The following is a 72,089-nucleotide window of genomic DNA, read 5'->3' on the forward strand; positions in this document are numbered from 1 at the left end:
TAATTGGTCAATTGGTGCTGGAAGATAAAATATCAATTGGGATATTTTGGATACTACTTAATATTATATATTATTTATATATATTATATAGTATATGTGTGGTGGAAAAGAAAAGAAGAAGAGGATAAGAATAGAAGAAGAGAGAGTGAGAGATATCAGGAAGGAAAAGGAAAAGAAAGAGAAGAAAAGAAGAGAAAGAAAGAGGAAAGAGAAGGAAGGAAGAAGAAGAAACTCATGGAGAAGAAGAGGAAGGAAACCTTGGAAGCACCATCATCATCTCATCTTCAGCATCACCAACTTCATCTTCTTCTTCTACTAGGTGAGTTCTTAGATAGTTTTAGCATTGGGGGAAAATAATCTATATTTGTGGGGTTAGGGTTTGTCTGAATTGTGCCCTATCCGTGCTATGTGTTGATATCATGTTGATATGTGTTGAAAAATCATGTTATGTTGAAATAGTAGGTAAAAATGGTATATGGAAAGGAAAATAAAAGAGGAGTTATTTAAGGAAAGAAGTTACTGAGAGAATTAATTTGAAAATTGGAAATTTTTATATGCCACGTAATCCTATAGTCCTATGTTGAACCTCTAAAATATTATTTTCACTTTTCAACTAGACAAGTACAATACTTAATCTCCATTGGAGGTCACGGGTTGGAACCTTGGGAAATATGAAGAAAATTCTTATTTTAACAAAAATGATCTAACAAGAAAATCACAATTCCAATTATATATATTCTCCTAGATTTCAACTTTAAAATAGACATGTGACCTTAGAGAGAATTAATAAAAATATTGAAAATATTGTCTAAAAAAGAACACTCATATTTCAATTGATATCAATGACAAAATCAGATAAATTTTTACAATACAATTAATAAGATTAAAATAATTAGGTAAAAACAATTAAATTAATATAGCAAGTACAATTTTCAACCCTTTGTTCATTACATAACTAAAGTTTGACAAGAATAAATATGAATTTTATAAAGCTAATAAAGTTTTATTTGATAATATTTGCAAATAAACTTTTAATTTTGTTTATCACTGAGAATACAAACATTTAACAACTTTAAATTAAATATACAAATTAAAGATAACTACTAAAACGATATGAGAATCAAAATAAAACAAAAATTATTTTATAGTTATTTAGATTTGCAAAGCTAAATACGGATGTCATTCTCAATTTGCTAGTATGTATTTTCCTTTCAAATAAATTGTATACTATTATATCTGATTAAGTCATATCATTGTCTAAATTATAATTCACAATAAATTACTCTGATATAAATTTAGAATATTGTCCTAGATTTCAACTTTAAAATAGACATGTGACCTTAATGAGAATTAATAAAAATATTGAGAATATTGTCTAAAAAAGAACACTCATATTTCAATTGATATCAATGAGAAAATTAGATAAATTTTTACAATACCATTAATGAGATTAAAATAATTAGTTAAAAAACAATTAAATTAATATAACAACTACAGTTTTCAACCCTTTGTTCATTAGATAACTAAAGTTTGACAAGAATAAATATATATTTTATAAAGCTAATAAAGTTTTATTTGATAATATTTGCAAATAAATTGTTAATTTTGTTAAACACTGAGAATACACACATTTAACAACTTAAAATAAAATATACAAATTAAAGATAACTACTAAAACGACATGAGAATAAAAAAAACAAAATTTATTTTATAGTTATTTAAATTTGCAAAGCTAATTACGAATGTCATTCTCAATTTGCTAGTTTGTATTTTCCTTTCAAATAAATTGTATATTATTATATCTGATTAAGTCATATCATTGTGTGGATTATAATTCACAATAAATTACCGTAATATAAATTTAGCAATCATGTTTTAAAAAATAATTTCTAAATATATTTAAAATTCTATATAATATATATATGAGACATCATATTATATTACGACACATGTTAATAATTCTATTACATTTGTGCTGCATCATCCTATAGTCCTAAGTGGCACCTCCAATGTAATATCCCATATTCCCTTAAATGCTCAATTAGTTGTCAGTTGAGACCTATTGAATTCCTATGTATTATATCTTTGGTTAGTTGTAACAATTGAAGCTCCTATGTGCTCTAAATGTTGTCAATTGGGACCAATAGAGTAAATGGTGAACTCTGAAGGGATTGATTATTAATAAAGAGACATACCAATATTAATAAGTACAAGAGAGGACATTTTTGGTAACATTAATAATTGGTCAATTGGTGCTGGAAGATAAAATATCAATTGGGATATTTTGGATACTACTTAATATTATATATTATTTATATATATTATATAGTATATGTGTGGTGGAAAAGAAAAGAAGAAGAGGATAAGAATAGAAGAAGAGAGAGTGAGAGATATCAGGAAGGAAAAGGAAAAGAAAGAGAAGAAAAGAAGAGAAAGAAAGAGGAAAAGAGAAGGAAGGAAGAAGAAGAAACTCATGGGAGAAGAAGAGGAAGGAAACCTTGGAAGCACCATCATCATCTCATCTTCAGCATCACCAACTTCATCTTCTTCTTCTACTAGGTGAGTTCTTAGATAGTTTTAGCATTGGGGGAAAATAATCTATATTTGTGGGGTTAGGGTTTGTCTGAATTGTGCCCTATCCGTGCTATGTGTTGATATCATGTTGATATGTGTTGAAAAATCATGTTATGTTGAAATAGTAGGTAAAAATGGTATATGGAAAGGAAAATAAAAGAGGAGTTATTTAAGGAAAGAAGTTACTGAGAGAATTAATTTGAAAATTGGAAATTTTTATATGCCACGTAATCCTATAGTCCTATGTTGAACCTCTAAAATATTATTTTCACTTTTCAACTAGACAAGTACAATACTTAATCTCCATTGGAGGTCACGGGTTGGAACCTTGGGAAATATGAAGAAAATTCTTATTTTAACAAAAATGATCTAACAAGAAAATCACAATTCCAATTATATATATTCTCCTAGATTTCAACTTTAAAATAGACATGTGACCTTAGAGAGAATTAATAAAAATATTGAGAATATTGTCTAAAAAAGAACACTCATATTTTAATTGATATCAATGACAAAATCAGATAAATTTTTACAATACAATTAATAAGATTAAAATAATTAGGTAAAAACAATTAAATTAATATAGCAAGTACAATTTTCAACCCTTTGTTCATTACATAACTAAAGTTTGACAAGAATAAATATGAATTTTATAAAGCTAATAAAGTTTTATTTGATAATATTTGCAAATAAACTTTTAATTTTGTTTATCACTGAGAATACAAACATTTAACAACTTTAAATTAAATATACAAATTAAAGATAACTACTAAAACGATATGAGAATCAAAATAAAACAAAAATTATTTTATAGTTATTTAAATTTGCAAAGCTAAATACGGATGTCATTCTCAATTTGCTAGTATGTATTTTCCTTTCAAATAAATTGTATACTATTATATCTGATTAAGTCATATCATTGTCTAAATTATAATTCACAATAAATTACTCTGATATAAATTTAGAATATTGTCCTAGATTTCAACTTTAAAATAGACATGTGACCTTAATGAGAATTAATAAAAATATTGAGAATATTGTCTAAAAAAGAACACTCATATTTCAATTGATATCAATGAGAAAATTAGATAAATTTTTACAATACCATTAATGAGATTAAAATAATTAGTTAAAAAACAATTAAATTAATATAACAACTACAGTTTTCAACCCTTTGTTCATTAGATAACTAAAGTTTGACAAGAATAAATATATATTTTATAAAGCTAATAAAGTTTTATTTGATAATATTTGCAAATAAATTGTTAATTTTGTTAAACACTGAGAATACACACATTTAACAACTTAAAATAAAATATACAAATTAAAGATAACTACTAAAACGACATGAGAATAAAAAAAAACAAAATTTATTTTATAGTTATTTAAATTTGCAAAGCTAATTACGAATGTCATTCTCAATTTGCTAGTTTGTATTTTCCTTTCAAATAAATTGTATATTATTATATCTGATTAAGTCATATCATTGTGTGGATTATAATTCACAATAAATTACCGTAATATAAATTTAGCAATCATGTTTTAAAAAATAATTTCTAAATATATTTAAAATTCTATATAATATATATATGAGACATCATATTATATTACGACACATGTTAATAATTCTATTACATTTGTGCTGCATCATCCTATAGTCCTAAGTGGCACCTCTAATGTAATATCCCATATTCCCTTAAATGCTCAATTAGTTGTCAGTTGAGACCTATTGAATTCCTATGTATTATATCTTTGGTTAGTTGTAACAATTGAAGCTCCTATGTGCTCTAAATGTTGTCAATTGGGACCAATAGAGTAAATGGTGAACTCTGAAGGGATTGATTATTAATAAAGAGACATACCAATATTAATAAGTACAAGAGAGGACATTTTTGGTAACATTAATAATTGGTCAATTGGTGCTGGAAGATAAAATATCAATTGGGATATTTTGGATACTACTTAATATTATATATTATTTATATATATTATATAGTATATGTGTGGTGGAAAAGAAAAGAAGAAGAGGATAAGAATAGAAGAAGAGAGAGTGAGAGATATCAGGAAGGAAAAGGAAAAGAAAGAGAAGAAAAGAAGAGAAAGAAAGAGGAAAAGAGAAGGAAGGAAGAAGAAGAAACTCATGGGAGAAGAAGAGGAAGGAAACCTTGGAAGCACCATCATCATCTCATCTTCAGCATCACCAACTTCATATTCTTCTTCTACTAGGTGAGTTCTTAGATAGTTTTAGCATTGGGGGAAAATAATCTATATTTGTGGGGTTAGGGTTTGTCTGAATTGTGCCCTATCCGTGCTATGTGTTGATATCATGTTGATATGTGTTGAAAAATCATGTTATGTTGAAATAGTAGGTAAAAATGGTATATGCCTTGAAACTGTACATGCCTTACCACTAGGCTAGAGAGGTTGTTGTTGAATACTTATGCAATGAATAAATATTAATCTAAATCTTGATTAAGATAGATTAATGAATTAATTGAGCATTATAGCTCCGTTTTGGATGCAGACGGATGCATTAATAAGATAATGAAAAAGGCTATTATTATAATATCATATTATAGTAAATTATGTGTCTTACAAATTAAATGAATTATATTTATGATGGGTGTTAAACATGGTTGATTGTGACATAACACAACTAAAGATAACGTAAAGGACTATTATTAATGTTCCATGTTATAAAAGAGGATGTGATTTATAAATGCCATGAATTTTATCATGATGAAAATTAAATATTATTGTTATGTGAAAGGTGAAGTAACATGATTAAAACTCTACAAAGATGAGTGAGGAAACCTAGGAGAATGACATGATTAATAACTTAGAAATATGATCTAGGTTATGGAACATATGTGATATATGTATGAGAATACGGTATTCATTCGTACGACGCTTATGTGAGGTCGTGGACGAATTGTTGCCATGATTGAGAATGAGACGCATTGTATGGAACATGCCATGTTATTATTTGTGTATCATGGTGAATGAAGTCACCTATGATTATGGAACATGCCATGCTATTATTTGTGTATTATGGTGAATGAAGTCACCTGTGATTTATGAATTTGTTTTGGTTCGTGAAACCAATGATTTGCGAAACCGATCATGTATTCAGAATGTGTGTTTTTCTGTGGTGGTACACATCTCTTGTGGTATGCTTAGATGAGTAAGCATTGGGATGTGGGACCAATGATTCGAGCCTCAAATGGGTTTGAGCCCCAACCATGGCGGACATGGGGGAAAGGTGGACACCTATGTGGGTTAGAGTCCCATACGGTGAAAGATACCCTAGGTGGGTTAGAGTCCTGTACGGGTGATGGTTCTTAAAAGTGGGTTTAAGTCCCATAGGGGAACCGGATATCCACCGCGAAAGTCGAATCATACGGACATGCGTGAACCAAGCCTTGGCCTAGACGTAGGTCCGGTTTGGAATCGATGTTGCGTGAACCTGAATAATGATCGTGGTTGAGTTATGAGAACTCAGATGCATGTTGCCATACAATTGCGAGATAGTTCCCCATCGCTCAAGTCTTCGTTCCCTTGTTGACTTGAGTTGGATATGAGTTGAACATTGATTAGAATACCCCGTAGAGCCGAGTGGACCCATAGGATAGGAGAACTCACTGAGATTATTATCTCATCCCATCATTGTTGTTATTTTTCAGGTATTCTTTACAGGTTGGATCTAAGAGAAACTGTTATGGATGTTTCAAGGGTTGCTGTTCATTATGATCTTCCGCTGTGGAGTGGTGTGCAATGAAGATGTTGTACATAGTTCTTAGATTTTTATTGTTTAGGCATTATTGTATGACATGTTCCATTGATGTTTTAGTTTGGACATGTATATATATTGATGCCATTAGGCACTTATGTTGTGACAGTACCAAAATTTAACACTTGTATGATATTATTCTAGATATATATTATACGGGTTGTTACAGTTGGTATCAGAGCAGGTCGATTCTCGACCTAGCCTTGAAACATCATAAGTAAATCTATTCCTGCCTCATATGTGTGTTTAGCCTACATGATTCTTAATATCACTGTATATAGTATTGGGCCTGATCAACCTAATGCTATGTGCATGGTAGGTAGGATCATGGTTGAGCGACCACGAGGACTCCGAAGTGTGGGTTGAGCTTGCGCTTTGAGAATAGGCTCAAGCCAAGAGTTAGAAAGTAAGGAGAACTAGATGGCCCAGTTGAAGTTTCAGAGGCGTTGTTATTTGGGTATTATGGAATTGAAAAGTAGTGTATCATTCAAGCGATTCTACGGTGTTAACGGAGTTGAGAAGTTAAGGAATTCTATCGGGTGAGTTTGTCAGAATTTTGAGGAATGAGTGAATTTGCTAGTGGAATAAGATACACTCACTAATATGGAATAGTATTGTGAATAATTCCGTATGGTAAAGGAGAAGGGATGGTTATGTTACGCATATGTCATGAGGTCTGGAAGTGAGGTAGTGTATTAGTGTTTCAGTTTCTAAGGCCACTAAAATATTTTGGAAGAACGAGAGTACTTAATGGAATATATATATTTGGAATGGTACCTTGCAAGTGGTTGAAGACTTGAGGGGTAAGGACGTTCAGTTTTGTTGGGAGCCTAAGGTAGTGGTGAAGTCTAAGAAGAGACTCGAGGACATGGTTGCCTATTCCAAGTGAAACGTGTATGGACCAAATGGAGGTTAGAAGATAAACCAAGTATGTTCAGTTTTAGAAGGGAGATCGGATTCGAGATAGCTCGTCAGCGGTTCAGTGTTAGTAAGAGACCATTATGGAATGATGAGTTACCTAAAGATCAATTATAAGAGTTTGTGTCGGAGGCCGATGTCGCACATTATATAGTAATGGAAGCTCCAGTGGGCTTTGGTTGTATGAGAACTGGTTGAGGATAAGAGCAATTAAGTTGGATTTAAGGACTTCTAGTAGAATGGTTTTGTAATTGGAACGGAGAGAATTACCATAGGGAGACAAGTCAACACCGAGTGCGGAAGTAGTGTGGATGTTGCAATACAACTGTTGTAATGGGGCACATTTTAGATAGAGGCACAATGGGACCATTAAGATTCATTAAGACAAAGTTATGGGCGTGTAGTTGATGATTGCTCACATCGAGGATTTCTAGAGTATGTAGTGTGTAACACCCGAGGTCGGAGAGGCCGAAGAGTGGTTACATGTAACATCCGAGGGCGATGGAGTGGTTGTCGATGCATGATGCATGACAATGAGACACTCCTAGCAGCTTCTAGGGGAAAAACCGAATTCACATCGGAATGAGAGGGATCCTAAGGCTGTGCAGGTATGAGACTACATGGTTGAAAGAAGGCTTATAAGGATTAATTGGTACTACCTATATCAACAAGATGCATCTTCTTTTCGGTATCCTAACCAATAAGAACTACATAGTTGAGCGTGCTTGACTTGGAGTAGTATTGTGATGGGTGACCTTCTGGGAAGTTTCCTGGAAAGCGTGCGAGTGAGGACAAAACATGTTGAAAAGGCCCGTGTTGATTTGTGGGGTTAGTTGATAATCCTGAAAGCAGTCTGGGGTGTTACATAGTGGAATAGAGGAAGTTAAACCTTGGTATTAAGAGAAGTATGTGATAGTAGCATTATGGTCACAAGTAAGTGTAATGGATTCCTTGTCGGGAGAGGGATGTAAAGTAACATACATTTTGTTGAGCAGTGAGTCTTGTATTCTAAGAAGTTTAGTTGATGATAGCCAACAAAAGATAAGCTAAGCTGGAGCATATGGACTAAGTGTAGAATGTGGAATATTTTATGTTGCAAGAGTTTATTGGGAGGCAATGAGGATTATTCGTGGGAAGTTATAGAGACAAGTAACCCCGGTATGATGAAGGGTGTAGTAGGTATTGGTTTAGAAGAAAATTCTAATCATAAGCGTGTGGAAATGATAAGGTTCATCTTAAGTGCGTTTTATTTGGATTGAAAGAGTAATATTGGCTTATTGGAAGTCTGGTTGTTATTTATCTTCTTGAGAAGTATTTGGTTGGTTGGTTAGTCGCGGAGTATAAACGTTCACACCGTGTTGGAGCTAAGGATGTCCTAAATGTCATAAGTGTACCGTTGTGGTTGTACAAATTGAGGATGGAGTTGCAAGTCACCACAAGTCAGATTGGTAGTTTTGAAATTGGGATTTCTGAAGGTGTAGTGCGTAGTTTGTCATCTGAGGAGATACCATGGAAGTCAGACGTGTGGGAAAACCAACTTGGTAGACCATACTCAGTTTAAGTGAGTCTGGGAAGTACCACTATTATGATTATGAATAACTATAAGGAACAGACTTGGAAGAGACCTACTAAGCGGTGATCTGGAAGAGATTATATAGGTATGTGGTATAGATATTGATAAGGTGTGAAGTGGTTGGTCAGGGTATGAAATTGATTGATTCATTTAGATTCCTAGCCTTAGATGTAGACTCCCTGAGAGTGGTAATGGATGTGTACGATGATACTTTACCGTATTGGAAGGATTCATGAGCTATACTTCCAAGAAGGAACGAGAATCAGTTATCCATGAAGTTAAACATGTAACTCGGATGGTATGTTAGTAAGAGCATGAGCTAAGATCATGGAAGACGGGACAAGATGATTGAGATGAATGATTTTGGATACAAAGTGAAATGTTGTCTCTAGATATGTGTGAAGTATTGTGTGTGACTCTACGAGATGTAGGGACACTCATAGTTATGTTCTAGATTGCTTAAGTTCCTTAGAAGTGGTGTTTTGTTGATAATTTAAAGTTCCTTGACGGTGTTACTTTGTTATTGACCGAGATTATGTGTCGGGAGAAATGTTGAATGAATCAAAACCCTATGAGAGGATTTGATATGGAATATAGTAACCAGGACCGGATATTGTCAAACTAATTTGGTTTAGCTACATCGAACCCATGATGAGTTTGGATGTTTTATGTTTTTATGGTTGTAACAATGTAACTCCTGGATACCTATCTTCTGAAGAGTGTTGGTTTTATTCTACACTTTTGTGAGTCATCAAGGAATTTATTATACTAATGGAAGTCGGTAAGGTTCTCGTACCGTTTTGGGACAGTAGGCACTCTGAGGGTAAGTGTGTTTCTTTGAAGATTGTTAGCTAACCAGTATTGCCTAGGAATCCCAAGTGTTCCACTATTGGAATCAGAGTATCACAATGGAAGGTGATGGATGAAAGAGTTCAATCAAGTCTATGAGGATCAGGGAGATAGTTACTCGTGAGAATGGAGGTAAGGATAAAAGTAAGACGATCTCGTGCTAATGGTTCTATCTTATTGGAGTAGTACGAGAGAAGGGAAACGAATGGAGTAGAGGCTTGCAGCATGTAGCATTATGCCAGGTGAAGTTTATGAGATTACCGGTAGATGGATTTCAAGTTTGACACATTTGTTGAAGGAATAATAAGGGAAGAGTAGTCAATATTGTGTGGTTAAGGAATCACTAAATTTTCTTATGAAGAATTAATGAGTATTGATTAACCAAGTGGAGATAAGATGTCGTAATTATGTTTGGTGTAACTTAGTGCAAGGAAGGGAAGTCGTGGTTTCCGGGAAGAAAGTGACCCACTGATGTTGAGCGGTATATAAGAGGACTTAAGTGGGGGCAAGTTTAAATGTTAATCCAATATCAGAATGAGATTGTAATGGAAATCAAGAAGTTTCGAGAGTTCATGAAAGAAGGAAATTTGTCAGCAAAGATAATTTAGAAGAATAAGTATGTCCGAGACTTGAAATCGAAGAGAAGTCAAGTGTTGATCTAAGAAGTTGATGAAAGGTTTGTTGGTTTGCTGAGTGAAGGAAATTCGGGGGCGAATTTCAAATTAAGGGGGGGAGAATGTAATATCCCATATTCCCTTAAATGCTCAATTAGTTGTCAGTTGAGACCTATTGAATTCCTATGTATTATATCTTTGGTTAGTTGTAACAATTGAAGCTCCTATGTGCTCTAAATGTTGTCAATTGGGACCAATAGAGTAAATGGTGAACTCTGAAGGGATTGATTATTAATAAAGAGACATACCAATATTAATAAGTACAAGAGAGGACATTTTTGGTAACATTAATAATTGGTCAATTGGTGCTGGAAGATAAAATATCAATTGGGATATTTTGGATACTACTTAATATTATATATTATTTATATATATTATATAGTATATGTGTGGTGGAAAAGAAAAGAAGAAGAGGATAAGAATAGAAGAAGAGAGAGTGAGAGATATCAGGAAGGAAAAGGAAAAGAAAGAGAAGAAAAGAAGAGAAAGAAAGAGGAAAAGAGAAGGAAGGAAGAAGAAGAAACTCATGGGAGAAGAAGAGGAAGGAAACCTTGGAAGCACCAAATTCGTGAGTGGTTAACCGGTTAACGGTATAGGTTAACCGGTTAACCGGTTAACACTGAAACAGAATTAAATATTTTATTTGTGCAGAATTTGTCAACAAGGGGATTCAAACCAAGGACCTCCTTTAAACTGTACATGCCTTACCACTAGGCTAGAGAGGTTGTTGTTGAATACTTATGCAATGAATAAATATTAATCTAAATCTTGATTAAGATAGATTAATGAATTAATTGAGCATTATAGCTCCGTTTTGGATGCAGACGGATGCATTAATAAGATAATGAAAAAAGCTATTATTATAATATCATATTATAGTAAATTATGTGTCTTACAAATTAAATGAATTATATTTATGATGGGTGTTAAACATGGTTGATTGTGACATAACACAACTAAAGATAACGTAAAGGACTATTATTAATGTTCCATGTTATAAAAGAGGATGTGATTTATAAATGCCATGAATTTTATCATGATGAAAATTAAATATTATTGTTATGTGAAAGGTGAAGTAACATGATTAAAACTCTACAAAGATGAGTGAGGAAACCTAGGAGAATGACATGATTAATAACTTAGAAATATGATCTAGGTTATGGAACATATGTGATATATGTATGAGAATACGGTATTCATTCGTACGACGCTTATGTGAGGTCGTGGACGAATTGTTGCCATGATTGAGAATGAGACGCATTGTATGGAACATGCCATGTTATTATTTGTGTATCATGGTGAATGAAGTCACCTATGATTATGGAACATGCCATGCTATTATTTGTGTATTATGGTGAATGAAGTCACCTGTGATTTATGAATTTGTTTTGGTTCGTGAAACCAATGATTTGCGAAACCGATCATGTATTCAGAATGTGTGTTTTTCTGTGGTGGTACACATCTCTTGTGGTATGCTTAGATGAGTAAGCATTGGGATGTGGGACCAATGATTCGAGCCTCAAATGGGTTTGAGCCCCAACCATGGCGGACATGGGGGAAAGGTGGACACCTATGTGGGTTAGAGTCCCATACGGTGAAAGATACCCTAGGTGGGTTAGAGTCCTGTACGGGTGATGGTTCTTAAAAGTGGGTTTAAGTCCCATAGGGGAACCGGATATCCACCGCGAAAGTCGAATCATACGGACATGCGTGAACCAAGCCTTGGCCTAGACGTAGGTCCGGTTTGGAATCGATGTTGCGTGAACCTGAATAATGATCGTGGTTGAGTTATGAGAACTCAGATGCATGTTGCCATACAATTGCGAGATAGTTCCCCATCGCTCAAGTCTTCGTTCCCTTGTTGACTTGAGTTGGATATGAGTTGAACATTGATTAGAATACCCCGTAGAGCCGAGTGGACCCATAGGATAGGAGAACTCACTGAGATTATTATCTCATCCCATCATTGTTGTTATTTTTCAGGTATTCTTTACAGGTTGGATCTAAGAGAAACTGTTATGGATGTTTCAAGGGTTGCTATTCATTATGATCTTCCGCTGTGGAGTGGTGTGCAATGAAGATGTTGTACATAGTTCTTAGATTTTTATTGTTTAGGCATTATTGTATGACATGTTCCATTGATGTTTTAGTTTGGACATGTATATATATTGATGCCATTAGGCACTTATGTTGTGACAGTACCAAAATTTAACACTTGTATGATATTATTCTAGATATATATTATACGGGTTGTTACATCTAAATTATTATTTTCACTTTACAAATAGATAAATACAATATTTTATCTCCATTGGAGGTCACGGGTTGGTACCTTGGGAAATATGAAGAAAATTCTAATTTTTAACAAAAATGATCTAACAAGAAAATCACAATCCAATATATATATTCTCCTAGATTTCAACTTTAAAAATACACATGTGACCTTAGAAAGTATTTATATCCATATAATATATTAAATCAGAAACATTAGATTATATTACGACACATGTTAACAATTCTATTCCATTTGCGCCACATCATCCTATAGTCCTATGTGGCACCTCTAAAATATTATTTTCACTTTTCAAGTAGACAAATACAATATTTAATTTCCGTTGAAGACCACATGTTCGAACCTTGGGAAAGATGAAGAAAATTCTTAATTTTAACAAAAATGATCTTACAAGAAAATCACAATTCTAACTATATATATTCTCCTAGGTTTCAACTTTAAAATAAACATGTAACCATAGAGAGTATCTATATAATATATTATATCTGAAGCATCCGATTATATTACGATACATGTTAACAATTCTATTCCATTTGTGCCACGTAATCCTATAGTCCTATGTTGAACCTCTAAAATATTATTTTCACTTTTCAACTAGACAAGTACAATACTTAATCTCCATTGGAGGTCACGGGTTGGAACCTTGGGAAATATGAAGAAAATTCTTATTTTAACAAAAATGATCTAACAAGAAAATCACAATTCCAATTATATATATTCTCCTAGATTTCAACTTTAAAATAGACATGTGACCTTAGAGAGAATTAATAAAAATATTGAGAATATTGTCTAAAAAAGAACACTCATATTTCAATTGATATCAATGACAAAATCAGATAAATTTTTACAATACAATTAATAAGATTAAAATAATTAGGTAAAAACAATTAAATTAATATAGCAAGTACAATTTTCAACCCTTTGTTCATTACATAACTAAAGTTTGACAAGAATAAATATGAATTTTATAAAGCTAATAAAGTTTTATTTGATAATATTTGCAAATAAACTTTTAATTTTGTTTATCACTGAGAATACAAACATTTAACAACTTTAAATTAAATATACAAATTAAAGATAACTACTAAAACGATATGAGAATCAAAATAAAACAAAAATTATTTTATAGTTATTTAAATTTGCAAAGCTAAATACGGATGTCATTCTCAATTTGCTAGTATGTATTTTCCTTTCAAATAAATTGTATACTATTATATCTGATTAAGTCATATCATTGTCTAAATTATAATTCACAATAAATTACTCTGATATAAATTTAGAATATTGTCCTAGATTTCAACTTTAAAATAGACATGTGACCTTAATGAGAATTAATAAAAATATTGAGAATATTGTCTAAAAAAGAACACTCATATTTCAATTGATATCAATGAGAAAATTAGATAAATTTTTACAATACCATTAATGAGATTAAAATAATTAGTTAAAAAACAATTAAATTAATATAACAACTACAGTTTTCAACCCTTTGTTCATTAGATAACTAAAGTTTGACAAGAATAAATATAAATTTTATAAAGCTAATAAAGTTTTATTTGATAATATTTGCAAATAAATTGTTAATTTTGTTAAACACTGAGAATACACACATTTAACAACTTAAAATAAAAAATACAAATTAAAGATAACTACTAAAACGACATGAGAATAAAAAAAAACAAAATTTATTTTATAGTTATTTAAATTTACAAAGCTAATTACGAATGTCATTCTCAATTTGCTAGTTTGTATTTTCCTTTCAAATAAATTGTATATTATTATATCTGATTAAGTCATATCATTGTGTGGATTATAATTCACAATAAATTACCGTAATATAAATTTAGCAATCATGTTTTAAAAAATAATTTCTAAATATATTTAAAATTCTATATAATATATATATGAGACATCATATTATATTACGACACATGTTAATAATTCTATTACATTTGTGCTGCATCATCCTATAGTCCTAAGTGGCACCTCTAAATTATTATTTTCACTTTACAAATAGATAAATACAATATTTTATCTCCATTGGAGGTCACGGGTTGGTACCTTGGGAAATATGAAGAAAATTCTAATTTTTAACAAAAATGATCTAACAAGAAAATCACAATCCAATATATATATTCTCCTAGATTTCAACTTTAAAAATACACATGTGACCTTAGAAAGTATTTATATCCATATAATATATTAAATCAGAAACATTAGATTATATTACGACACATGTTAACAATTCTATTCCATTTGCGCCACATCATCCTATAGTCCTATGTGGCACCTCTAAAATATTATTTTCACTTTTCAAGTAGACAAATACAATATTTAATTTCCGTTGAAGACCACAGGTTCGAACCTTGGGAAAGATGAAGAAAATTCTTAATTTTAACAAAAATGATCTTACAAGAAAATCACAATTCTAACTATATATATTCTCCTAGGTTTCAACTTTAAAATAAACATGTAACCATAGAGAGTATCTATATAATATATTATATCTGAAGCATCCGATTATATTACGATACATGTTAACAATTCTATTCCATTTGTGCCACGTAATCCTATAGTCCTATGTTGAACCTCTAAAATATTATTTTCACTTTTCAACTAGACAAGTACAATACTTAATCTCCATTGGAGGTCACGGGTTGGAACCTTGGGAAATATGAAGAAAATTCTTATTTTAACAAAAATGATCTAACAAGAAAATCACAATTCCAATTATATATATTCTCCTAGATTTCAACTTTAAAATAGACATGTGACCTTAGAGAGAATTAATAAAAATATTGAGAATATTGTCTAAAAAAGAACACTCATATTTCAATTGATATCAATGACAAAATCAGATAAATTTTTACAATACAATTAATAAGATTAAAATAATTAGGTAAAAACAATTAAATTAATATAACAAGTACAATTTTCAACCCTTTGTTCATTACATAACTAAAGTTTGACAAGAATAAATATGAATTTTATAAAGCTAATAAAGTTTTATTTGATAATATTTGCAAATAAACTTTTAATTTTGTTTATCACTGAGAATACAAACATTTAACAACTTTAAATTAAATATACAAATTAAAGATAACTACTAAAACGATATGAGAATCAAAATAAAACAAAAATTATTTTATAGTTATTTAAATTTGCAAAGCTAAATACGGATGTCATTCTCAATTTGCTAGTATGTATTTTCCTTTCAAATAAATTGTATACTATTATATCTGATTAAGTCATATCATTGTCTAAATTATAATTCACAATAAATTACTCTGATATAAATTTAGAATATTGTCCTAGATTTCAACTTAAAAATAGACATGTGACCTTAATGAGAATTAATAAAAATATTGAGAATATTGTCTAAAAAAGAACACTCATATTTCAATTGATATCAATGAGAAAATTAGATAAATTTTTACAATACCATTAATGAGATTAAAATAATTAGTTAAAAAACAATTAAATTAATATAACAACTACAGTTTTCAACCCTTTGTTCATTAGATAACTAAAGTTTGACAAGAATAAATATATATTTTATAAAGCTAATAAAGTTTTATTTGATAATATTTGCAAATAAACTGTTAATTTTGTTTAACACTGAGAATACACACATTTAACAACTTAAAATAAAATATACAAATTAAAGATAACTACTAAACGACATGAGAATAAAAAAAAACAAAATTTATTTTATAGTTATTTAAATTTGCAAAGCTAATTACGAATGTCATTCTCAATTTGCTAGTTTGTATTTTCCTTTCAAATAAATTGTATATTATTATATCTGATTAAGTCATATCATTGTGTGGATTATAATTCACAATAAATTACCGTAATATAAATTTAGCAATCATGTTTTAAAAAATAATTTCTAAATATATTTAAAATTCTATATAATATATATATGAGACATCATATTATATTACGACACATGTTAATAATTCTATTACATTTGTGCCGCATCATCCTATAGTCCTAAGTGGCACCTCTAAATTATTATTTTCACTTTACAAATAGATAAATACATTATTTTATCTCCATTGGAGGTCACGGGTTGGTACCTTGGGAAATATGAAGAAAATTCTAATTTTTAACAAAAATGATCTAACAAGAAAATCACAATCCAATATATATATTCTCCTAGATTTCAACTTTAAAAATACACATGTGACCTTAGAAAGTATTTATATCCATATAATATATTAAATCAGAAACATTAGATTATATTACGACACATGTTAACAATTCTATTCCATTTGCGCCACATCATCCTATAGTCCTATGTGGCACCTCTAAAATATTATTTTCACTTTTCAAGTAGACAAATACAATATTTAATTTTCGTTGAAGACCAAAGGTTCCAACCTTGGGAAAGATGAAGAAAATTCTTAATTTTAACAAAAATGATCTTACAAGAAAATCACAATTCTAACTATATATATTCTCCTAGGTTTCAACTTTAAAATAAACATGTAACCATAGAGAGTATCTATATAATATATTATATCTGAAGCATCCGATTATATTACGACACATGTTAACAATTCTATTCCATTTGTGCCACGTAATCCTATAGTCCTATGTTGAACCTCTAAAATATTATTTTCACTTTTCAACTAGACAAGTACAATACTTAATCTCCATTGGAGGTCACGGGTTGGAACCTTGGGAAATATGAAGAAAATTCTTATTTTAACAAAAATGATCTAACAAGAAAATCACAATTCCAATTATATATATTCTCCTAGATTTCAACTTTAAAATAGACATGTGACCTTAGAGAGAGTTAATAAAAATATTGAGAATATTGTCTAAAAAAGAACACTCATATTTCAATTGATATCAATGACAAAATCAGATAAATTTTACAATACAATTAATAAGATTAAAATAATTAGGTAAAAACAATTAAATTAATATAGCAAGTACAATTTTCAACCCTTTGTTCATTACATAACTAAAGTTTGACAAGAATAAATATGAATTTTATAAAGCTAATAAAGTTTTATTTGATAATATTTGCAAATAAACTTTTAATTTTGTTTATCACTGAGAATACAAACATTTAACAACTTTAAATTAAATATACAAATTAAAGATAACTACTAAAACGATATGAGAATCAAAATAAAACAAAAATTATTTATAGTTATTTAAATTTGCAAAGCTAATTACGAATGTCATTCTCAATTTGCTAGTTTATTTTCCTTTCAAATAAATTGTATATTATTATATCTGATTAAGTCATATCATTGTGTGGATTATAATTCACAATAAATTACCGTAATATAAATTTAGCAATCATGTTTTAAAAAATAATTTCTAAATATATTTAAAATTCTATATAATATATATATGAGACATCATATTATATTACGACACATGTTAATAATTCTATTACATTTGTGCCGCATCATCCTATAGTCCTAAGTGGCACCTCTAAATTATTATTTTCACTTTACAAATAGATAAATACAATATTTTATCTCCATTGGAGGTCACGGGTTGGTACCTTGGGAAATATGAAGAAAATTCTAATTTTTAACAAAAATGATCTAACAAGAAAATCACAATCCAATATATATATTCTCCTAGATTTCAACTTTAAAAATACACATGTGACCTTAGAAAGTATTTATATCCATATAATATATTAAATCAGAAACATTAGATTATATTACGACACATGTTAACAATTCTATTCCATTTGCGCCACATCATCCTATAGTCCTATGTGGCACCTCTAAAATATTATTTTCACTTTTCAAGTAGACAAATACAATATTTAATTTTCGTTGAAGACCAAAGGTTCCAACCTTGGGAAAGATGAAGAAAATTCTTAATTTTAACAAAAATGATCTTACAAGAAAATCACAATTCTAACTATATATATTCTCCTAGGTTTCAACTTTAAAATAAACATGTAACCATAGAGAGTATCTATATAATATATTATATCTGAAGCATCCGATTATATTACGACACATGTTAACAATTCTATTCCATTTGTGCCACGTAATCCTATAGTCCTATGTTGAACCTCTAAATATTATTATTTTCACTTTTCAACTAGACAAGTACAATACTTAATCTCCATTGGAGGTCACGGGTTGGAACCTTGGGAAATATGAAGAAAATTCTTATTTTAACAAAAATGATCTAACAGAAAATCACAATTCCAATTATATATATTCTCCTAGATTTCAACTTTAAAATAGACATGTGACCTTAGAGAGAGTTAATAAAAATATTGAGAATATTGTCTAAAAAAGAACACTCATATTTCAATTGATATCAATGACAAAATCAGATAAATTTTTACAATACAATTAATAAGATTAAAATAATTAGGTAAAAACAATTAAATTAATATAGCAAGTACAATTTTCAACCCTTTGTTCATTACATAACTAAAGTTTGACAAGAATAAATATGAATTTTATAAAGCTAATAAAGTTTTATTTGATAATATTTGCAAATAAACTTTTAATTTTGTTTATCACTGAGAATACAAACATTTAACAACTTTAAATTAAATATACAAATTAAAGATAACTACTAAAACGATATGAGAATCAAAATAAAACAAAAATTATTTTATAGTTATTTAAATTTGCAAAGCTAATTACGAATGTCATTCTCAATTTGCTAGTTTGTATTTTCCTTTCAAATAAATTGTATATTATTATATCTGATTAAGTCATATCATTGTGTGGATTATAATTCACAATAAATTACCGTAATATAAATTTAGCAATCATGTTTTAAAAAATAATTTCTAAATATATTTAAAATTCTATATAATATATATATGAGACATCATATTATATTACGACACATGTTAATAATTCTATTACATTTGTGCCGCATCATCCTATAGTCCTAAGTGGCACCTCTAAATTATTATTTTCACTTTACAAATAGATAAATACAATATTTTATCTCCATTGGAGGTCACGGGTTGGTACCTTGGGAAATATGAAGAAAATTCTAATTTTTAACAAAAATGATCTAACAAGAAAATCACAATCCAATATATATATTCTCCTAGATTTCAACTTTAAAAATACACATGTGACCTTAGAAAGTATTTATATCCATATAATATATTAAATCAGAAACATTAGATTATATTACGACACATGTTAACAATTCTATTCCATTTGCGCCACATCATCCTATAGTCCTATGTGGCACCTCTAAAATATTATTTTCACTTTTCAAGTAGACAAATACAATATTTAATTTCCGTTGAAGACCACAGGTTCGAACCTTGGGAAAGATGAAGAAAATTCTTAATTTTAACAAAAATGATCTTACAAGAAAATCACAATTCTAACTATATATATTCTCCTAGGTTTCAACTTTAAAATAAACATGTAACCATAGAGAGTATCTATATAATATATTATATCTGAAGCATCCGATTATATTACGATACATGTTAACAATTCTATTCCATTTGTGCCACGTAATCCTATAGTCCTATGTTGAACCTCTAAAATATTATTTTCACTTTTCAACTGGACAAGTACAATACTTAATCTCCATTGGAGGTCACGGGTTGGAACCTTGGGAAATATGAAGAAAATCCTTATTTTAACAAAAATGATCTAACAAGAAAATCACAATTCCAATTATATATATTCTCCTAGATTTCAACTTTAAAATAGACATGTGACCTTAGAGAGAATTAATAAAAATATTGAGAATATTGTCTAAAAAAGAACACTCATATTTCAATTGATATCAATGACAAAATCAGATAAATTTTTACAATACAATTAATAAGATTAAAATAATTAGGTAAAAACAATTAAATTAATATAGCAAGTACAATTTTCAACCCTTTGTTCATTACATAACTAAAGTTTGACAAGAATAAATATGAATTTTATAAAGCTAATAAAGTTTTATTTGATAATATTTGCAAATAAACTTTTAATTTTGTTTATCACTGAGAATACAAACATTTAACAACTTTAAATTAAATATACAAATTAAAGATAACTACTAAAACGATATGAGAATCAAAATAAAACAAAAATTATTTTATAGTTATTTAAATTTGCAGAGCTAAATACGGATGTCATTCTCAATTTGCTAGTATGTATTTTCCTTTCAAATAAATTGTATACTATTATATCTGATTAAGTCATATCATTGTCTAAATTATAATTCATAATAAATTACTCTGATATAAATTTAGAATATTGTCCTAGATTTCAACTTAAAAATAGACATGTGACCTTAATGAGAATTAATAAAAATATTGAGAATATTGTCTAAAAAAGAACACTCATATTTCAATTGATATCAATGAGAAAATTAGATAAATTTTTACAATACCATTAATGAGATTAAAATAATTAGTTAAAAAACAATTAAATTAATATAACAACTACAGTTTTCAACCCTTTGTTCATTAGATAACTAAAGTTTGACAAGAATAAATATATATTTTATAAAGCTAATAAAGTTTTATTTGATAATATTTGCAAATAAACTGTTAATTTTGTTTAACACTGAGAATACACACATTTAACAACTTAAAATAAAATATACAAATTAAAGATAACTACTAAAACGACATGAGAATAAAAAAAAACAAAATTTATTTTATAGTTATTTAAATTTGCAAAGCTAATTACGAATGTCATTCTCAATTTGCTAGTTTGTATTTTCCTTTCAAATAAATTGTATATTATTATATCTGATTAAGTCATATCATTGTATGGATTATAATTCACAATAAATTACCGTAATATAAATTTAGCAATCATGTTTTAAAAAATAATTTCTAAATATATTTAAAATTCTATATAATATATATATGAGACATCATATTATATTACGACACATGTTAATAATTCTATTACATTTGTGCCGCATCATCCTATAGTCCTAAGTGGCACCTCTAAATTATTATTTTCACTTTACAAATAGATAAATACAATATTTTATCTCCATTGGAGGTCACGGGTTGGTACCTTGGGAAATATGAAGAAAATTCTAATTTTTAACAAAAATGATCTAACAAGAAAATCACAATCCAATATATATATTCTCCTAGATTTCAACTTTAAAAATAGACATGTGACCTTAGAAAGTATTTATATCCATATAATATATTAAATCAGAAACATTAGATTATATTACGACACATGTTAACAATTCTATTCCATTTGCGCCACATCATCCTATAGTCCTATGTGGCACCTCTAAAATATTATTTTCACTTTTCAAGTAGACAAATACAATATTTAATTTCCATTGAAGATCACAGGTTCGAACCTTGGGAAAGACGAAGAAAATTCTTAATTTTAACAAAAATGATATTACAAGAAAATCACAATTCCAACTATATATATTCTCCAAGGTTTCAACTTTAAAATAAACATGTAACCTTAGAGAGTATCTATATAATATATTATACCTGAAGCATCTGATTATATTACGACACATGTTAACAATTTTATTCCATTTGTGCCACGAAATCCTATAGTCCTATGTGGAACCTCTAAAATATTATTTTCACTTTTCAAATAGACAAGTACAATACTTAATCTCCATTGGAGGTCACGGGTTGGCACCTTGGGAAATATGAAGAAAATTCTAATTTTTAACAAAAATGATCTAACAAGAAAATCACAATCCAATATATATATTCTCCTAGATTTCAACTTTAAAAATACACATGTGACCTTAGAAAGTATTTATATCCATATAATATATTAAATCAGAAACATTAGATTATATTACGACACATGTTAACAATTCTATTCCATTTGCGCCACATCATCCTATAGTCCTATGTGGCACCTCTAAAATATTATTTTCACTTTTCAAGTAGACAAATACAATATTTAATTTCCATTGAAGATCACAGGTTCGAACCTTGGGAAAGACGAAGAAAATTCTTAATTTTAACAAAAATGATATTACAAGAAAATCACAATTCCAACTATATATATTCTCCAAGGTTTCAACTTTAAAATAAACATGTAACCTTAGAGAGTATCTATATAATATATTATATCTGAAGCATCTGATTATATTACGACACATGTTAACATTTTATTCCATTTGTGCCACGAAATCCTATAGTCCTATGTGGAACCTCTAAAATATTATTTTCACTTTTCAAATAGACAAGTACAATACTTAATCTCCATTGGAGGTCACGGGTTGGCACCTTGGGAAATATGAAGAAAATTCTAATTTTTAACAAAAATGATCTAACAAGAAAATCACAATCCAATATATATATTCTCCTAGATTTCAACTTTAAAATACACATGTGACCTTAGAAAGTATTTATATCCATATAATATATTAAATCAGAAACATTAGATTATATTACGACACATGTTAACAATTCTATTCCATTTGCGCCACATCATCCTATAGTCCTATGTGGCACCTCTAAAATATTATTTTCACTTTTCAAGTAGACAAATACAATATTTAATTTCCGTTGAAGATCACATGTTCGAACCTTGGGAAAGATGAAGAAAATTCTTATTTTAACAAAAATGATCTTACAAGAAAATCACAATTCCAACTATATATATTCTCCTAGGTTTCAACTTTAAAATAAACATGTAACCATAGAGAGTATCTATATAATATATTATATCTGAAGCATCCGATTATATTACGACACATGTTAACAATTCTATTCCATTTGTGCCACGTAATCCTATAGTCCTATGTTGAACCTCTAAAATATTATTTTCACTTTTCAAATAGACAAGTACAATACTTAATCTCCATTGGAGGTCACGGGTTGGAACCTTGGGAAATATGAAGAAAATTCTTATTTTAACAAAAATTATCTAACAAGAAAATCACAATTCCAATTATATATATTCTCCTAGATTTCAACTTTAAAATAGACATGTGACCTTAGAGAGAATTAATAAAAATATTGAGAATATTGTCTAAAAAAGAACACTCATATTTCATATGATATCAATGACAAAATCAGATAAATTTTTACAATACAATTAATAATATTAAAATAATTAGGTAAAAACAATTAAATTAATATAGCAAGTACAATTTTCAACCCTTTGTTCATTACATAACTAAAGTTTGACAAGAATAAATATGAATTTTATAAAGCTAATAAAGTTTTATTTGATAATATTTGCAAATAAACTGTTAATTTTGTTTAACACTGAGAATACACACATTTAACAACTTAAAATAAAATATACAAATTAAAGATAACTACTAAAACGACATGAGAATAAAAAAAAACAAAATTTATTTTATAGTTATTTAAATTTGCAAAGCTAATTACGAATGTCATTCTCAATTTGCTAGTTTGTATTTTCCTTTCAAATAAATTGTATATTATTATATCTGATTAAGTCATATCATTGTGTGGATTATAATTCACGATAAATTACCGTAATATAAATTTAGCATTCATGTTTTAAAAAATAATTTCTAAATATATTTCAAATTCTATATAATATATATATGAGGCATCATATTATATTACGACACATGTTAATAATTCTATTACATTTGTGCCGCATCATCCTATAGTCCTAAGTGGCACCTCTAAATTATTATTTTTACTTTACAAATAGATAAATACAATACTTAATCTCCATTGGAGGTCACGGGTTGGTACCTTGGGAAATATGAAGAAAATTCTAATTTTTAACAAAAATGATCTAACAAGAAAATCACAATCAAATATATATATTCCCCTAGATTTCAACTTTAAAAATAGACATGTGACCTTAGAAAGTATTTATATCCATATAATATATTAAATCAGAAACATTAGTTATATTACGACACATGTTAACAATTCTATTCCATTTGTGCCACATCATCCTATAGTCCTATGTGGCACCTCTCAAATATTAGTTTCACTTTTCAAGTAGACAAATACAATATTTAATTTCCATTGAAGATCACAGGTTCGAACCTTGGGAAAGATGAAGAAAATTTTAAATTTTAACAAAAATGATCTTACAAGAAAATCACAATTCCAACTATATATATTCTCCTAGGTTTCAACTTTAAAATAAACATGTAACCATAGAGAGTATCTATATAATATATTATATCTGAAGCATCCGATTATATTACGACACATGTTAACAATTCTATTCCATTTGTGCCACGTAATCCTATAGTCCTATGTTGAACCTCTAAAATATTATTTTCACTTTTCAAATAGACAAGTACAATACTTAATCTCCATTGGACGTCACGGGTTGGAACCTTGGGAAATATGAAGAAAATTCTTATTTTACCAAAAATGATCTAACAAGAAAATCACAATTCCAATTATATATATTCTCCTAGATTTCAACTTTAAAATAGACATGTGACCTAAGAGAGAATTAATAAAAATATTGAGAATATTGTCTAAAAAAGAACACTCATATTTCATATGATATCAATGACAAAATCAGATAAATTTTTACAATACAATTAATAAGATTAAAATAATTAGGTAAAAACAATTAAATTAATATAGCAAGTACAATTTTCAACCCTTTGTTCATTACATAACTAAAGTTTGACAAGAATAAATATGAATTTTATAAAGCTAATAAAGTTTTATTTGATAATATTTGCAAATAAACTTTTAATTTTGTTTATCACTGAGAATACAAACATTTAACAACTTTAAATTAAATATACAAATTAAAGATAACTACTAAAACGATATGAGAATCAAAATAAAACAAAAATTATTTTATAGTTATTTAAATTTGCAAAGCTAAATACGGATGTCATTGTCAATTTGCTAGTATGTATTTTCCTTTCAAATAAATTGTATACTATTATATCTGATTAAGTCATATCATTGTCTAAATTATAATTCACAATAAATTACTCTGATATAAATTTAGAATATTGTCCTAGATTTCAACTTTAAAATAGACATGTGACCTTAATGAGAATTAATAAAAATATTGAGAATATTGTCTAAAAAAGAACACTCATATTTCAATTGATATCAATGAGAAAATTAGATAAATTTTTACAATACCATTAATGAGATTAAAATAATTAGTTAAAAAACAATTAAATTAATATAACAACTATAGTTTTCAACCCTTTGTTCATTAGATAACTAAAGTTTGACAAGAATAAATATATATTTTATAAAGCTAATAAAGTTTTATTTGATAATATTTGCAAATAAACTGTTAATTTTGTTTAACACTGAGAATACACACATTTAACAACTAAAATAAAATATACAAATTAAAGATAACTACTAAAACGACATGAGAATAAAAAAAAACAAAATTTATTTTATAGTTATTTAAATTTGCAAAGCTAATTACGAATGTCATTCTCAATTTGCTAGTTTGTATTTTCCTTTCAAATAAATTGTATATTATTATATCTGATTAAGTCATATCATTGTGTGGATTATAATTCACAATAAATTACCGTAATATAAATTTAGCATTCATGTTTTAAAAAATAATTTCTAAATATATTTCAAATTCTATATAATATATATATGAGGCATCATATTATATTACGACACATGTTAATAATTCTATTACATTTGTGCCGCATCATCCTATAGTCCTAAGTGGCACCTCTAAATTATTATTTTTACTTTACAAATAGATAAATACAATACTTAATCTCCATTGGAGGTCACGGGTTGGTACCTTGGGAAATATGAAGAAAATTCTAATTTTTAACAAAAATGATCTAACAAGAAAATCACAATCAAATATATATATTCCCCTAGATTTCAACTTTAAAAATAGACATGTGACCTTAGAAAGTATTTATATCCATATAATATATTAAATCAGAAACATTAGATTATATTACGACACATGTTAACAATTCTATTCCATTTGCGCCACATCATCCTATAGTCCTATGTGGCACCTCTCAAATATTATTTTCACTTTTCAAGTAGACAAATACAATATTTAATTTCCATTGAAGATCACAGGTTCGAACCTTGGGAAAGATGAAGAAAATTTTAAATTTTAACAAAAATGATCTTACAAGAAAATCACAATTCCAACTATATATATTCTCCTAGGTTTCAACTTTAAAATAAACATGTAACCATAGAGAGTATCTATATAATATATTATATCTGAAGCATCCGATTATATTACGACACATGTTAACAATTCTATTCCATTTGTGCCACGTAATCCTATAGTCCTATGTTGAACCTCTAAAATATTATTTTCACTTTTCAACTAGACAAGTACAATACTTAATCTCCATTGGAGGTCACGGGTTGGAACCTTGGGAAATATGAAGAAAATTCTTATTTTAACAAAAATGATCTAACAAGAAAATCACAATTCCAATTATATATATTCTCCTAGATTTCAACTTTAAAATAGACATGTGACCTTAGAGAGAATTAATAAAAATATTGAGAATATTGTCTAAAAAAGAACACTCATATTTCAATTGATATCAATGACAAAATCAGATAAATTTTTACAATACAATTAATAAGATTAAAATAATTAGGTAAAAACAATTAAATTAATATAGCAAGTACAATTTTCAACCCTTTGTTCATTACATAACTAAAGCTTGACAAGAATAAATATGAATTTTATAAAGCTAATAAAGTTTTATTTGATAATATTTGCAAATAAACTTTTAATTTTGTTTATCACTGAGAATACAAACATTTAACAACTTTAAATTAAATATACAAATTAAAGATAACTACTAAAACGATATGAGAATCAAAATAAAACAAAATTATTTTATAGTTATTTAAATTTGCAAAGCTAAATACGGATGTCATTGTCAATTTGCTAGTATGTATTTTCCTTTCAAATAAATTGTATACTATTATATCTGATTAAGTCATATCATTGTCTAAATTATAATTCACAATAAATTACTCTGATATAAATTTAGAATATTGTCCTAGATTTCAACTTTAAAATAGACATGTGACCTTAATGAGAATTAATAAAAATATTGAGAATATTGTCTAAAAAAGAACACTCATATTTCAATTGATATCAATGAGAAAATTAGATAAATTTTTACAATACCATTAATGAGATTAAAATAATTAGTTAAAAAACAATTAAATTAATATAACAACTACAGTTTTCAACCCTTTGTTCATTAGATAACTAAAGTTTGACAAGAATAAATATATATTTTATAAAGCTAATAAAGTTTTATTTGATAATATTTGCAAATAAACTGTTAATTTTGTTTAACACTGAGAATACACACATTTAACAACTTAAAATAAAATATACAAATTAAAGATAACTACTAAAACGACATGAGAATAAAAAAAAACAAAATTTATTTTATAGTTATTTAAATTTGCAAAGCTAATTACGAATGTCATTCTCAATTTGCTAGTTTGTATTTTCCTTTCAAATAAATTGTATATTATTATATCTGATTAAGTCATATCATTGTGTGGATTATAATTCACGATAAATTACCGTAATATAAATTTAGCATTCATGTTTTAAAAAATAATTTCTAAATATATTTCAAATTCTATATAATATATATATGAGGCATCATATTATATTACGACACATGTTAATAATTCTATTACATTTGTGCCGCATCATCCTATAGTCCTAAGTGGCACCTCTAAATTATTATTTTCACTTTACAAATAGATAAATACAATACTTAATCTCCATTGGAGGTCACGGGTTGGTACCTTGGGAAATATGAAGAAAATTCTAATTTTTAACAAAAATGATCTAACAAGAAAATCACAATCAAATATATATATTCCCCTAGATTTCAACTTTAAAAATAGACCTGTGACCTTAGAAAGTATTTATATCCATATAATATATTAAATCAGAAACATTAGTTATATTACGACACATGTTAACAATTCTATTCCATTTGCGCCACATCATCCTATAGTCCTATGTGGCACCTCTCAAATATTATTTTCACTTTTCAAGTAGACAAATACAATATTTAATTTCCATTGAAGATCACAGGTTCGAACCTTGGGAAAGATGAAGAAAATTTTAAATTTTAACAAAAATGATCTTACAAGAAAATCACAATTCCAACTATATATATTCTCCTAGGTTTCAACTTTAAAATAAACATGTAACCATAGAGAGTATCTATATAATATATTATATCTGAAGCATCCGATTATATTACGACACATGTTAACAATTCTATTCCATTTGTGCCACGTAATCCTATAGTCCTATGTTGAACCTCTAAAATATTATTTTCACTTTTCAACTAGACAAGTACAATACTTAATCTCCATTGGAGGTCACGGGTTGGAACCTTGGGAAATATGAAGAAAATTCTTATTTTAACAAAAATGATCTAACAAGAAAATCACAATTCCAATATATATATTCTCCTAGATTTCAACTTTAAAATAGACATGTGACCTTAGAGAGAATTAATAAAAATATTGAGAATATTGTCTAAAAAAGAACACTTATATTTCAATTGATATCAATGACAAAATCAGATAAATTTTTACAATACAATTAATAAGATTAAAATAATTAGGTAAAAACAATTAAATTAATATAGCAAGTACAATTTTCAACCCTTTGTTCATTACATAACTAAAGCTTGACAAGAATAAATATGAATTTTATAAAGCTAATAAAGTTTTATTTGATAATATTTGCAAATAAACTTTTAATTTTGTTTATCACTGAGAATACAAACATTTAACAACTTTAAATTAAATATACAAATTAAAGATAACTACTAAAACGATATGAGAATCAAAATAAAACAAAAATTATTTATAGTTATTTAAATTTGCAAAGCTAAATACGGATGTCATTCTCAATTTGCTAGTATGTATTTTCCTTTCAAATAAATTGTATACTATTATATCTGATTAAGTCATATCATTGTCTAAATTATAATTCACAATAAATTACTCTGATATAAATTTAGAATATTGTCCTAGATTTCAACTTTAAAATAGACATGTGACCTTAATGAGAATTAATAAAAATATTGAGAATATTGTCTAAAAAAGAACACTCATATTTCAATTGATATCAATGAGAAAATTAGATAAATTTTTACAATACCATTAATGAGATTAAAATAATTAGTTAAAAACAATTAAATTAATATAACAACTACAGTTTTCAACCCTTTGTTCATTAGATAACTAAAGTTTGACAAGAATAAATATATATTTTATAAAGCTAATAAAGTTTTATTTGATAATATTTGCAAATAAACTGTTAATTTTGTTTAACAGTGAGAATACACACATTTAACAACTTAAAATAAAATATACAAATTAAAGATAACTACTAAAACGACATGAGAATAAAAAAAAACAAAATTTATTTTATAGTTATTTAAATTTGCAAAGCTAATTACGAATGTCATTCTCAATTTGCTAGTTTGTATTTTCCTTTCAAATAAATTGTATATTATTATATCTGATTAAGTCATATCATTGTGTGGATTATAATTCACGATAAATTACCGTAATATAAATTTAGCATTCATGTTTTAAAAAATAATTTCTAAATATATTTCAAATTCTATATAATATATATATGAGGCATCATATTATATTACGACACATGTTAATAATTCTATTACATTTGTGCCGCATCATCCTATAGTCCTAAGTGGCACCTCTAAATTATTATTTTTACTTTACAAATAGATAAATACAATACTTAATCTCCATTGGAGGTCACGGGTTGGTACCTTGGGAAATATGAAGAAAATTCTAATTTTTAACAAAAATGATCTAACAAGAAAATCACAATCAAATATATATATTCCCCTAGATTTCAACTTTAAAAATAGACCTGTGACCTTAGAAAGTATTTATATCCATATAATATATTAAATCAGAAACATTAGTTATATTACGACACATGTTAACAATTCTATTCCATTTGTGCCACATCATCCTATAGTCCTATGTGGCACCTCTCAAATATTAGTTTCACTTTTCAAGTAGACAAATACAATATTTAATTTCCATTGAAGATCACAGGTTCGAACCTTGGGAAAGATGAAGAAAATTTTAAATTTTAACAAAAATGATCTTACAAGAAAATCACAATTCCAACTATATATATTCTCCTAGGTTTCAACTTTAAAATAAACATGTAACCATAGAGAGTATCTATATAATATATTATATCTGAAGCATCCGATTATATTACGACACATGTTAACAATTCTATTCCATTTGTGCCACGTAATCCTATAGTCCTATGTTGAACCTCTAAAATATTATTTTCACTTTTCAACTAGACAAGTACAATACTTAATCTCCATTGGAGGTCACGGGTTGGAACCTTGGGAAATATGAAGAAAATTCTTATTTTAACAAAAATGATCTAACAAGAAAATCACAATTCCCATTATATATATTCTCCTAGATTTCAACTTTAAAATAGACATGTGACCTAAGAGAGAATTAATAAAAATATTGAGAATATTGTCTAAAAAAGAACACTCATATTTCAATTGATATCAATGACAAAATCAGATAAATTTTTACAATACAATTAATAAGATTAAAATAATTAGGTAAAAACAATTAAATTAATATAGCAAGTACAATTTTCAACCCTTTGTTCATTACATAACTAAAGTTTGACAAGAATAAATATGAATTTTATAAAGCTAATAAAGTTTTATTTGATAATATTTGCAAATAAACTTTTAATTTTGTTTATCACTGAGAATACAAACATTTAACAACTTTAAATTAAATATACAAATTAAAGATAACTACTAAAACGATATGAGAATCAAAATAAAACAAAAATTATTTTATAGTTATTTAAATTTGCAAAGCTAAATACGGATGTCATTGTCAATTTGCTAGTATGTATTTTCCTTTCAAATAAATTGTATACTATTATATCTGATTAAGTCATATCATTGTCTAAATTATAATTCACAATAAATTACTCTGATATAAATTTAGAATATTGTCCTAGATTTCAACTTTAAAATAGACATGTGACCTTAATGAGAATTAATAAAAATATTGAGAATATTGTCTAAAAAAGAACACTCATATTTCAATTGATATCAATGAGAAAATTAGATAAATTTTTACAATACCATTAATGAGATTAAAATAATTAGTTAAAAAACAATTAAATTAATATAACAACTATAGTTTTCAACCCTTTGTTCATTAGATAACTAAAGTTTGACAAGAATAAATATATATTTTATAAGGCTAATAAAGTTTTATTTGATAATATTTGCAAATAAACTGTTAATTTTGTTTAACACTGAGAATACACACATTTAACAACTAAAAATAAAATATACAAATTAAAGATAACTACTAAAACGACATGAGAATAAAAAAAAACAAAATTTATTTTATAGTTATTTAAATTTGCAAAGCTAATTACGAATGTCATTCTCAATTTGCTAGTTTGTATTTTCCTTTCAAATAAATTGTATATTATTATATCTGATTAAGTCATATCATTGTGTGGATTATAATTCACGATAAATTACCGTAATATAAATTTAGCATTCATGTTTTAAAAAATAATTTCTAAATATATTTCAAATTCTATATAATATATATATGAGGCATCATATTATATTACGACACATGTTAATAATTCTATTACATTTGTGCCGCATCATCCTATAGTCCTAAGTGGCACCTCTAAATTATTATTTTACTTTACAAATAGATAAATACAATACTTAATCTCCATTGGAGGTCACGGGTTGGTACCTTGGGAAATATGAAGAAAATTCTAATTTTTAACAAAAATGATCTAACAAGAAAATCACAATCAAATATATATATTCCCCTAGATTTCAACTTTAAAAATAGACCTGTGACCTTAGAAAGTATTTATATCCATATAATATATTAAATCAGAAACATTAGTTATATTACGACACATGTTAACAATTCTATTCCATTTGTGCCACATCATCCTATAGTCCTATGTGGCACCTCTCAAATATTAGTTTCACTTTTCAAGTAGACAAATACAATATTTAATTTCCATTGAAGATCACAGGTTCGAACCTTGGGAAAGATGAAGAAAATTTTAAATTTTAACAAAAATGATCTTACAAGAAAATCACAATTCCAACTATATATATTCTCCTAGGTTTCAACTTTAAAATAAACATGTAACCATAGAGAGTATCTATATAATATATTATATCTGAAGCATCCGATTATATTACGACACATGTTAACAATTCTATTCCATTTGTGCCACGTAATCCTATAGTCCTATGTTGAACCTCTAAAATATTATTTTCACTTTTCAACTAGACAAGTACAATACTGAATCTCCATTGGAGGTCACGGGTTGGAACCTTGGGAAATATGAAGAAAATTCTTATTTTAACAAAAATGATCTAACAAGAAAATCACAATTCCATTATATATATTCTCCTAGATTTCAACTTTAAAATAGACATGTGACCTAAGAGAGAATTAATAAAAATATTGAGAATATTGTCTAAAAAAGAACACTCATATTTCAATTGATATCAATGACAAAATCAGATAAATTTTTACAATACAATTAATAAGATTAAAATAATTAGGTAAAAACAATTAAATTAATATAGCAAGTACAATTTTCAACCCTTTGTTCATTACATAACTAAAGTTTGACAAGAATAAATATGAATTTTATAAAGCTAATAAAGTTTTATTTGATAATATTTGCAAATAAACTTTTAATTTTGTTTATCACTGAGAATACAAACATTTAACAACTTTAAATTAAATATACAAATTAAAGATAACTACTAAAACGATATGAGAATCAAAATAAAACAAAAAATATTTTATAGTTATTTAAATTTGCAAAGCTAAATACGGATGTCATTGTCAATTTGCTAGTATGTATTTTCCTTTCAAATAAATTGTATACTATTATATCTGATTAAGTCATATCATTGTCTAAATTATAATTCACAATAAATTACTCTGATATAAATTTAGAATATTGTCCTAGATTTCAACTTTAAAATAGACATGTGACCTTAATGAGAATTAATAAAAATATTGAGAATATTGTCTAAAAAAGAACACTCATATTTCAATTGATATCAATGAGAAAATTAGATAAATTTTTACAATACCATTAATGAGATTAAAATAATTAGTTAAAAAACAATTAAATTAATATAACAACTATAGTTTTCAACCCTTTGTTCATTAGATAACTAAAGTTTGACAAGAATAAATATATATTTTATAAGGCTAATAAAGTTTTATTTGATAATATTTGCAAATAAACTGTTAATTTTGTTTAACACTGAGAATACACACATTTAACAACTAAAAATAAAATATACAAATTAAAGATAACTACTAAAACGACATGAGAATAAAAAAAACAAAATTTATTTTATAGTTATTTAAATTTGCAAAGCTAATTACGAATGTCATTCTCAATTTGCTAGTTTGTATTTTCCTTTCAAATAAATTGTATATTATTATATCTGATTAAGTCATATCATTGTGTGGATTATAATTCACGATAAATTACCGTAATATAAATTTAGCATTCATGTTTTAAAAATAATTTCTAAATATATTTCAAATTCTATATAATATATATATGAGGCATCATATTATATTACGACACATGTTAATAATTCTATTACATTTGTGCCGCATCATCCTATAGTCCTAAGTGGCACCTCTAAATTATTATTTTCACTTTACAAATAGATAAATACAATACTTAATCTCCATTGGAGGTCACGGGTTGGTACCTTGGGAAATATGAAGAAAGTTCTAATTTTTAACAAAAATGATCTAACAAGAAAATCACAATCCAATATATATATTCTCCTAGATTTCAACTTTAAAAATACACATGTGACCTTAGAAAGTATTTATATCCATATAATATATTAAATCAGAAACATTAGATTATATTACGACACATGTTAACAATTCTATTCCATTTGCGCCACATCATCCTATAGTCCTATGTGGCACCTCTAAAATATTATTTTCACTTTTCAAGTAGACAAATACAATATTTAATTTCCGTTGAAGACCACAGGTTCGAACCTTGGGAAAGATGAAGAAAATTCTTAATTTTAACAAAAATGATCTTACAAGAAAATCACAATTCTAACTATATATATTTTCCTAGGTTTCAACTTTAAAATAAACATGTAACCATAGAGAGTATCTATATAATATATTATATCTGAAGCATCCGATTATATTACGACACATGTTAACAATTCTATTCCATTTGTGCCACGTAATCCTATAGTCCTATGTTGAACCTCTAAAATATTATTTTCACTTTTCAAATAGACAAGTACAATACTTAATCTCCATTGGACGTCACGGGTTGGAACCTTGGGAAATATGAAGAAAATTCTTATTTTAACAAAAATGATCTAACAACAAAATCACAATTCCAATTATATATATTCTCCTAGATTTCAACTTTAAAATAGTTATGTGACCTTAGAGAGAATTAATAAAAATATTGAGAATATTGTCTAAAAAAGAACACTCATATTTCATATGATATCAATGACAAAATCAGATAAATTTTTACAATACAATTAATAAGATTAAAATAATTAGGTCAAAACAATTAAATTAATATAGCAAGTACAATTTTCAACCCTTTGTTCATTACATAACTAAAGTTTGACAAGAATAAATATGAATTTTATAAAGCTAATAAAGTTTTATTTGATAATATTTGCAAATAAACTTTTAATTTTGTTTATCACTGAGAATACAAACATTTAACAACTTTAAATTAAATATACAAATTAAAGATAACTACTAAAACGATATGAGAATCAAAATAAAACAAAAATTATTTTATATTATTTAAATTTGCAAAGCTAAATACGAATGTCATTCTCAATTTGCTAGTATGTATTTTCCTTTCAAATAAATTGTATACTATTATATCTGATTAAGTCATATCATTGTCTAAATTATAATTCACAATAAATTACTCTGATATAAATTTAGAATATTGTCCTAGATTTCAACTTTAAAATAGACATGTGACCTTAATGAGAATTAATAAAAATATTGAGAATATTGTCTAAAAAAGAACACTCATATTTCAATTGATATCAATGAGAAAATTAGATAAATTTTTACAATACCATTAATGAGATTAAAATAATTAGTTAAAAAACAATTAAATTAATATAACAACTACAATTTTCAACCCTTTGTTCATTAGATAACTAAAGTTTGACAAGAATAAATATATATTTTATAAAGCTAATAAAGTTTTATTTGATAATATTTGCAAATAAACTGTTAATTTTGTTTAACACTGAGAATACACACATTTAACAACTAAAAATAAAATATACAAATTAAAGATAACTACTAAAACGACTTGAGAATAAAAAAAACAAAATTTATTTTATAGTTATTTAAATTTGCAAAGCTAATTACGAATGTCATTCTCAATTTGCTAGTTTGTATTTTCCTTTCAAATAAATTGTATATTATTATATCTGATTAAGTCATATCATTGTGTGGATTATAATTCACAATAAATTACCGTAATATAAATTTAGCATTCATGTTTTAAAAAATAATTTCTAAATATATTTCAAATTCTATATAATATATATATGAGGCATCATATTATATTACGACACATGTTAATAATTCTATTACATTTGTGCCGCATCATCCTATATTCCTAAGTGGCACCTCTAAATTATTATTTTCACTTTACAAATAGATAAATACAATACTTAATCTCCATTGGAGGTCACGGGTTGGTACCTTGGGAAATATGAAGAAAATTCTAATTTTTAACAAAAATGATCTAACAAGAAAATCACAATCCAATATATATATTCTCCTAGATTTCAACTTTAAAAATACACATGTGACCTTAGAAAGTATTTATATCCATATAATATATTAAATCAGAAACATTAGATTATATTACGACACATGTTAACAATTCTATTCCATTTGCGCCACATCATCCTATAGTCCTATGTGGCACCTCTAAAATATTATTTTCACTTTTCAAGTAGACAAATACAATATTTAATTTCCGTTGAAGATCACATGTTCGAACCTTGGGAAAGATGAAGAAAATTCTTAATTTTAACAAAAATGATCTTACAAGAAAATCACAATTCTAACTATATATATTCTCCTAGGTTTCAACTTTAAAATAATCATGTAACCATAGAGAGTATCTATATAATATATTATATCTGAAGCATCCGATTATATTACGACACATGTTAACAATTCTATTCCATTTGTGCCACGTAATCCTATAGTCCTATGTTGAACCTCTAAAATATTATTTTCACTTTTCAACTAGACAAGTACAATACTTAATCTCCATTGGAGGTCACGGGTTGGAACCTTGGGAAATATGAAGAAAATTCTTATTTTAACAAAAATGATCTAACAAGAAAATCACAATTCCAATTATATATATTCTCCTAGATTTCAACTTTAAAATAGACATGTGACCTTAGAGAGAATTAATAAAAATATTGAGAATATTGTCTAAAAAAGAACACTCATATTTCAATTGATATCAATGACAAAATCAGATAAATTTTTACAATACCATTAATAAGATTAAAATAATTAGGTAAAAACAATTAAATTAATATAGCAAGTACAATTTTCAACCCTTTGTTCATTACATAACTAAAGTTTGACAAGAATAAATATGAATTTTATAAAGCTAATAAAGTTTTATTTGATAATATTTGCAAATAAACTTTTAATTTTGTTTATCACTGAGAATACAAACATTTAACAACTTTAAATTAAATATACAAATTAAAGATAACTACTAAAAAGATATGAGAATCAAAATAAAACAAAAATTATTTTATATTATTTAAATTTGCAAAGCTAAATACGAATGTCATTCTCAATTTGCTAGTATGTATTTTCCTTTCAAATAAATTGTATACTATTATATCTGATTAAGTCATATCATTGTCTAAATTATAATTCACAATAAATTACTCTGATATAAATTTAGAATATTGTCCTAGATTTCAACTTTAAAATAGACATGTGACCTTAATGAGAATTAATAAAAATATTGAGAATATTGTCTAAAAAAGAACACTCATATTTCAATTGATATCAATGAGAAAATTAGATAAATTTTTACAATACCATTAATGAGATTAAAATAATTAGTTAAAAAACAATTAAATTAATATAACAACTACAATTTTCAACCCTTTGTTCATTAGATAACTAAAGTTTGACAAGAATAAATATATATTTTATAAAGCTAATAAAGTTTTATTTGATAATATTTGCAAATAAACTGTTAATTTTGTTTAACACTGAGAATACACACATTTAACAACTAAAAATAAAATATACAAATTAAAGATAACTACTAAAACGACATGAGAATAAAAAAAACAAAATTTATTTTATAGTTATTTAAATTTGCAAAGCTAATTACGAATGTCATTCTCAATTTGCTAGTTTGTATTTTCCTTTCAAATAAATTGTATATTATTATATCTGATTAAGTCATATCATTGTGTGGATTATAATTCACAATAAATTACCGTAATATAAATTTAGCATTCATGTTTTAAAAAATAATTTCTAAATATATTTCAAATTCTATATAATATATATATGAGACATCATATTATATTACGACACATGTTAATAATTCTATTACATTTGTGCCGCATCATCCTATATTCCTAAGTGGCACCTCTAAATTATTATTTTCACTTTACAAATAGATAAATACAATACTTAATCTCCATTGGAGGTCACGGGTTGGTACCTTGGGAAATATGAAGAAAATTCTAATTTTTAACAAAAATGATCTAACAAGAAAATCACAATCCAATATATATATTCTCCTAGATTTCAACTTTAAAAATACACATGTGACCTTAGAAAGTATTTATATCCATATAATATATTAAATCAGAAACATTAGATTATATTACGACACATGTTAACAATTCTATTCCATTTGCGCCACATCATCCTATAGTCCTATGTGGCACCTCTAAAATATTATTTTCACTTTTCAAGTAGACAAATACAATATTTAATTTCCGTTGAAGATCACATGTTCGAACCTTGGGAAAGATGAAGAAAATTCTTAATTTTAACAAAAATGATCTTACAAGAAAATCACAATTCTAACTATATATATTCTCCTAGGTTTCAACTTTAAAATAAACATGTAACCATAGAGAGTATCTATATAATATATTATATCTGAAGCATCCGATTATATTACGACACATGTTAACAATTCTATTCCATTTGTGCCACGTAATCCTATAGTCCTATGTTGAACCTCTAAAATATTATTTTCACTTTTCAAATAGACAAGTACAATACTTAATCTCCATTGGAGGTCACGGGTTGGAACCTTGGGAAATATGAAGAAAATTCTTATTTTAACAAAAATGATCTAACAAGAAAATCACAATTCCAATTATATATATTCTCCTAGATTTCAACTTTAAAATAGACATGTGACCTTAGAGAGAATTAATAAAAATATTGAGAATATTGTCTAAAAAAGAACACTCATATTTCAATTGATATCAATGACAAAATCAGATAAATTTTTACAATACCATTAATAAGATTAAAATAATTAGGTAAAAACAATTAAATTAATATAACAACTACAATTTTCAACCCTTTGTTCATTACATTACTAAAGCTTGACAAGAATAAATATGAATTTATAAAGCTAATAAAGTTTTATTTGATAATATTTGCAAATAAACTTTTAATTTTGTTTATCACTGAGAATACAAACATTTAACAACTTTAAATTAAATATACAAATTAAAGATAACTACTAAAACGACATGAGAATCAAAATAAAAAAAATATTTTATATGAAGATGGAAAATCATCTTCATCATCTCATCTTCATCATCACCAACTTCATCTTCTTCTACTAGGTGAGTTCTTAGATAGTTTTAGCATTGGAATTTTTCCTTTTTTTTCAGTGTTAACCGGTTAACGTTAACTGGTTAACAAAAATGATCTAACAAGAAAATCACAATTCCAATTATATATATTCTCCTAGATTTCAACTTTAAAATAGACATGTGACCTTAGAGAGAATTAATAAAAATATTGAGAATATTGTCTAAAAAAGAACACTCATATTTCAATTGATATCAATGACAAAATCAGATAAATTTTTACAATACCATTAATAAGATTAAAATAATTAGGTAAAAACAATTAAATTAATATAACAACTACAATTTTCAACCCTTTGTTCATTACATTACTAAAGCTTGACAAGAATAAATATGAATTTTATAAAGCTAATAAGTTTTATTTGATAATATTTGCAAATAAACTTTTAATTTTGTTTATCACTGAGAATACAAACATTTAACAACTTTAAATTAAATATACAAATTAAAGATAACTACTAAAACGACATGAGAATCAAAATAAAAAAAATATTTTATATGAAGATGGAAAATCACCTTCATCATCACCAACTTCATCTTCTTCTACTAGGTGACACTGAAACAGAATTTAATTTCCTGTTTGTATAGAATATGTCACCAAGGGGATTCGAACCCAGGACCTCCTTGAAACTGTACATGCCTTACCACTAGGCTAGAGAGGTTGTTGTTTAATGCTTATGCAATGAATAAATATTAACCTAAATCTTGATTAAGATAGATTGATGAATTAATTGAGTATTATACCTCCGTTTTGGACACGGCCGGATGCGTTAGAAAGATAACGTAAAAGGGCTATTATTATTGTTCCATGTTATAAAATATTATGTGATTTATAAATGCCATGAATTTTATCATGATGAAAATTAAATGTTGTTGTTATGTGGAAAGTGAAGTAATACGATTAAAAACTTTACAAAGATGAGTGAGGAAACCTAGGAGAATAACGTGATTAATAACTTAGAAATATGATCTAGGTTATGGAACATATGTGATATATGTATGAGAATACGGTATTCATTCGTACGACGCTTATGTGAGGTCGTGGACGAATTGTTGCCATGATTGAGAATGAGACGCATTGTATGGAACATGCCATGTTATTATTTGTGCATCATGGTGAATGAAGTCACCTATGATTATGGAACATGCCATGTTATTATTTGTGTATTATGGTGAATGAAGTCACCTGTGATTTATGAATTTGTTATGGTTCGTGGAACCAATGATTTGCGAAACCGATCATGTATTCAGAATGTGTGTTTTTCTGTGGTGGTACACATCTCTTGTGGTATGCTTAGATGAGTAAGCATTGGGATGTGGGACCAATGATTCGAGCCTCAAATGGGTTTGAGCCCCAACCATGGCGGACATGGGGGAAAGGTGGACACCTATGTGGGTTAGAGTCCCATACGGTGAAAGATACCCTAGGTGGGTTAGAGTCCCGTACGGGTGATGGTTCTTAAAAGTGGGTTTAAGTCCCATAGGGGAACCGGATATCCACCGCGAAAGTCGAATCATACGGACATGCGTGAACCAAGCCTTGGCCTAGACGTAGGTCCGGTTGGGGATCGATGTTGCGTGAATCTGAATAATGATCGTGGTTGAGTTATGAGAACTCAGATGCATGTTGCCATACAATTGCGAGATAGTTTCCCCATCGCTCAAGTCTTCTTTCCCTTGTTGACTTGAGTTGGATATGAGCTGAATATTGATTAAAAACCCTGTAGAGCCGAGTGGACCCATAGGATAGGAGAACTCACTGAGATTATTATCTCATCCCATCATTGTTGTTATTTTTCAGGTATTCTTTACAGGTTGGATCTAAGAGAAAATGTTATGGATGTTTCAAGGGTTGCTGTTCATTATGATCTTCCGCTGTGGAGTTGTGTGCAATGAAGATATTGTACCTAGTTCTTAGATTTTTATTGTTTAGGCATTATTGTATAACATGTTCCATTGATGTTTTAGTTTGGACATGTATATATATTGATGCCATTAGGCACTTATGTTGTGACAGTACCAAGATTTAACACTTGTATGATATTATTCTAGATACATATTATACGGGTTGTTACAGTTGGTATCAGAGCAGGTCGATTCTCGACCTAGCCTTGAAACATCATAAGTAAATCTATTCCTGCCTCATATGTGTGTTTAGCCAACATGATTCTTAATATCACTGTATATAGTATTGGGCCTGATCAACCTAATATTATGTGCATGGTAGGTAGGATCATGGTTGAGCGACCACGAGGACTCCGAAGCGTGGGTTGAACTTGTGCTTTGAGAATAGGCTCAAGCCAAGAGTTAGAAAGTAAGGAGAACTTGATGGTCCAGTTGAAGTTTCAGAGGAGTTATGATTTGGGTATTATGGGATTGAAGAGTAGTGTATCATCCAAGCAATTCTGCGGTGTTAACAGAGTTAAGAAGTTGAGGATCTCTATTGGATGAATTGTCAGAATTTTGAGGAATGAGTGAATTTGTTAGTGGAGTAAGATATACTCAATAATATGGAATAGTATTGTGAATAATTCCGTATGGTAAAGTAGAAAGGATGGTTATGTTACACATATGTCATAAGGTTTGGAAGTGAGGTAGTGTATCGGTGTTTCAGTTTCTAAGGCCACTGAAATATTTTGGAAGAACAAGAGTACTTAATGGAATATATATATTTGGAATGGTACCTTGCAAGTGGTTGAAGACTTGAGGGATAATGACATTCAGTTTTGTTGGGAGCCTAAGGTAGTGGTGAAGTCTAAGAAGAGACTCGAGGACATGGTTGCCTATTGCAAGTGAAACATGTATGGACCAAATGGAGGTTAGAAGATAAACCAAGTATGTTCAGTTTTAGAAGGGAGATCGGATTTGAGATAGCTCGTCAGCGGTTCAGTGTTAGTAAGAGACCATTATGGAATGATGAGTTACCTAAAGATCAATTATAAGAGTTTGTGTTGGAGGCCGATGTCGCACATTATATAGTAATGGAAGCTCCACTGGGCTTTGGTTGTATGAGAACTGGTTGAGGATAAGAGCAATTAAGTTGGATTTAAGGACTTCTAGTAGAATGGTTTTGTAATTGGAACGGAGAGAATTACCATAGGGAGACAAGTCAACACCGAGTGCGGAAGTAGTGTGGATGTTGCAATACAACTGTTGTAATGGGGCACATTTTAGATAGAGGCACAATGGGACCATTAAGATTCATTAAGACAAAGTTATGGGCGTGTAATTGATGATTGTTCACATCGAGGATTTTTAGAGTATGTAGTGTGTAACACCCGAGGTCGGAGAGGCCGAAGAGTGGTTACATGTAACATCCGAGGGCGATGGAGTGGTTGTCGATGCATGATGCATGACAATGAGACGCTCCTAGCAGCTTCTAGGGGAAAAACTGAATTCACATCGGAATGAGAGGGATCCTGAGGCTGTGCAGGTATGAGACTACATGGTTGAAAGAAGGCTTATAAGGATTAATTGGTACTACCTATATCAACAAGATGCATCTTCTTTTCGGTATCCTAATCAATAAGAACTCCATAGTTAAGCGTGCTTGACTTGGAGTAGTATTGGGATGGGTGACCTTCTGGGAAGTTTCCTGGAAAGCGTGCGAGTGAGGACAAAACATGTTGAAAAAAGGCCCGTGTTGATTTGTGGGGATAGTTGATAATCCTGAAAGCAGTCTGGGGTGTTACATAGTGGAATAGAGGAAGTTAAACCTTGGTGTTAAGAGAAGTATGTGATAGCAGTATTATGGTCACAAGTAAGTGTAATGGATTCCTTGTCTTGAGATGGATGTAAAGTAACATACATTTTTGAGCAGTGAGTCTTGTATTCTAAGAAGTTGAGTTGATGATAGACAATGAATGATAAGCTAAGCTGGAGCATGTGGACTAAGTGTAGAATGTGGAATATTTTATGTTGTAAGAGTTTATTGGGGGGGCAATGAGGATTATTCGTGGGAAGTTATAGAGACAAGTAACCCCGGTATGATGCAGTGTGTAATAGGTATTGGTTTAGAAGAAAATTCCAGTCATAAGTGCGTGGCGATAACAAGGTTCATCTTAAGTGCATTTTATTTGAATTGAAAGAGTAATATTGGCTTATTGGAAGTCCGGTTGTTATTTATCTCCTTGAGAAGTATTTGGTTGGTTGGTTAGTCGCGGAGTATAAACATTCACACCGTGTTGGAGCTAAGGATGTCCTAAATGTCATAAGTGTACCGTTGTGGATGTACAAATTGAGGATGGAGTTACAAGTCCCCACAAGTCAGATTAGTAGTTTTGAAATTGGGATTTCTGAAGGTGTAGTGCATAGTGTGTCATCTGAGGAGATACCATGGAAGTCAGACGTGTGGGAAAACCAACTTGGTAGACCATACTCAGTTTAAGTGAGTATGGGAAGTACCACTATTATGATTATGAATAACTATAAGGAACAAATTTGGAAGAGATCTACTAAGTGGTGATCTAGAAGAGATTAGCTAGGTATGTGGTATAGATATTGATAAGGTGTGAAGTGGTTGGTCATGGTATGAAATTGATTGATTCATTGGGATTCATAGCCTTAGATGTAGACTCCCTGAGAGTGGTAATGGATGTGTACGATGATACTCTACCCTACTGGAATGATTCATGAGTTTTACTTCCCAGGAGGGACGGGAATCAGTTATTCCTAAAGTTAAACATGTAACTCGGACTGTATGTTAGTAAGGGCATAAGCTAAGATTATGGAAGATGGGACAGGATGATTGAGATGAATGATTTTGGATACGAAGTGAAATATTGTCTCTAGATATGTGTGAAGTATTGTGTGTGACTCTACGAGATGTATGGACACTCATAGTTATGTTCTAGATTGCTTAAGTTCCTTAGAAGTGGTGTTTTGTTGATAATTTAAAGTTCCTTGACGGTGTTACTTTGTTATTGGCCGAGATTATGTGTCGGGAGAAATGTTGAATGAATCAAAACCCTATGAGAGGATTTGATATGGAATATAGTAACCAGGACCGGATATTGTCAAACTAATTTGGTTTAGCTACATCAAACCCATGATGAGTTTGGATGTGTTATGTTTTTATGGTTGTAACAATGTAAATCCTGGATACCTATCTTTTATGGGTGTAATGGATTCCTTGTCTTGAGATGGATGTAAAGTAACATACATTTTTGAGCAGTGAGTCTTGTATTCTAAGAAGTTGAGTTGATGATAGACAATGAATGATAAGCTAAGCTGGAGCATGTGGACTAAGTGTAAAATGTGGAATATTTTATGTTGTAAGAGTTTATTGGGGGGGGCAATGAGGATTATTCGTGGGAAGTTATAGAGACAAGTAACCCCGGTATGATGCAGTGTGTAATAGGTATTGGTTTAGAAGAAAATTCCAGTCATAAGTGCGTGGCGATAACAAGGTTCATCTTAAGTGCATTTTATTTGAATTGAAAGAGTAATATTGGCTTATTGGAAGTCCGGTTGTTATTTATCTCCTTGAGAAGTATTTGGTTGGTTGGTTAGTCGCGGAGTATAAACATTCACACCGTGTTGGAGCTAAGGATGTCCTAAATGTCATAAGTGTACCGTTGTGGATGTACAAATTGAGGATGGAGTTACAAGTCCCCACAAGTCAGATTAGTAGTTTTGAAATTGGGATTTCTGAAGGTGTTGTGCATAGTGTGTCATCTGAGGAGATACCATGGAAGTCAGACGTGTGGGAAAACCAACTTGGTAGACCATACTCAGTTTAAGTGAGTATGGGAAGTACCACTATTATGATTATGAATAACTATAAGGAACAAATTTGGAAGAGATCTACTAAGTGGTGATCTAGAAGAGATTAGCTAGGTATGTGGTATAGATATTGATAAGGTGTGAAGTGGTTGGTCATGGTATGAAATTGATTGATTCATTGGGATTCATAGCCTTAGATGTAGACTCCCTGAGAGTGGTAATGGATGTGTACGATGATACTCTACCCTACTGGAATGATTCATGAGTTTTACTTCCCAGGAGGGACGGGAATCAGTTATTCCTAAAGTTAAACATGTAACTCGGACTGTATGTTAGTAAGGGCATAAGCTAAGATTATGGAAGATGGGACAGGATGATTGAGATGAATGATTTTGGATACGAAGTGAAATATTGTCTCTAGATATGTGTGAAGTATTGTGTGTGACTCTACGAGATGTATGGACACTCATAGTTATGTTCTAGATTGCTTAAGTTCCTTAGAAGTGGTGTTTTGTTGATAATTTAAAGTTCCTTGACGGTGTTACTTTGTTATTGGCCGAGATTATGTGTCGGGAGAAATGTTGAATGAATCAAAACCCTATGAGAGGATTTGATATGGAATATAGTAACCAGGACCGGATATTGTCAAACTAATTTGGTTTAGCTACATCAAACCCATGATGAGTTTGGATGTGTTATGTTTTTATGGTTGTAACAATGTAAATCCTGGATACCTATCTTTTATGGGTGTAATGGATTCCTTGTCTTGAGATGGATGTAAAGTAACATACATTTTTGAGCAGCGAGTCTTGTATTCTAAGAAGTTGAGTTGATGATAGACAATGAATGATAAGCTAAGCTGGAGCATGTGGACTAAGTGTAAAATGTGGAATATTTTATGTTGTAAGAGTTTATTGGGGGGGCAATGAGGATTATTCGTGGGAAGTTATAGAGACAAGTAACCCCGGTATGATGCAGTGTGTAATAGGTATTGGTTTAGAAGAAAATTCCAGTCATAAGTGCGTGGCGATAACAAGGTTCATCTTAAGTGCATTTTATTTGAATTGAAAGAGTAATATTGGCTTATTGGAAGTCCGGTTGTTATTTATCTCCTTGAGAAGTATTTGGTTGGTTGGTTAGTCGCGGAGTATAAACATTCACACCGTGTTGGAGCTAAGGATGTCCTAAATGTCATAAGTGTACCGTTGTGGATGTACAAATTGAGGATGGAGTTACAAGTCCCCACAAGTCAGATTAGTAGTTTTGAAATTGGGATTTCTGAAGGTGTAGTGCATAGTGTGTCATCTGAGGAGATACCATGGAAGTCAGACGTGTGGGAAAACCAACTTGGTAGACCATACTCAGTTTAAGTGAGTATGGGAAGTACCACTATTATGATTATGAATAACTATAAGGAACAAATTTGGAAGAGATCTACTAAGTGGTGATCTAGAAGAGATTAGCTAGGTATGTGGTATAGATATTGATAAGGTGTGAAGTGGTTGGTCATGGTATGAAATTGATTGATTCATTGGGATTCATAGCCTTAGATGTAGACTCCCTGAGAGTGGTAATGGATGTGTACGATGATACTCTACCCTACTGGAATGATTCATGAGTTTTACTTCCCAGGAGGGACGGGAATCAGTTATTCCTAAAGTTAAACATGTAACTCGGACTGTATGTTAGTAAGGGCATAAGCTAAGATTATGGAAGATGGGACAGGATGATTGAGATGAATGATTTTGGATACGAAGTGAAATATTGTCTCTAGATATGTGTGAAGTATTGTGTGTGACTCTACGAGATGTATGGACACTCATAGTTATGTTCTAGATTGCTTAAGTTCCTTAGAAGTGGTGTTTTGTTGATAATTTAAAGTTCCTTGACGGTGTTACTTTGTTATTGGCCGAGATTATGTGTCGGGAGAAATGTTGAATGAATCAAAACCCTATGAGAGGATTTGATATGGAATATAGTAACCAGGACCGGATATTGTCAAACTAATTTGGTTTAGCTACATCAAACCCATGATGAGTTTGGATGTGTTATGTTTTTATGGTTGTAACAATGTAAATCCTGGATACCTATCTTTTATGGGTGTAATGGATTCCTTGTCTTGAGATGGATGTAAAGTAACATACATTTTTGAGCAGTGAGTCTTGTATTCTAAGAAGTTGAGTTGATGATAGACAATGAATGATAAGCTAAGCTGGAGCATGTGGACTAAGTGTAAAATGTGGAATATTTTATGTTGTAAGAGTTTATTGGGGGGGCAATGAGGATTATTCGTGGGAAGTTATAGAGACAAGTAACCCCGGTATGATGCAGTGTGTAATAGGTATTGGTTTAGAAGAAAATTCCAGTCATAAGTGCGTGGCGATAACAAGGTTCATCTTAAGTGCATTTTATTTGAATTGAAAGAGTAATATTGGCTTATTGGAAGTCCGGTTGTTATTTATCTCCTTGAGAAGTATTTGGTTGGTTGGTTAGTCGTGGAGTATAAACATTCACACCGTGTTGGAGCTAAGGATGTCCTAAATGTCATAAGTGTACCGTTGTGGATGTACAAATTGAGGATGGAGTTACAAGTCCCCACAAGTCAGATTAGTAGTTTTGAAATTGGGATTTCTGAAGGTGTAGTGCATAGTGTGTCATCTGAGGAGATACCATGGAAGTCAGACGTGTGGGAAAACCAACTTGGTAGACCATACTCAGTTTAAGTGAGTATGGGAAGTACCACTATTATGATTATGAATAACTATAAGGAACAAATTTGGAAGAGATCTACTAAGTGGTGATCTAGAAGAGATTAGCTAGGTATGTGGTATAGATATTGATAAGGTGTGAAGTGGTTGGTCATGGTATGAAATTGATTGATTCATTGGGATTCATAGCCTTAGATGTAGACTCCCTGAGAGTGGTAATGGATGTGTACGATGATACTCTACCCTACTGGAATGATTCATGAGTTTTACTTCCCAGGAGGGACGGGAATCAGTTATTCCTAAAGTTAAACATGTAACTCGGACTGTATGTTAGTAAGGGCATAAGCTAAGATTATGGAAGATGGGACAGGATGATTGAGATGAATGATTTTGGATACGAAGTGAAATATTGTCTCTAGATATGTGTGAAGTATTGTGTGTGACTCTACGAGATGTATGGACACTCATAGTTATGTTCTAGATTGCTTAAGTTCCTTAGAAGTGGTGTTTTGTTGATAATTTAAAGTTCCTTGACGGTGTTACTTTGTTATTGGCCGAGATTATGTGTCGGGAGAAATGTTGAATGAATCAAAACCCTATGAGAGGATTTGATATGGAATATAGTAACCAGGACCGGATATTGTCAAACTAATTTGGTTTAGCTACATCAAACCCATGATGAGTTTGGATGTGTTATGTTTTTATGGTTGTAACAATGTAAATCCTGGATACCTATCTTTTATGGGTGTAATGGATTCCTTGTCTTGAGATGGATGTAAAGTAACATACATTTTTGAGCAGTGAGTCTTGTATTCTAAGAAGTTGAGTTGATGATAGACAATGAATGATAAGCTAAGCTGGAGCATGTGGACTAAGTGTAAAATGTGGAATATTTTATGTTGTAAGAGTTTATTGGGGGGGCAATGAGGATTATTCGTGGGAAGTTATAGAGACAAGTAACCCCGGTATGATGCAGTGTGTAATAGGTATTGGTTTAGAAGAAAATTCCAGTCATAAGTGCGTGGCGATAACAAGGTTCATCTTAAGTGCATTTTATTTGAATTGAAAGAGTAATATTGGCTTATTGGAAGTCCGGTTGTTATTTATCTCCTTGAGAAGTATTTGGTTGGTTGGTTAGTCGCGGAGTATAAACATTCACACCGTGTTGGAGCTAAGGATGTCCTAAATGTCATAAGTGTACCGTTGTGGATGTACAAATTGAGGATGGAGTTACAAGTCCCCACAAGTCAGATTAGTAGTTTTGAAATTGGGATTTCTGAAGGTGTAGTGCATAGTGTGTCATCTGAGGAGATACCATGGAAGTCAGACGTGTGGGAAAACCAACTTGGTAGACCATACTCAGTTTAAGTGAGTATGGGAAGTACCACTATTATGATTATGAATAACTATAAGGAACAAATTTGGAAGAGATCTACTAAGTGGTGATCTAGAAGAGATTAGCTAGGTATGTGGTATAGATATTGATAAGGTGTGAAGTGGTTGGTCATGGTATGAAATTGATTGATTCATTGGGATTCATAGCCTTAGATGTAGACTCCCTGAGAGTGGTAATGGATGTGTACGATGATACTCTACCCTACTGGAATGATTCATGAGTTTTACTTCCCAGGAGGGACGGGAATCAGTTATTCCTAAAGTTAAACATGTAACTCGGACTGTATGTTAGTAAGGGCATAAGCTAAGATTATGGAAGATGGGACAGGATGATTGAGATGAATGATTTTGGATACGAAGTGAAATATTGTCTCTAGATATGTGTGAAGTATTGTGTGTGACTCTACGAGATGTATGGACACTCATAGTTATGTTCTAGATTGCTTAAGTTCCTTAGAAGTGGTGTTTTGTTGATAATTTAAAGTTCCTTGACGGTGTTACTTTGTTATTGGCCGAGATTATGTGTCGGGAGAAATGTTGAATGAATCAAAACCCTATGAGAGGATTTGATATGGAATATAGTAACCAGGACCGGATATTGTCAAACTAATTTGGTTTAGCTACATCAAACCCATGATGAGTTTGGATGTGTTATGTTTTTATGGTTGTAACAATGTAAATCCTGGATACCTATCTTTTATGGGTGTAATGGATTCCTTGTCTTGAGATGGATGTAAAGTAACATACATTTTTGAGCAGTGAGTCTTGTATTCTAAGAAGTTGAGTTGATGATAGACAATGAATGATAAGCTAAGCTGGAGCATGTGGACTAAGTGTAAAATGTGGAATATTTTATGTTGTAAGAGTTTATTGGGGGGGCAATGAGGATTATTCGTGGGAAGTTATAGAGACAAGTAACCCCGGTATGATGCAGTGTGTAATAGGTATTGGTTTAGAAGAAAATTCCAGTCATAAGTGCGTGGCGATAACAAGGTTCATCTTAAGTGCATTTTATTTGAATTGAAAGAGTAATATTGGCTTATTGGAAGTCCGGTTGTTATTTATCTCCTTGAGAAGTATTTGGTTGGTTGGTTAGTCGCGGAGTATAAACATTCACACCGTGTTGGAGCTAAGGATGTCCTAAATGTCATAAGTGTACCGTTGTGGATGTACAAATTGAGGATGGAGTTACAAGTCCCCACAAGTCAGATTAGTAGTTTTGAAATTGGGATTTCTGAAGGTGTAGTGCATAGTGTGTCATCTGAGGAGATACCATGGAAGTCAGACGTGTGGGAAAACCAACTTGGTAGACCATACTCAGTTTAAGTGAGTATGGGAAGTACCACTATTATGATTATGAATAACTATAAGGAACAAATTTGGAAGAGATCTACTAAGTGGTGATCTAGAAGAGATTAGCTAGGTATGTGGTATAGATATTGATAAGGTGTGAAGTGGTTGGTCATGGTATGAAATTGATTGATTCATTGGGATTCATAGCCTTAGATGTAGACTCCCTGAGAGTGGTAATGGATGTGTACGATGATACTCTACCCTACTGGAATGATTCATGAGTTTTACTTCCCAGGAGGGACGGGAATCAGTTATTCCTAAAGTTAAACATGTAACTCGGACTGTATGTTAGTAAGGGCATAAGCTAAGATTATGGAAGATGGGACAGGATGATTGAGATGAATGATTTTGGATACGAAGTGAAATATTGTCTCTAGATATGTGTGAAGTATTGTGTGTGACTCTACGAGATGTATGGACACTCATAGTTATGTTCTAGATTGCTTAAGTTCCTTAGAAGTGGTGTTTTGTTGATAATTTAAAGTTCCTTGACGGTGTTACTTTGTTATTGGCCGAGATTATGTGTCGGGAGAAATGTTGAATGAATCAAAACCCTATGAGAGGATTTGATATGGAATATAGTAACCAGGACCGGATATTGTCAAACTAATTTGGTTTAGCTACATCAAACCCATGATGAGTTTGGATGTGTTATGTTTTTATGGTTGTAACAATGTAAATCCTGGATACCTATCTTTTATGGGTGTAATGGATTCCTTGTCTTGAGATGGATGTAAAGTAACATACATTTTTGAGCAGTGAGTCTTGTATTCTAAGAAGTTGAGTTGATGATAGACAATGAATGATAAGCTAAGCTGGAGCATGTGGACTAAGTGTAAAATGTGGAATATTTTATGTTGTAAGAGTTTATTGGGGGGGCAATGAGGATTATTCGTGGGAAGTTATAGAGACAAGTAACCCCGGTATGATGCAGTGTGTAATAGGTATTGGTTTAGAAGAAAATTCCAGTCATAAGTGCGTGGCGATAACAAGGTTCATCTTAAGTGCATTTTATTTGAATTGAAAGAGTAATATTGGCTTATTGGAAGTCCGGTTGTTATTTATCTCCTTGAGAAGTATTTGGTTGGTTGGTTAGTCGCGGAGTATAAACATTCACACCGTGTTGGAGCTAAGGATGTCCTAAATGTCATAAGTGTACCGTTGTGGATGTACAAATTGAGGATGGAGTTACAAGTCCCCACAAGTCAGATTAGTAGTTTTGAAATTGGGATTTCTGAAGGTGTTGTGCATAGTGTGTCATCTGAGGAGATACCATGGAAGTCAGACGTGTGGGAAAACCAACTTGGTAGACCATACTCAGTTTAAGTGAGTATGGGAAGTACCACTATTATGATTATGAATAACTATAAGGAACAAATTTGGAAGAGATCTACTAAGTGGTGATCTAGAAGAGATTAGCTAGGTATGTGGTATAGATATTGATAAGGTGTGAAGTGGTTGGTCATGGTATGAAATTGATTGATTCATTGGGATTCATAGCCTTAGATGTAGACTCCCTGAGAGTGGTAATGGATGTGTACGATGATACTCTACCCTACTGGAATGATTCATGAGTTTTACTTCCCAGGAGGGACGGGAATCAGTTATTCCTAAAGTTAAACATGTAACTCGGACTGTATGTTAGTAAGGGCATAAGCTAAGATTATGGAAGATGGGACAGGATGATTGAGATGAATGATTTTGGATACGAAGTGAAATATTGTCTCTAGATATGTGTGAAGTATTGTGTGTGACTCTACGAGATGTATGGACACTCATAGTTATGTTCTAGATTGCTTAAGTTCCTTAGAAGTGGTGTTTTGTTGATAATTTAAAGTTCCTTGACGGTGTTACTTTGTTATTGGCCGAGATTATGTGTCGGGAGAAATGTTGAATGAATCAAAACCCTATGAGAGGATTTGATATGGAATATAGTAACCAGGACCGGATATTGTCAAACTAATTTGGTTTAGCTACATCAAACCCATGATGAGTTTGGATGTGTTATGTTTTTATGGTTGTAACAATGTAAATCCTGGATACCTATCTTTTATGGGTGTAATGGATTCCTTGTCTTGAGATGGATGTAAAGTAACATACATTTTTGAGCAGCGAGTCTTGTATTCTAAGAAGTTGAGTTGATGATAGACAATGAATGATAAGCTAAGCTGGAGCATGTGGACTAAGTGTAAAATGTGGAATATTTTATGTTGTAAGAGTTTATTGGGGGGGCAATGAGGATTATTCGTGGGAAGTTATAGAGACAAGTAACCCCGGTATGATGCAGTGTGTAATAGGTATTGGTTTAGAAGAAAATTCCAGTCATAAGTGCGTGGCGATAACAAGGTTCATCTTAAGTGCATTTTATTTGAATTGAAAGAGTAATATTGGCTTATTGGAAGTCCGGTTGTTATTTATCTCCTTGAGAAGTATTTGGTTGGTTGGTTAGTCGCGGAGTATAAACATTCACACCGTGTTGGAGCTAAGGATGTCCTAAATGTCATAAGTGTACCGTTGTGGATGTACAAATTGAGGATGGAGTTACAAGTCCCCACAAGTCAGATTAGTAGTTTTGAAATTGGGATTTCTGAAGGTGTAGTGCATAGTGTGTCATCTGAGGAGATACCATGGAAGTCAGACGTGTGGGAAAACCAACTTGGTAGACCATACTCAGTTTAAGTGAGTATGGGAAGTACCACTATTATGATTATGAATAACTATAAGGAACAAATTTGGAAGAGATCTACTAAGTGGTGATCTAGAAGAGATTAGCTAGGTATGTGGTATAGATATTGATAAGGTGTGAAGTGGTTGGTCATGGTATGAAATTGATTGATTCATTGGGATTCATAGCCTTAGATGTAGACTCCCTGAGAGTGGTAATGGATGTGTACGATGATACTCTACCCTACTGGAATGATTCATGAGTTTTACTTCCCAGGAGGGACGGGAATCAGTTATTCCTAAAGTTAAACATGTAACTCGGACTGTATGTTAGTAAGGGCATAAGCTAAGATTATGGAAGATGGGACAGGATGATTGAGATGAATGATTTTGGATACGAAGTGAAATATTGTCTCTAGATATGTGTGAAGTATTGTGTGTGACTCTACGAGATGTATGGACACTCATAGTTATGTTCTAGATTGCTTAAGTTCCTTAGAAGTGGTGTTTTGTTGATAATTTAAAGTTCCTTGACGGTGTTACTTTGTTATTGGCCGAGATTATGTGTCGGGAGAAATGTTGAATGAATCAAAACCCTATGAGAGGATTTGATATGGAATATAGTAACCAGGACCGGATATTGTCAAACTAATTTGGTTTAGCTACATCAAACCCATGATGAGTTTGGATGTGTTATGTTTTTATGGTTGTAACAATGTAAATCCTGGATACCTATCTTTTAAAGAGTGTTGGTTTTATTCTACACTTTTGTGAGTCACCAAGGAAGTTATTCTACTAATAGAAGTTGGTAAGGTTCTAGTACCATTTTGGACAGTAGGCACTCTGAGGGTAAGTGTGTTTCTTTGAAGATTGTTAGCTAAACAGTAGTGCCTAGGAACCCCAAGTGTTCCACTGTTGGAGTCAGAGTAGCATAATTGAAGGTGATGGATGAAAGAGCTCAATCAAGTCTACGGGGACCATGGAGATAATAACTCGTAAGAATGGAGGTAAGGATGAGAGTGAGACAATTTTGTGCTAATGGTGATATCTTATTGGAGTAGTACGAGAGAAGGGAAACGAATGGAGTAGAAGTTAGCAGCATGTAGCATTATGCCAGGTGAAGTTTATGAGATTACCGGTAGATGGATTTCAAGTTTGACACATTTGTTGAAGGAATAATAAGGGAAGAGTAGTCAATATTGTGTGGTTAAGGAATCACTAAATTTTCTTATGAAGAATTAATGAGTATTGATTAACCAAGTGGAGATAAGATGTCGTAATTATGTTTGGTGTAACTTAGTGCAAGGAAGGGAAGTCGTGGTTTCCGGGAAGAAAGTGACCCACTGATGTTGAGCGGTATATAAGAGGAATTAAGTGGGGGCGAGTTTAAATGTTAATCCAATATCAGAATGAGATTGTGATGGAAATCAAGAAATTTCGAGAGTGCATGAAGAAGGAAATTTGTCAGCAAAGATAATTTAGAAGAATAAGTATGTCCGAGACTTGAAATCGAAGAGAAGTCAAGTGTTGATCTAAGAAGTTGATGAAAGGTTTGTTGGTTTGTTGAGTGAAGGAAATTCGGGGGCGAATTTCAAATTAAGGGGGGGAGAATGTAATATCCCATATTCCCTTAAATGCTAAATTAGTTGTCAGTTGAGACCTATTGAATTCCTATGTATTATATATAACCAAGTGGAGATAAGATGTCGTAATTATGTTTGGTGTAACTTAGTGCAAGGAAGGGAAGTCGTGGTTTCCGGGAAGAAAGTGACCCACTAATGTTGAGCGGTATATAAGAGGAATTAAGTGGGGGCAAGTTTAAATGTTAATCCAATATCAGAATGAGATTGTGATGGAAATCAAGAAATTTCGAGAGTGCATGAAGAAGGAAATTTGTCAGCAAAGATAATTTAGAAGAATAAGTATGTCCGAGACTTGAAATCGAAGAGAAGTCAAGTGTTGATCTAAGAAGTTGATGAAAGGTTTGTTGGTTTGTTGAGTGAAGGAAATTCGGGGGCGAATTTCAAATTATGGGGGATGCTCAATTAGTTGTCAGTTGAGACCTATTGAATTCCTATGTATTATATCTTTGGTTAGTTGCAACAATTGAAGCTCCTATGTGCTCAAAATGTTAAAATTCACTTTCTGGGCAAATTCGTGCTTGTTTGTAGCAGAATATGTCACCAAGGGGATTCGAACCCAGGACCTCCTTGAAACTGTACATGCCTTACCACTAGGCTAGAGAGGTTGTTGTTGAATGCTTATGCAATGAATAAATATTAACCTAAATCTTGATTAAGATAGATTGATGAATTAATTGAGTATTATACCTCCGTTTTGGACACGGCCGGATGCGTTAGAAAGATAACGTAAAAGGGCTATTATTATTGTTCCATGTTATAAAATATTATGTGATTTATAAATGCCATGAATTTTATCATGATGAAAATTAAATGTTGTTGTTATGTGGAAAGTGAAGTAATACGATTAAAAACTTTACAAAGATGAGTGAGGAAACCTAGGAGAATAACGTGATTAATAACTTAGAAATATGATCTAGGTTATGGAACATATGTGATATATGTATGAGAATACGGTATTCATTCGTACGACGCTTATGTGAGGTCGTGGACGAATTGTTGCCATGATTGAGAATGAGACGCATTGTATGGAACATGCCATGTTATTATTTGTGCATCATGGTGAATGAAGTCACCTATGATTATGGAACATGCCATGTTATTATTTGTGTATTATGGTGAATGAAGTCACCTGTGATTTATGAATTTGTTATGGTTCGTGGAACCAATGATTTGCGAAACCGATCATGTATTCAGAATGTGTGTTTTTCTGTGGTGGTACACATCTCTTGTGGTATGCTTAGATGAGTAAGCATTGGGATGTGGGACCAATGATTCGAGCCTCAAATGGGTTTGAGCCCCAACCATGGCGGACATGGGGGAAAGGTGGACACCTATGTGGGTTAGAGTCCCATACGGTGAAAGATACCCTAGGTGGGTTAGAGTCCCGTACGGGTGATGGTTCTTAAAAGTGGGTTTAAGTCCCATAGGGGAACCGGATATCCACCGCGAAAGTCGAATCATACGGACATGCGTGAACCAAGCCTTGGCCTAGACGTAGGTCCGGTTGGGGATCGATGTTGCGTGAATCTGAATAATGATCGTGGTTGAGTTATGAGAACTCAGATGCATGTTGCCATACAATTGCGAGATAGTTTCCCCATCGCTCAAGTCTTCTTTCCCTTGTTGACTTGAGTTGGATATGAGCTGAATATTGATTAAAAACCCTGTAGAGCCGAGTGGACCCATAGGATAGGAGAACTCACTGAGATTATTATCTCATCCCATCATTGTTGTTATTTTTCAGGTATTCTTTACAGGTTGGATCTAAGAGAAAATGTTATGGATGTTTCAAGGGTTGCTGTTCATTATGATCTTCCGCTGTGGAGTTGTGTGCAATGAAGATATTGTACCTAGTTCTTAGATTTTTATTGTTTAGGCATTATTGTATAACATGTTCCATTGATGTTTTAGTTTGGACATGTATATATATTGATGCCATTAGGCACTTATGTTGTGACAGTACCAAGATTTAACACTTGTATGATATTATTCTAGATACATATTATACGGGTTGTTACAAGAACACTCATATTTCAATTGATATCAATGAGAAAATTAGATAAATTTTTACAATACCATTAATGAGATTAAAATAATTAGTTAAAAAACAATTAAATTAATATAACAACTACAGTTTTCAACCCTTTGTTCATTAGATAACTAAAGTTTGACAAGAATAAATATAAATTTTATAAAGCTAATAAAGTTTTATTTGATAATATTTGCAAATAAACTGTTAATTTTGTTTAACACTGAGAAAACACACATTTAACAACTTAAAATTAAATATACAAATTAAAGATAACTACTAAAACGACATGAGAATTAAAAAAAACAAAATTTATTTTATAGTTATTTAAATTTGCAAAGCTAATTACGAATGTCATTCTCAATTTGCTAGTTTGTATTTTCCTTTCAAATAAATTGTATATTATTATATCTGATTAAGTCATATCATTGTGTGGATTATAATTCACGATAAATTACCGTAATATAAATTTAGCAATCATGTTTTAAAAAATAATTTCTAAATATATTTAAAATTCTATATAATATATATTCATGAGGCATCATATTATATTACGACACATGTTAATAATTCTATTACATTTGTGCCGCATCATCCTATAGTCCTAAGTGGCACCTCTAAATTATTATTTTCACTTTACAAATAGATAAATACAATATTTTATCTCCATTGGAGGTCACGGGTTGGTACCTTGGGAAATACAAGAAAATCACAATTCCAACTATATATATTCTCCAAGGTTTCAACTTTAAAATAAACATGTAACCTTAGAGAGTATCTATATAATATATTATATCTGAAGCATCTGATTATATTACGACACATGTTAACAATTTTATTCCATTTGTGCCACGAAATCCTATAGTCCTATGTGGAACCTCTAAAATATTATTTTCACTTTTCAAATAGACAAGTACAATACTTAATCTCCATTGGAGGTCACGGGTTGGCACCTTGGGAAATATGAAGAAAATTCTAATTTTTAACAAAAATGATCTAACAAGAAAATCACAATCCAATATATATATTCTCCTAGATTTCAACTTTAAAAATACACATGTGACCTAAGAAAGTATTTATATCCATATAATATATTAAATCAGAAACATTAGATTATATTACGACACATGTTAACAATTCTATTCCATTTGCGCCACATCATCCTATAGTCCTATGTGGCACCTCTAAAATATTATTTTCACTTTTCAAGTAGACAAATACAATATTTAATTTCCGTTGAAGATCACAGGTTCGAACCTTGGGAAAGATGAAGAAAATTCTTAATTTTAACAAAAATGATCTTACAAGAAAATCACAATTCTAACTATATATATTCTCCTAGGTTTCAACTTTAAAATAAACATGTAACCATAGAGAGTATCTATATAATATATTATATCTGAAGCATCCGATTATATTACGACACATGTTAACAATTCTATTCCATTTGTGCCACGTAATCCTATAGTCCTATGTTGAACCTCTAAAATATTATTTTCACTTTTCAAATAGACAAGTACAATACTTAATCTCCATTGGAGGTCACGGGTTGGAACCTTGGGAAATATGAAGAAAATTCTTATTTTAACAAAAATGATCTAACAAGAAAATCATAATTCCAATTATATATATTCTCCTAGATTTCAACTTTAAAATAGACATGTGACCTTAGAGAGAATTAATAAAAATATTGAGAATATTGTCTAAAAAAGAACACTCATATTTCAATTGATATCAATGACAAAATCAGATAAATTTTTACAATACAATTAATAAGATTAAAATAATTAGGTAAAAACAATTAAATTAATATAGCAAGTACAATTTTCAACCCTTTGTTCATTACATAACTAAAGTTTGACAAGAATAAATATGACTTTTATAAAGCTAATAAAGTTTTATTTGATAATATTTGCAAATAAACTTTTAATTTTGTTTATCACTGAGAATACAAACATTTAACAACTTTAAATTAAATATACAAATTAAAGATAACTACTAAAACGACATGAGAATCAAAATAAAACAAAAATTATTTTATAGTTATTTAAATTTGCAAAGCTAAATACGGATGTCATTCTCAATTTGCTAGTATGTAATTTCCTTTCAAATAAATTGTATACTATTATATCTGATTAAGTCATATCATTGTCTAAATTATAATTCACAATAAATTACTCTGATATAAATTTAGAATATTGTCCTAGATTTCAACTTTAAAATAGACATGTGACCTTAATGAGAATTAATAAAAATATTGAGAATATTGTCTACAAAAGAACACTCATATTTCAATTGATATCAATGAGAAAATTAGATAAATTTTTACAATACCATTAATGAGATTAAAATAATTAGTTAAAAAACAATTAAATTAATATAACAACTACAGTTTTCAACCCTTTGTTCATTAGATAACTAAAGTTTGACAAGAATAAATATAAATTTTATAAAGCTAATAAAGTTTTATTTGATAATATTTGCAAATAAACTGTTAATTTTGTTTAACACTGAGAATACACACATTTAACAACTTAAAATTAAATATACAAATTAAAGATAACTACTAAAACGACATGAGAATAAAAAAAAACAAAATTTATTTTATAGTTATTTAAATTTGCAAAGCTAATTACGAATGTCATTCTCAATTTGCTAGTTTGTATTTTCCTTTCAAATAAATTGTATATTATTATATCTGATTAAGTCATATCATTGTGTGGATTATAATTCACAATAAATTACCGTAATATAAATTTAGCAATCATGTTTTAAAAAATAATTTCTAAATATATTTAAAATTCTATATAATATATATTCATGAGGCATCATATTATATTACGACACATGTTAATAATTCTATTACATTTGTGCCGCATCATCCTATAGTCCTAAGTGGCACCTCTAAATTATTATTTTCACTTTACAAATAGATAAATACAATATTTTATCTCCATTGGAGGTCACGGGTTGGTACCTTGGGAAATATGAAGAAAATTCTAATTTTTAACAAAAATGATCTAACAAGAAAATCACAATCCAATATATATATTCTCCTAGATTTCAACTTTAAAAATAGACATGTGACCTTAGAAAGTATTTATATCCATATAATATATTAAATCAGAAACATTAGATTATATTACGACATATGTTAACAATTCTATTCCATTTGCGCCACATCATCCTATAGTCCTATGTGGCACCTCTAAAATATTATTTTCACTTTTCAAGTAGACAACAATATTTAATTTCCATTGAAGATCACAGGTTCGAACCTTGAGAAAGACGAAGAAAATTCTTAATTTTAACAAAAATGATATTACAAGAAAATCACAATTCCAACTATATATATTCTCCAAGGTTTCAACTTTAAAATAAACATGTAACCTTAGAGAGTATCTATATAATATATTATATCTGAAGCATCTGATTATATTACGACACATGTTAACAATTTTATTCCATTTGTGCCACGAAATCCTATAGTCCTATGTGGAACCTCTATAATATTATTTTCACTTTTCAAATAGATAAGTACAATACTTAATCTCCATTGGAGGTCACGGGTTGGCACCTTGGGAAATATGAAGAAAATTCTAATTTTTAACAAAAATGATCTAACAAGAAAATCACAATCCAATATATATATTCTCCTAGATTTCAACTTTAAAATAGACATGTGACCTTAGAGAGAATTAATAAAAATATTGAGAATATTGTCTAAAAAAGAACACTCATATTTCAATTGATATCAATGACAAAATCAGATAAATTTTTACAATACAATTAATAAGATTAAAATAATTAGGTAAAAACAATTAAATTAATATAGCAAGTACAATTTTCAACCCTTTGTTCATTACATAACTAAAGTTTGACAAGAATAAATATGACTTTTATAAAGCTAATAAAGTTTTATTTGATAATATTTGCAAATAAACTTTTAATTTTGTTTATCACTGAGAATACAAACATTTAACAACTTTAAATTAAATATACAAATTAAAGATAACTACTAAAACGACATGAGAATCAAAATAAAACAAAAATTATTTTATAGTTATTTAAATTTGCAAAGCTAAATACGGATGTCATTCTCAATTTGCTAGTATGTAATTTCCTTTCAAATAAATTGTATACTATTATATCTGATTAAGTCATATCATTGTCTAAATTATAATTCACAATAAATTACTCTGATATAAATTTAGAATATTGTCCTAGATTTCAACTTTAAAATAGACATGTGACCTTAATGAGAATTAATAAAAATATTGAGAATATTGTCTACAAAAGAACACTCATATTTCAATTGATATCAATGAGAAAATTAGATAAATTTTTACAATACCATTAATGAGATTAAAATAATTAGTTAAAAAACAATTAAATTAATATAACAACTACAGTTTTCAACCCTTTGTTCATTAGATAACTAAAGTTTGACAAGAATAAATATAAATTTTATAAAGCTAATAAAGTTTTATTTGATAATATTTGCAAATAAACTGTTAATTTTGTTTAACACTGAGAATACACACATTTAACAACTTAAAATTAAATATACAAATTAAAGATAACTACTAAAACGACATGAGAATAAAAAAAAAAAAAAATTTATTTTATAGTTATTTAAATTTGCAAAGCTAATTACGAATGTCATTCTCAATTTGCTAGTTTGTATTTTCCTTTCAAATAATTGTATATTATTATATCTGATTAAGTCATATCATTGTGTGGATTATAATTCACAATAAATTACCGTAATATAAATTTAGCAATCATGTTTTAAAAAATAATTTCTAAATATATTTAAAATTCTATATAATATATATTCATGAGGCATCATATTATATTACGACACATGTTAATAATTCTATTACATTTGTGCCGCATCATCCTATAGTCCTAAGTGGCACCTCTAAATTATTATTTTCACTTTACAAATAGATAAATACAATATTTTATCTCCATTGGAGGTCACGGGTTGGTACCTTGGGAAATATGAAGAAAATTCTAATTTTTAACAAAAATGATCTAACAAGAAAATCACAATCCAATATATATATTCTCCTAGATTTCAACTTTAAAAATAGACATGTGACCTTAGAAAGTATTTATATCCATATAATATATTAAATCAGAAACATTAGATTATATTACGACATATGTTAACAATTCTATTCCATTTGCGCCACATCATCCTATAGTCCTATGTGGCACCTCTAAAATATTATTTTCACTTTTCAAGTAGACAACAATATTTAATTTCCATTGAAGATCACAGGTTCGAACCTTGAGAAAGACGAAGAAAATTCTTAATTTTAACAAAAATGATATTACAAGAAAATCACAATTCCAACTATATATATTCTCCAAGGTTTCAACTTTAAAATAAACATGTAACCTTAGAGAGTATCTATATATATATTATATCTGAAGCATCTGATTATATTACGACACATGTTAACAATTTTATTCCATTTGTGCCACGAAATCCTATAGTCCTATGTGGAACCTCTATAATATTATTTTCACTTTTCAAATAGATAAGTACAATACTTAATCTCCATTGGAGGTCACGGGTTGGCACCTTGGGAAATATGAAGAAAATTCTAATTTTTAACAAAAATGATCTAACAAGAAAATCACAATCCAATATATATATTCTCCTAGATTTCAACTTTAAAAATACACATGTGACCTTAGAAAGTATTTATATCCATATAATATATTAAATCAGAAACATTAGATTATATTACGACACATGTTAACAATTCTATTCCATTTGCGCCACATCATCCTATAGTCCTATGTGGCACCTCTAAATATTATTTTCACTTTTCAAGTAGACAAATACAATATTTAATTTCCGTTGAAGATCACAGGTTCGAACCTTGGGAAAGATGAAGAAAATTCTTAATTTTAACAAAAATGATCTTACAAGAAAATCACAATTCTAACTATATATATTCTCCTAGGTTTCAACTTTAAAATAAACATGTAACCATAGAGAGTATCTATATAATATATTATATCTGAAGCATCCGATTATATTACGACACATGTTAACAATTCTATTCCATTTGTGCCACGTAATCCTATAGTCCTATGTTGAACCTCTAAAATATTATTTTCACTTTTCAAATAGACAAGTACAATACTTAATCTCATTGGAGGTCACGGGTTGGAACCTTGGGAAATATGAAGAAAATTCTTATTTTAACAAAAATGATCTAACAAGAAAATCACAATTCCAATTATATATATTCTCCTAGATTTCAACTTTAAAATAGACATGTGACCTTAGAGAGAATTAATAAAAATATTGAGAATATTGTCTAAAAAAGAACACTCATATTTCAATTGATATCAATGACAAAATCAGATAAATTTTTACAATACAATTAATAAGATTAAAATAATTAGGTAAAAACAATTAAATTAATATAGCAAGTACAATTTTCAACCCTTTGTTCATTACATAACTAAAGTTTTGCAAGAATAAATATGAATTTTATAAAGCTAATAAAGTTTTATTTGATAATATTTGCAAATAAACTTTTAATTTTGTTTATCACTGAGAATACAAACATTTAACAACTTTAAATTAAATATACAAATTAAAGATAACTACTAAAACGACATGAGAATCAAAATAAAACAAAAATTATTTTATAGTGATTTAAATTTGCAAAGCTAAATACGGATGTCATTCTCAATTTGCTAGTATGTATTTTCCTTTCAAATAAATTGTATACTATTATATCTGATTAAGTCATATCATTGTCTAAATTATAATTCACAATAAATTACTCTGATATAAATTTAGAATATTGTCCTAGATTTCAACTTTAAAATAGACATGTGACCTTAATGAGAATTAATAAAATATTGAGAATATTGTCTAAAAAAGAACACTCATATTTCAATTGATATCAATGAGAAAATTAGATAAATTTTTACAATACCATTAATGAGATTAAATAATTAGTTAAAAAACAATTAAATTAATATAACAACTACAGTTTTCAACCCTTTGTTCATTAGATAACTAAAGTTTGACAAGAATAAATATAAATTTTATAAAGCTAATAAAGTTTTATTTGATAATATTTGCAAATAAACTGTTAATTTTGTTTAACACTGAGAATACACACATTTAACAACTTAAATTAAATATACAAATTAAAGATAACTACTAAAACGACATGAGAATAAAAAAAAAAAAATTTATTTTATAGTTATTAAATTTGCAAAGCTAATTACGAATGTCATTCTCAATTTGCTAGTTTGTATTTTCCTTTCAAATAAATTGTATATTATTATATCTGATTAAGTCATATCATTATGTGGATTATAATTCACAATAAATTACCGTAATATAAATTTAGCAATCATGTTTTAAAAAATAATTTCTAAATATATTTAAAATTCTATATAATATATATATGAGACATCATATTATATTACGACACATGTTAATAATTCTATTACATTTGTGCCGCATCATCCTATAGTCCTAAGTGGCACCTCTAAATTATTATTTTCACTTTACAAATAGATAAATACAATATTTTATCTCCATTGGAGGTCACGGGTTGGTACCTTGGGAAATATGAAGAAAATTCTAATTTTTAACAAAAATGATCTAACAAGAAAATCACAATCCAATATATATATTCTCCTAGATTTCAACTTTAAAAATAGACATGTGACCTTAGAAAGTATTTATATCCATATAATATATTAAATCAGAAACATTAGATTATATTACGACACATGTTAACAATTCTATTCCATTTGCGCCACATCATCCTATAGTCCTATGTGGCACCTCTAAAATATTATTTTCACTTTTCAAGTAGACAAATACAATATTTAATTTCCATTGAAGATCACAGGTTCTAACCTTGGGAAAGACGAAGAAAATTCTTAATTTTAACAAAAATGATATTACAAAAAATCACAATTCCAACTATATATATTCTCCAAGGTTTCAACTTTAGAATAAACATGTAACCTTAGAGAGTATCTATATAATATATTATATCTGAAGCATCTGATTATATTACGACACATGTTAACAATTTTATTCCATTTGTGCCACGAAATCCTATAGTCCAATGTGGAACCTCTAAAATATTATTTTCACTTTTCAAATAGACAAGTACAATACTTAATCTCCATTGGAGGTCACGGGTTGGCACCTTGGGAAATATGAAGAAAATTCTAATTTTAACAAAAATGATCTAACAAGAAAATCACAATCCAATATATATATTCTCCTAGATTTCAACTTTAAAATACACATGTGACCTTAGAAAGTATTTATATCCATATAATATATTAAATCAGAAACATTAGATTATATTACGACACATGTTAACAATTTTATTCCATTTGCGCCACATCATCCTATAGTCCTATGTGGCACCTCTAAAATATTATTTTCACTTTTCAAGTAGACAAATACAATATTTAATTTCCATTGAAGATCACAGGTTCGAACCTTGGGAAAGACGAAGAAAATTCTTAATTTTAACCAAAATGATCTTACAAGAAAATCACAATTCCAACTATATATATTCTCCTTGGTTTCAACCTTAAAATAAACATGTAACCATAGAGAGTATCTATATAATATATTATATCTGAAGCATCCAATTATATTACGACACATGTTAACAATTCTATTCCATTTGTGCCACGTAATCCTATAGTCCTATGTGGAACCTCTAAAATATTATTTTCACTTTTCAAATAGACAAGTACAATACTTAATCTCCATTGGAGGTCACGGGTTGGAACCTTGGGAAATATGAAGAAAATTCTTATTTTAACAAAAATGATCTAAAAAAGAACACTCATATTTCAATTAATATATTCTCCAAGATTTCAACTTTAAAATAGACATGTGACCTTAGAGAGAATTAATAAAAATATTGAGAATCTTGTCTAAAAAAGAACACTCATATTTCAATTAATATCAATGACAAAATTAGATAAATTTTTACAATACCATTAATAAGATTAAAATAATTAGTTAAAAAACAGTTAAATTAATATAGCAACTACAATTTTCAACCCTTTGTTCATTAGATAACTAAAGTTTGACAAGAATAAATATAAGTTTTATAAAGCTAATAAAGTTTTATTTGATAATATTTGCAAATAAACTTTTAATTTTGTTTAACACTGAGAATACAAACATTTAACAACTTAAAATTAAATATAACAATTAAAAATAACTACTAAAATGAAATAAAAATCAAAATAAAACAAAAATTATTTTATAGTTATTTAAATTTGCAAAGCTAATTACGAATGTCATTCTCAATTTGCTAGTATGTATTTTCCTTTCAAATAAATTGTATATTATTATATCTGATTAAGTCATATCATTGTCTGAATTATAATTCACAATAAATTACTGTAATATAAATTTAGCAATCATGTTTTAAAAATAATTTCTAAATATATTTAAAATTCTATATAATATATATATGAGGCATCATATTATATTACGACACATGCTAATAATTCTAGTACATTTGTGTCGCATCATCCTATAGTCCAAAGTGGCACCTCTAAATTATTATTTTCACTTTACAAATAGATAAATACAATATTTAATCTCCATTGGATGTCACGGGTTGGTACCTAGGGAAATATGAAGAAAATTCTAATTTTTAACAAAAATGATCTAACAAGAAAATCACAATCCAATATATATATTCTCCTAGATTTCAACTTTAAAAATAGACATGTGACCTTAGAAAGTATTTATCCATATAATATATTAAATCAGAAACATTAGATTATATTACGACACATGTTAACAATTCTATTCCATTTGCGCCACATCATCCTATAGTCCTATGTGGCACCTCTAAAATATTATTTTCACTTTTCAAGTAGACAAATACAATATTTAATTTCCATTGAAGGTCACAGGTTCGAACCTTGGAAAGACGAAGAAAATTCTTAATTTTAACAAAATGATCTTACAAGAAAATCACAATTCCAACTATATATATTCTCCAGGGTTTCAACTTTAAAATAAACATGTAACCTTAGAGAGTATCTATATAATATATTATATCTGAAGCATCCGATTATACTACGACACATGTTAACAATTTATTCCATTTGTGCCACGAAATCCTATAGTCCTATGTGGAACCTCTAAAATATTATTTTCACTTTTCAAATAGACAAGTACAATACTTAATCTCCATTGGAGGTCACGGGTTGGAACCTTGGGAAATATGAAGAAAATTCTTATTTTAACAAAATGATCTAACAAGAAAATCACAATTCCAATTATATATATTCTCCTAGATTTCAACTTTAAAATAGACATGTGACCTTAGAGAGAATTAATAAAAATAATGAGAATATTGTATAAAAAAGAACACTCATATTTCAATTGATATCAATGACAAAATCAGATAAATTTTTACAATACCATTAAAAAGATTAAATTAATTAGTTAAAAAACAATTAAATTATATAGCAACTACAATTTTCAACCCTTTGTTCATTTTATAATTAAAGTTTGACAAGAGTAAATATAATTTTATAAAGCTAATAAAGTTTTATTTGATAATATTTGCAAATAACTTTTAATTTGGTTTAACAGTGAGAATACAAACATTTAACAATTTAAATTTAAATATACAAATTAAAGATAACTACTAAAACGACATGAGAATCAAAATAAAACAAAAATTATTTTATAGTTATTTAAATTTGCAAAGCTAAATACGAATGTCATTCTCAATTTGCTAGTATGTATTTTCCTTTCAAATAAATTGTATATTATTATATCTGATTAAGTCATATCATTGTGTGGATTATAATTCACGATAAATTACCGTAATATAAATTTAGCAATCATGTTTTAAAAAAATAATTTCTAAATATATTTAAAATTCTAATATATATATTCATGAGGCATCATATTATATTACGACACATGTTAATAATTCTATTACATTTGTGCCGCATCATCCTATAGTCCTAAGTGGCACCTCTAAATTTATTTTCACTTTACAAATAGATAAATACAATATTTATCTCCATTGGAGGTCACGGGTTTGTACCTTGGGAAATACAAGAAAATCACAATTCCAACTATATATATTCTCCAAGGTTTCAACTTTAAAATAACATGTAACCTTAGAGAGTATCTATATAATATTTTATCTGAAGCATCTGATTATATTACGACACATGTTAACAATTTTATTCCATTTGTGCCACGAAATCCTATAGTCCTATGTGGAACCTCTAAAATATTATTTTCACTTTTCAAATAGACAAGTACAATACTTAATCTCCATTGGAGGTCACGGGTTGGCACCTTGGGAAATATGAAGAAAATTCTAATTTTTAACAAAAATGATCTAACAAGAAATCACAATCCAATATATATTCTCCTAGATTTCAACTTTAAAAATACACATGTGACCTAAGAAAGTATTTATATCCATATAATATATTAAATCAGAAACATTAGATTATATTACGACACATGTTAACAATTCTATTCCATTTGCGCCACATCATCCTATAGTCCTATGTGGCACCTCTAAAATATTATTTTCACTTTTCAAGTAGACAAATACAATATTTAATTTCCGTTGAAGATCACAGGTTCGAACCTTGGGAAAGATGAAGAAAATTCTTAATTTTAACAAAAATGATCTTACAAGAAAATCACAATTCTAACTATATATATTCTCCTAGGTTTCAACTTTAAATAAACATGTAACCATAGAGAGTATCTATATAATATATTATATCTGAAGCATCCGATTATATTACGACACATGTTAACAATTCTATTCCATTTGTGCCACGTAATCCTATAGTCCTATGTTGAACCTCTAAAATATTATTTTCACTTTTCAATAGACAAGTACAATACTTAATCTCCATTGGAGGTCACGGGTTGGAACCTTGGGAAATATGAAGAAAATTCTTATTTTAACAAAAATGATCTAACAAGAAATCATAATTCCAATTATATATATTCTCCTAGATTTCAACTTTAAATAGACATGTGACCTTAGAGAGAATTAATAAAAATATTGAGAATATTGTCTAAAAAAGAACACTCATATTTCAATTGATATCAATGACAAAATCAGATAAATTTTTACAATACAATTAATAAGATTAAAATAATTAGGTAAAAACAATTAAATTAATATAGCAAGTACAATTTTCAACCCTTTGTTCATTACATAACTAAAGTTTGACAAGAATAAATATGACTTTTATAAAGCTAATAAAGTTTTATTTGATAATATTTGCAAATAAACTTTTAATTTTGTTTATCACTGAGAATACAAACATTTAACAACTTTAAATTAAATATACAAATTAAAGATAACTACTAAAACGACATGAGAATCAAAATAAAACAAAAATTATTTTATAGTTATTTAAATTTGCAAAGCTAAATACGGATGTCATTCTCAATTTGCTAGTATGTAATTTCCTTTCAAATAAATTGTATACTATTATATCTGATTAAGTCATATCATTGTCTAAATTATAATTCACAATAAATTACTCTGATATAAATTTAGAATATTGTCCTAGATTTCAACTTTAAATAGACATGTGACCTTAATGAGAATTAATAAAAATATTGAGAATATTGTCTACAAAAGAACACTCATATTTCAATTGATATCAATGAGAAAATTAGATAAATTTTTACAATACCATTAATGAGATTAAAATAATTAGTTAAAAAACAATTAAATTAATATAACAACTACAGTTTTCAACCCTTTGTTCATTAGATAACTAAAGTTTGACAAGAATAAATATAAATTTTATAAAGCTAATAAAGTTTTATTTGATAATATTTGCAAATAAACTGTTAATTTTGTTTAACACTGAGAATACACACATTTAACAACTTAAAATTAAATATACAAATTAAAGATAACTACTAAAACGACATGAGAATAAAAAAAAACAAAATTTATTTTATAGTTATTTAAATTTGCAAAGCTAATTACGAATGTCATTCTCAATTTGCTAGTTTGTATTTTCCTTTCAAATAAATTGTATATTATTATATCTGATTAAGTCATATCATTGTGTGGATTATAATTCACAATAAATTACCGTAATATAAATTTAGCAATCATGTTTTAAAAAATAATTTCTAAATATATTTAAATTCTATATAATATATATTCATGAGGCATCATATTATATTACGACACATGTTAATAATTCTATTACATTTGTGCCGCATCATCCTATAGTCCTAAGTGGCACCTCTAAATTATTATTTTCACTTTACAAATAGATAAATACAATATTTTATCTCCATTGGAGGTCACGGGTTGGTACCTTGGAAATATGAAGAAAATTCTAATTTTTAAAAAAATGATCTAACAAGAAAATCACAATCCAATATATATATTCTCCTAGATTTCAACTTTAAAAATAGACATGTGACCTTAGAAAGTATTTATATCCATATAATATATTAAATCAGAAACATTAGATTATATTACGACATATGTTAACAATTCTATTCCATTTGCGCCACATCATCCTATAGTCCTATGTGGCACCTCTAAAATATTATTTTCACTTTTCAAGTAGACAACAATATTTAATTTCCATTGAAGATCACAGGTTCGAACCTTGAGAAAGACGAAGAAAATTCTTAATTTTAACAAAATGATATTACAAGAAAATCACAATTCCAACTATATATATTCTCCAAGGTTTCAACTTTAAAATAAACATGTAACCTTAGAGAGTATCTATATAATATATTATATCTGAAGCATCTGATTATATTACGACACATGTTAACAATTTTATTCCATTTGTGCCACGAAATCCTATAGTCCTATGTGGAACCTCTATAATATTATTTTCACTTTTCAAATAGATAAGTACAATACTTAATCTCCATTGGAGGTCACGGGTTGGCACCTTGGGAAATATGAAGAAAATTCTAATTTTTAACAAAAATGATCTAACAAGAAAATCACAATCCAATATATATATTCTCCTAGATTTCAACTTTAAAAATAGACATGTGACCTTAGAAAGTATTTATATCCATATAATATATTAAATCAGAAACATTAGATTATATTACGACACATGTTAACAATTCTATTCCATTTGCGCCACATCATCCTATAGTCCTATGTGGCACCTCTAAAATATTATTTTCACTTTTCAAGTAGACAAATACAATATTTAATTTCCGTTGAAGATCACAGGTTCGAACCTTGGGAAAGATGAAGAAAATTCTTAATTTTAACAAAAATGATCTTACAAGAAAATCACAATTCTAACTATATATATTCTCCTAGGTTTCAACTTTAAAATAAACATGTAACCATAGAGAGTATCTATATAATATATTATATCTGAAGCATCCGATTATATTACGACACATGTTAACAATTCTATTCCATTTGTGCCACGTAATCCTATAGTCCTATGTTGAACCTCTAAAATATTATTTTCACTTTTCAAATAGACAAGTACAATACTTAATCTCATTGGAGGTCACGGGTTGGAACCTTGGGAAATATGAAGAAAATTCTTATTTTAACAAAAATGATCTAACAAGAAAATCACAATTCCAATTATATATATTCTCCTAGATTTCAACTTTAAAATAGACATGTGACCTTAGAGAGAATTAATAAAAATATTGAGAATATTGTCTAAAAAGAACACTCATATTTCAATTGATATCAATGACAAAATCAGATAAATTTTTACAATACAATTAATAAGATTAAAATAATTAGGTAAAAACAATTAAATTAATATAGCAAGTACAATTTTCAACCCTTTGTTCATTACATAACTAAAGTTTTGCAAGAATAAATATGAATTTTATAAAGCTAAT

The sequence above is a fragment of the Lathyrus oleraceus genome, chromosome 2 (genome assembly GCF_024323335.1).
Source record: "Lathyrus oleraceus cultivar Zhongwan6 chromosome 2, CAAS_Psat_ZW6_1.0, whole genome shotgun sequence".
NCBI lineage: Eukaryota > Viridiplantae > Streptophyta > Magnoliopsida > Fabales > Fabaceae > Lathyrus > Lathyrus oleraceus.